The following is a 60,948-nucleotide window of genomic DNA, read 5'->3' as shown; positions in this document are numbered from 1 at the left end:
TACTTATTTAGTGGTTACTCATACGATCTGCCTACGGGGCGTATGTCCTGCCTATGGGCGATTGATACATATGCCTTCGGGTGGGTGCTGTAGGAGTATACAGGCAATTGAAGGCCTTCGGGCGAATGAAGTGTTCCAAATGAAGTATTCTAAATGAAGTGTTCTGAATGAAGTATTCTAAATGAAGTGTTCTATATGCCTTCAGGCGATACTGATACCACTACTTTAGCACACTACATATAATATATGTTTTATTAAAGGTTTTATGGCATGCTAGGGTTTTTGGAAAAAACCTATTATTTATTATGCTATACAAGTTTTCTAAACCTGGAGTTTAGTACGTTAAAGATTACTATTTTGCGTATTACTTATATATATTAACTTGGTCCATTCATATTTTGTTTTGCGCCCCCTCAGGACTTAATATGGAGGCGTACAATCCCAGCGTCAATGATATGAACCACCTAAATTTTAATTCATCACTCACATATCATTCTTGTAAAAAAGAAATTAGACAAATCTAACTTCATTGAGACATTCTGGACAATATATATATATATATATATATATATATATAAACAAGACTTATTGAGACATTCATTTTTAGTAAAAGAAAATTGACAAATACGGTTTTACAAAGAAATATTAAATATAATTCAACTATCATATGACTTTAGATTTGGATGATTTTTAGTAGACATAATCTTTGACGTAACACATAAAAGATAGTCGGTTAGATCATGTCTCATGAAAATATGTGCCAAAAATGTATATCTCTGGATTCCAACCCATTAAAGATATAATAAACACAAAATACTTTATTTTTTTCTTATACACATCCAGGTTTAATCATATGTATATTATTTCTGTTAGTGTGAGAGCCTGTGATAATAGCTACCTATATACTAATGTATATGAATCATGAGTAAAATATTTGAGCTTGATATTTGTCATTGCTGAAGTATGAATGGAATGATGAAAAACAAGAATTAGGCTTTTTTTGTCACATGCCGTGTACTTGCAGACAGCATCTAATTAGATTGGATTTGTAGACCAATGTAAAAAAGATCCAAAGACAGAGACTTTCCGGCGGCTTCAGAGGAAGTTCCCTTAAAAGAGCCAAGGACAAAGACTTTCCGGTAGCTTCCAAGAAAGTTCCTTTCCAAGCATTAAAAACCATTGCGTTTCCTCCAAGCTGAGTTTCATTTGATGTGATGGTCCACCATATATTGATTGTCTCACACAAAACACTTCAATCACAAATGGAATTCATCATTCATATTTTCAGCAGCGGAGTGAGAATTCTGAATGAGAAAGAGCCTTTCACAAATAAATAAATATATACACACACGTGTATGTAAAAGTTGAATTCATAACATGTTAATATATGTAGTTTGTGTAATCTTCACAAAATTGAAAGACTTCTATTAAATTCATTACTAAGAAGAAAAATATGTACAAACCTAGACAACCAAGTAAGAGGTAGACTGTGGAAGGCTCAAGAAAATACGAAGAAGTTGAAAAGGAAGGATAAGGGGAAGAGGTCTGCAAATAAAGAAGAAGGTGGGTTGCTTTAGAAAATTATAGGGTGTATGTTACCATTAGCTGAGAGAATCGAACCAGTAGTGGGGTTGCTTTTCCCATTTAAATTGCACGTCCCTTTTGAAAATTCCCCTTCCGAACTCATCATTTCATTAAATAGTTAAAACAAATTCAAAACCAAAATAGCCTAACGACGTCGTTTGCTTCATCTTCTTCCATGAGGTTCACACCTCCGCAAATAAAAATTTGGGGCCGCTGGTTGATTTCATACACCTTTCACAGAAATCAGGATGGGCCTGAGACTACCCTAGTCTCTTGGTGGCTCTGCCCTGCATATTTTACATTAATTTTAGGGTTCTCACACTAGTATATCACTTAGGCCATCTTCAACCGAAGGGTCCAGAGGGTCAGAGGGCTGAAAATAGCCCAAAAACCGTCTCCAACCGAAGGCTAGGCCAGATGGCTCATGGAATTTGAGAGGGCCCCATGGAATTTGAAAGGGTTGGAGGGCTGGGTACATGCAACCAGCCAACCAACTTGGGGCTGGCCAGAAAAATAAGAATTCCTGTCGGTTATACGTTAGCTAGCCGTTGCTAGTTGGTGACAATTACCGTTGGATTCAAAGTTTTTTTTTTTTTTAGGTTTTTTGGGCCTTTTAAAAAAAATCTATTTTTTTTTTCTATAAATACTTAAACCATTCCTCACAAAATTTTCACCATTCCTGCACCATTTCTGTGACAACCCGTTCCAAATTTTACGTTTTTATTTTATTTTAAAAGTGTGAATTTACGAAAATGCCCTAGAGGCAAAGATTTTGACTTACGTTGACCATCGTCTAGAGAGACGTATGACTTATTCTTGTAACATATTCTCGTAGTACTCATTGGTTTGAATGCATAGGCGAAAGCCGTTTGCGAGTCCGGATTATAACGGTATAGTTATGGACGTTTGAAAATGATTATTTAAAGTTTAGTTATAAATTATTTGAATTCCCACCTTCTGGGGAAGCGGCCAATCAGATTTTAGGCACAAATAGGAAGGACCAATCAAGTATAAGGTCAAAGAACCAATTAGAATTAGAGGGAGAGGGTGAGACCCAATTAGAAAAGAAAAAAAAAAAAAAAAAAAAAAAAAAAAGGGAAAGCTTCCCGTGCACCCTTGCCCAACCTTGTGTGACCACCCATTTTCCAAGGCCGATTTCGGCCAACTCCGGTGGAGTTTTTTGACACCACCACCTCCAACTTGAAGCTCTCATTCCCCTCTACAAAATCCACCCAAGAACCACCTTGATTAACCTTTGTATGTGGCAGTTTGAGGCCACGAAAGTTAACGGTTTTCACGGTGCCCTGGCCACCCTTTTTGATTTTTCGGCAAAACGGCAAAGCGATGGCCGATGCCACCACTTGGGCTTTGTAGCCCATCATCCCAGAAGAAAATCCCAACCAACATTGACCCTGTTGGTCCACCGTAGACGACGAATCGACGGTGGGAAGTTTTAGTCACCGCCGGCTTTGTGGGCAAAATTGACCATCTTCCATCCACTTTTGGACTTCATGGCAGGTATAAAAGTTGCTCTACTCACTGAGATCTTCGTTTTTGTGAAGTTTGAGAATTTTTGGAATTAGTAGGATTTTTCGGCGAGTCAGGGCGGCTAACCGCCACCCACGATAGCGCGTGGCCAGTGGGCCACCAATGCTATTTTTAGGCTATGTCGAATGTCTTGAATTCAGTTTTGATATTTGAATGACGTAGGTTGATCGTTGGAACCTAAATTTGTTATGATACGTTACTTAATAAAAATGTGAATCGACAATCCGATCGTTGGATCATCACCAAACTTGGATACATTATAATACGTAATATTTAAAGATCATAGGAATTTATGGATCGGGAATCTGACGTGCGGATATTCTCGAATTGGATTTGTAAGTTAGTAAAATAAATGTTAACCGCCATTTGGTTTTGGGCAATTGGCAGAGATCTGACCGTTGGATCGTAATGAAATTTTAATACGTTGCATATGGTGGATCTTTGAGAGTTGCGGATTAGAAATCTGATATGCGGATCTTCCGGGTCGAGTTATACAAGGTGTAGACCCTACTGTCGATCTTTGATCGACAGTTGACTTGTGGTCAATGGGTCTTGAACTATTTTAAAATGTCCTTGAGGATGTGTTTTACATGAATTACATATTCTATTGATAAGAGTTCTGAGACGTGATTTAATAATTGGTCACAGATGTCAATCATTCGGGACGCTTTGATGCGTGCGCTAGAGAATCATAGCATGAACTCCAGGTGAGTGGATCTTTTCCTGTTTATCGTACATATTATTGATAGTTCCATCGACACTTTTAAATTGATTTAGGTATATTACCTTCATATAATTAATGTGAATGCTTGAAGTACTCATATGAACTACGAATGGCTTGATCCCTATTTAGGGTACGTAGGTAGTCTAACGAGACGTTAGATGCAGCCATAATATATTTGAGACAAAAGTCTTATTTGGGAAATTGAGTAATGCGAAGGAAATTGGTTAAGACAAGTTTTAGTTTTGTGAATTAGTTAGTTAAACTAATGTTAATTGGGCTTGTCACGGATAATTATCTCTGAAAATAAGTATTTCGGGAGTAGGTGTTATTGATTGTACTTTTTACACCGTATTGTATGTAATTGGAAATGCTATGACATGGTTAAGTATTAGATTGCATCATGGTATATCCATATGTATATTACCTGCACATAATTATTGTGAATGCTTTGAAGTGCAAAGGTGAACGCAGGACACCCAGGTAAGTTCAGATGAGTTTATGGTATGAGTTGAATCGATGGAGTTATAGCATGACTACAGTTATGTGTTAGGCAACTCCGACACTATCGTACTGGTTGCCCGTGAGTTGTACATGTTATATTAAGATGATTGGTGAGATATGGATACCTGCACTCCGGTGTTAGTGCTCCCGCCCATGGACAGGGCACAATCCTTCACGTGATGTCACCTCCTGCACCTTACGCTCACCTTGGACTCAAGGTAGGTGCACAGTCCTGTCGTACAGACCACTATAGGTGGTTTCGACTCGTAGGTGACCCACGATTATTCACACAATCTTCACGTGATCGTAGCACTTGAGCGTACTTATTTACACCCAGTCCTGTCGTACAGACCACTAGAGGTGGTTCCGACTCGTGTGCAGTGATGATTGGTGAGATATGGATAAGTCGTACAAATCACTATAGGTGACTTCCAACTTATATGCTAGCATTGATTAATGAGATATGAGTATAGTCGTACGGGTCATATTAGATGATTCTGGCTGATATATCATTTATATTGATCAAGTTCATTTAGCCTACTTGTTAATGCATGGTAGAATTGATGGACATGACATACCTGTGGTTTTGGCCATTTTGAGCATGAGTGGATATATATATATATATATATATATATATATATTCGTGTAGTATTGTCTTATAGAAAACAATAAGGGATTTATAATGAGGAGTTATTACTGTTAGAAAGGTAATAGTTTGGTTTTATTACTTACTCACACTTTCTTTTTTGTACCCCTTCAGGTTTTAACTGCTGAGTTCGTATCAATAAGGATATATGACTAATCTTAGTATTGGTAGCTACTTTTAAGGGTTTGATTCTTACCCACACTACTGTACTTTACTTATGCTCTGACATCGCATGTGAAAAGGGTTCGCTCCCACTCGTAGCGCACTCTGGTATTTAGACACTTTTAGGTTCAAATTTATTTACATTATACACTATCACATTTTACGGCTTCGTCACCTTCCAGGTGTCGGCCAGTACAGCTCGATTCCATGTCCAAGTGGACTTTCCAGGTCAGGATGTGTCAATTTCAATTCTCATATTTTCCTTCCTCTTTCAAATACAAGAAAGGAAGTGTAGGCATGAAGAACGGGCCAAACAAATACAAGAAGAGATGGATGATAAGAATATGGAAAGGAACACTTCGAATTACACTCCAATGAGAAAGGCCTATTTTGATAGGAAAAAAAAAGAAGAAATTATGAGCCGACGACAGTTATTTACCTCTGACTATACTCTTACGATGGCGGATGATGAAGATGATGTTGATTATGGATATTAAAGTTAAGTTGTTGTAGTTTTTAAATTTAAGTTAATGTTGTTTTCAAATTAATTTGTAGTTTTTAAATTTAATTTGTTGTTTTTAAAATTTAGTTGTAGTTTTTAAATATAAGTTGTAGTTTTTAAATTTAAGTTGTTGTTTTTAAATTTAAGTTGTTGTAGTTTATAAATTTAAATAATAAATTATGTTTGGCCTTATGGTCCTCGGTTGGAGACGGTTTTTTGTGACAGAGCTAAAACGAGCCATCTGGCTCTTGGTTGGAGATGGCGGCAAATATGGGCATGTAACGTTCATTAAAATATTAATATCTTGGAGGGCCAGAGGGCTAAAACAAGCCATCTGGCCAGCACTCGGTTGGAGATGGCCTTAAAGCCTCGTTTTGATTTATTTTTTTATTGCATTATAAATAATAAAGTTTTGTCACTTAGTAGTACGGTCTAGTAGTATTCCACTTTATTTGTAAGTGAGAGGTCTTATGTTTGATTCTCGCCAAAGACGAATTTAAACCACATTATTATAACTCGCCCATTGTGAGGCTTAACCCACCACCCCCCTCCTCTTAGTGTAGATAATATCGCTTGATCCAAAAAAAAAAGTTAATAGAATCAAACTATATTACAAAAAATTTGACCCAAAAAAAATGTTAATAATAATAATAAAGTTTTTTTTTGTAATATAGTTTGATTCTTCAAGACTTTATCACTGATATTACAAGTTGTGGAAGACAACTAAATAAGTATAAATAAAAACATCATAATTGGGTCACATTTTTATCAACATTGTTGATCACATCTTTGGCAAAGTAGCTAGAGCCAATTAAAATGTGAGTAAATTTTAGCTCTATACAAAACGTGATAAAAATTGTCGATATTGTCATGTTTGTCATAGATTCATATTCTTTTCCAAGCTAATTTTAGTCATGTATGCAATAGGTGACACTGTCAAGATCGCTCAATTTCATCAATGGCCTTTGGTCCAGTTGCGGCTACGAGAGAATCCAGTTGCGGCGACGAGAGAATTATCGTGTTCACAACCAATCAAAATTACAAGCTCAACCTTGGAGTGGTGCGCCCTGGTCGCATGGACGTTCATGTTGACATGTCCTATTGTTACCCCATTTGGTTTTAGGCTTCTAGTTTCCAGTTACCTTGGAATTAAGGAGCACATTTTGTTTAGTGAGATTGAGGAACAAATTGAAGCTCTTTAAGTAACTCTGGCGGAAATGCCTGAGCAGCTGATCAAGAGCGACAAGCCTGACGTTGCACTGCAAGGCCTGATTGAAATTTTCAAGGTGAAGAAAATGGAAAATGAGGAAGTTGCTGAGGCTAAAGAGGAAACAAGAACTAGAGGATAAGGAAAAGGAAAGTAGGGTTTCTCAGGAAGCTAAGAGTGAGATTAAGGGCAAGAAAGCAGATAATGATGACGATATTAACGAGAAAGTAGACGATTAATTAATGATGAATGTTAGAATTATTTAATTGTATTAGTTGGAAATCAAACCCTTAATTAATTTCTTTGTGGTGTCACTTCCAACACACTGTTGAGTTCTTGTAAACTAAATATATAAGTAATAAGCTCATATGAGGCTTTATTTTAGTTTATGTTTGTATTATCATAAGGAGATTAATTTGTGCACGAAAATCAGCTCCAACACATAGAGTATCAGTGTTAGCAAGAGCCCCAAGGAAAAGAACCTGAGAAAGGCGATAAATTGGTCGATTTCTATGAAGGAATTGAGTTCAAATCGTGTGATGTAAACCTGTATATGGTCCATTTATGCTTTGTCATTCCGTATACAGTGGACCATATCATCAGATAAAACTCAATTTGGAGGAAGCTCATTGGCTTTTTACATCGAAAGGAACTTTCTCAGGAAGCTAAGAATGAGATTAAGGGCAAGAAAGCAGATAATGATGAAGATATTAACAAGAAAGTAGATGATTAACTAGTGATGAATGTTAGTTTTATTTAATTGTATTAGTTGGAAATCAAACCCTTAATTAATTTTTTATTTTTGGAGCAATTAATTAATTTCTTTGTGGTGTTGCTTCCAACACAGAGTTCTTGTAAACCAAATATATAAGCTCATATGAGGCTTTATTTTAGTTTATGTTTGTATTGTGATAAGGGACAAATAAGCATGATGTCTTGCCATGATTGGATGAGCTAGCAAGCATGATATCAAACCATGATTGGATGAGCTACCCATATTATGTGTGTTTTCTTTTTTGTCTTTCTCTGTGATCGTAAACTTTGTTGGAGTTCATAACTTTATATGGGGGGGTTTTGATATCTACTTTTATATTTATTTAATCTAGTTATTAGACTAAACAAATAAAAGGAAAACTGAGGGACAAAATTAATAAAGTTTGTATAGGGTGTACATAAATTACTCACTTTTTTTTAATAAAAACCTCGTATATCCAATGAACTAAAGATTTTACTATACCACAAGGGTACACGCGCGCATTTTGCGCAACCTTGTCTACGAAGCTGCAGAGAATTATTTCTGCACGAAAATCAGCTCCAACGCTGCGAGTATTAGAGTTGGCAAGAGCCCCAAGGAACAGAACTTGACAATCCGACCAGAGAAAGGCGAGAAGTTGGTGGATTTCTACTGATTTTGGATCCTCTCATGAGCTAATGGAGATGATATTTCTGGTCAATTATCGTGGATCGTTGAATAATTATTATAACTTTAAAAGAATCATCTATTTGTAATCGTTGAATAAAAATCTAACGGTTCATAATAATTGATCAGAAGAGAATCCAAATCCAATTTCTATGAAAGGATTGAGCTCAAATAATGTGATATACAGGAGTATATATTCCATTTATAAATGCTCGGTCATTCAGTATACAGTGGACCATCTCATCAAAGGAAACTCAACTACTTGGAGGAAACTCATTGGCTGTTCATGCATCGAACGGAACTTTCTCTGATATGACCAAAAAGACCGAATTCTTTGACTGGCACAAGTCATTCTTTTGACCAAAGACGGCAAAATAGACCCTAACGTCTGTGTCGTTCAAGTTACGCAAGCCATTACATCAGATTCAGAGTTTTCGAATCCAACGAGTCCCTGCCGTCGTCGTCAGCATTGTCATCACCATCCGTTTGCTGCATTGCTGCTTCCTGATCTTTAATTTGGTTACTTTCTTCCTCCTTTTTCCGCTGCCTCTCGGCCTTCTTACATCTGAGGAAACCGACAAGTCCTTCGAGCACCACATCAACGTCATCGCTCTTCATGAGCTCCTCAGCAACCTCTGCAGGGGTCACCTCCGCGCTCTCTATCAACCCTTCAATTTCCCCACAAAGCCTACGAGGGTTTTCGTCACCAATGCCAAGGTAGTTCGAGGCCAAGACCTTGAATCCACTTGCCGTGCAGTAAGACAAGTGAACGTGCACGTCCATTCGTCCGGGACGCAACAATGCAGGGTCTAACCGATCCTTGTGGTTGGTAGTGAACACAATAATTCTCTCGTCACCGCAGCTCGACCACAAACCATCAATAAAGTTCAATAGGCCCGAAAGCGTCAATTTGGTTTTAGAAGCTTGCTGCTGCTCCTCCGATTCACGATTTTCGACATCAATGCTGGAATCAATGTCCTCAATTGTCAAAATCGAACGGTTTGTAGTAGACAACAATATCCTCTTCAACTCCGAGTCGCTGTAAATGCTAGAAAGCTCCAAATCATATATGTTAAAATGGAGATAATTTGCCATGGCCGCGATCAAGCTAGATTTTCCGGTGCCGGGAGGACCGTACAATAAGTAGCCTCTTTTCCAAGCCTTCCCCACCTTCTTATAGAACTCCCTCCGCCTCACAAACCTGTCCAAATCATTTTTAATCATTGTCTTAAGCTCGGGGTCCATCGCCATTGTTTCAAACGTAGCCGGGTGCTCCAGACTTATCGAACCCCAGTCCCCATTGTCATCATCATTGTAGTGCGAATATGAATTTCGTGTATAAATTTTCACAACTTTGTCTTGTTCCTTAATTGCATTGGCTCGATCAAGCATGTAAGGCAAGTAGGATAGGACGACTTTGTCCTTGTGCCTCTTGTGGAATATTAGCTCGAACTGACGCTTTTGATCACCACCAAAGTTATTGTTGGATTCAATGCAGATGTAACGCCATTTTAGAACAATGTTATCGAAGGTATCGATGACTTCTTGGCCTTTTTCGATGGCAAGGCTGATGATTTTCTGTCGAGGTGTTTTGCTGACCCGAAGACGTTCGTTTGAGGGACTGATCTTGGTTTGGAGGTAGACATCCGCGGCCTCATAGACTTCGTTTCTTGTCATGCCAGCGTTCTCGTCAATGACGAGAGTTAGGTCATGGGAAGCCGAGAGAGGGGTGAATAGACGAAGAAGGACAGATTCTATGTACGCCCGGACCCTGTCGGGTACAAGGTTCATGAGTTCGTTGGCCGCTGTGCGGACCAACATCATGAATGCAGTGAAGGAGGCATAGGCTGAGAACAAGGAGGACGCGTTTGTTGGCATTTCTTTGAGATTGAGAAATGAAAACATTGTGTTTTTTTCAAGATGTGCAGAAATATGAAGTAATGAGGCGTTTTAACTTCAATTTTTTTGCTTAGTTTCGAAGCAATTTAGACACGGTTTTCTACTTGCTTAGTCTGTTCTGATTATTCAGACGCGGTTTATATATATACTAGTCAATTATCTGTTATAAAAATATTATATCATTTTTTTAGTACATCAAATTTTTATACTGGGGGATATTGAGAGTTGTTACACATTGATGAGAGACAAGATTTGTTATGTGCTTATATAGTCTTGGGCTACTCCTTATATTGTCAATTGGTTTTATGGTGGAATCCTAATTTCATCATGGTATCAGAGCAGGTTGTCCACTTGCAGGCTTGAAAATCCGTCGCACATGCGGAAGTGTGTTGAGAGTTGTCCCACATCGGTGAGCAACAAGGTTTGCTATGTGCTTATATGGTCTTGGGCTACTTCCTATATTGTCAATTGATTTTATAATGGAACCATAATTTCATTAAGGGATGGAGATTTTGATTAAGCCACACAATAGACAACCTAATTTAGTATCGAAATTCGCAATCCAAAAGATTCTAACATAAAATCTCCTAATTTAGTATCGAAATTCGCAATCCAAAAGATTATTCGCAATCCAAAAGATTCGACAATAAAATCCTAATTTAGTATCGAAATTCGCAATCCAAAAGATTCGACAATAAAATCTCTTACTTTTAAACAGTAGTCCTAAGTGGCATCTTTGTTAAAAAATAACGAACATTTTTTTTTTAAATGAAAAAAAAAATGTGCGTGGAAGAACGGGAGGGGTTGATGTGGGAGACCTGGCGTTAAAGAAAACCTTCGCAATTTTTTTTATTTAATTTTTAAATGGATGGAGTATGTTTAAATGGCTGTGATGTGAGGTTTGTATAAATAAAAAAAGCAAAAAATTTGTGTTGTATGTAATCACAAAATTGCCCATGCTTTTTGTTTTTGTTCAATTTTGATGAGAGGTTTAGAATGGTAACTTCATGAAGTTTTGATTGACAAAGAAAATTCTATTAACATATAATTTAAAATAAAATTTTGGTTGATAAAGAAAATTCTATTAACAGGTAGGCTAAAATGGTAATTTTATGAAGTTTTGGTTGACAACGAGAGTTTTATTAACATGTAGTTTAGATGTTAAAGAAGGGGTATGATATAGGACACATGCTTTTGACAATATTTTGACACACGCTTTTGTGGCTCTCATTCCATAATTTTTTTCAAGGATCCAAACCGTCTATATTTCAATTCATTCACAGGTCATTCTTGTAAAAAAAAAAATTAGACAAATCTAGCTCTATTGAGACATTCCTTTGTAGTAAAAGAAAATAGAAAAATACGGTTCTACAAAGAAACACAAAATTTTGTCCAACGGTCATATATCTTCAAAGTCGGGTATTTTTGGTAGACAAATATGATCTTTGAGAGATAGACCGTTAGATCATTGAAATGCATTACGAAACAAACCCCATAAAAAAATGTGTGCCAAAAATATGTATCTCAGAATCCTAACCCATTAAAGAAACGATAAACACAAACATACTATTTTTTTTATACACGCCCATGTTTAATCATGTTTATTTTTTCTATTCGTGTGAGGCTAAAAGAGCGTGTGATAATGTACTCCCTGTATATAGTAATGTGTATGAATCATGGGTAGAATATTTGAGCCTGATATGTTTCATGGTTGAATTGTGAATGGAATGAGTCCGGATCCTTGTTGGATCCTCTTTGTGAGGATCTCGAAGATCCGTGAATCTTATTCATTCATCGTATATTCATTGTATATCGTATGGTCAGAAATCATTTTAAATGTTTTTAATTTAAAAATAAACATAAACAGTACTTGATAAAAATTAACTACACGATATACGATAAATGAACATAATTCACGAATCTCTAATACCCTCACCAAAAATATCCCGTAAGGATCCTGTTGGGAATGTAATGATGTGAATAAAGAATGTGCTCGACTGACTTGGATTACTCTCTACTTGGTAAACTTTATCAGGAACTTCTCTCTTCCACGCCGAAAGTAGCAAGATGTGCCCCATAAGTCAAGTTTTAAGCAATATAATATGCATGTTATAGTCTTGATAAGTGGTTTGTGTTGTTTGTGGTTTTGTGGATGACGACACTAAAAAAAAGGAGACCCCTCCAAGCTAATAAAGTTAAAAGTAAGAAAAAGTCCAAGCAAAACCCAATTTGTTCAAATGATGCATTTAGAAAGAGAACATTAACCTTTTGTTGTTCACTTGTGTGTTGTAGGATTTTCAATATTTTTTTTAAGTATTCAGTGATACGTAGTGTTCGACAAATATTTGAGCATTAAATTTGATCTATTAGTTTAAACTGAATAATTGAAGACCGTTAAATCAAGTTTTATATCTTTGAGAAGATCATTTCGAGATCTCTCTTGGAATGATTTATGCCGGTATTAAGTAACTTTGGTTTAACATGTAATGCCTAAATTGTTTCCGATCAGAAAGCGTGGCCTTCATAGGACAATCTTTGCAGGCCCAGTTTAATGGTAATAATTTTAGTGATATATAGTTTGATTCTTTATAGAAAAACTCTTCTCTAGAGTGGATGGGTGGCTTTAGGAAGATATGCATGACATCCTCATATATCCTCTCAACCAAATGAAGTTGGCTCTTTAGCCTGTACCTCAAAATTCAAGCACGTGACCCTCAAAGATTGCAAACTCAAATTTTTTCCCTACCATAATGATGAAATTTTCTACGGTGCTCCAAAATATTTTATATCATGAATCGGTTGTTTTTAAACATTAATTTGTTTAACATAAGATACTCAAGAGTGTCAAAAACTTTTGCCGTAATAAATCATAACACCAAAAGATAAAAGTAGAAGCAAATCTTTGGCTCGCCAATTTCTTTCATTCTTACTTACTTTTCTTGTGAAAAGAGTGTAGTGAAATGGTTTTTAGACGTGTACCTATCATGCAATTAATTTTGATGAGAGGAACTTTGTGTATATACGTTGTATGGAAGAACTTTACATCAATTACTTGCGCTCGAAGCTTTTCGGAAACTGACCTTAGCTTTACCTTTTCTAGTGTTTGAATACAATAATTGAACTAGTGAAGAAACCGAAACGAGACATAAAAAGGAAGATATTAAATTAGAATGGGATGGAAAGAAAGAAAGAAGAAACATGGGATGATGGGATGCTGGGGTCTATCTCTGTTTTGGAATCCACTCACGCACACGCACACATCCACAAATGTACATTTTTATTGACTACTTCAAAATTCCAAACTAAGAAGAAACTTTTGTTATATTATATAGTCATTATTCACACACCTCTCCTCTACACAAAAACTTGAGAGAAAACACAAGCTTGTAACCATGAACTTGTTGTCCTCCAGAGAAATGCCTTCTCCGTCGTCGTTGTTCTCTGCCTACGCCTCCATGGCAGCGTCAATCATGCTCTTCCGGTCCATGGCGAACGAGCTCATTCCTCAACCAGTTAGGGGCTACCTTTTATCTACCATCAGATACTTCTTCAAGACTCATTCTCCTAAACTCACCCTAGTCATAGAGGAATCAAGCGGAATGTCGCGCAACCAAGTCTACGAAGCTGCGGAGGTTTATTTGTGCACGAAAATCAGCTCCAACACTGAGAGGATCAGAGTTAGCAAGAGCCCCAAGGGGAAGAGCTTGACAATCCGACTCGAGAAGGGCGAGAAGTTGGTCGATTTCTATGAAGGGATTGAGCTCAAATGGAGTTTTATTTGTACAGAGTCCAAACAGAACAACCCTAATGATCCATGTCCTCCTCCAAGGTCCGAAAAGCGCTACTTTGAGCTAACATTCCACATGATGCACAAAGAAAAAATTTTGGGATGTTATGTGCCTTATGTTCTTGAAAGGGCCGACGCAATGAAAGATGAAGAAAGGGTATTGAAGATGTATACATTGAATTCCAACTATCCTTACAATGGCATCAAATGGGAGTCCATCAATCTCGAACACCCTGCAACGTTCGAGACTCTGGCCATGGACCAAGAGCTCAAAAATGCGGTTATCGATGATCTTAACAGGTTTGTGAAGAGGAAGGAGTTCTACAAGAAAGTAGGAAGGGCGTGGAAACGAGGGTATTTGTTGTATGGTCCTCCGGGCACTGGAAAATCGAGCTTGGTAGCAGCCATGGCTAATTATCTCAAGTTTGATGTCTATGACCTGCAGCTGGCTAACGTTCTTCGTGACTCGGACCTGAGAAAACTGCTGCTGGGCACGGCGAACAGGTCGATTCTTGTGATCGAGGACATTGACTGTACCGTTGATCTGCCCGATCGTCGACATACAGACGGAAAAAAGCAACATGATGTACAGGTTTGTCATCTTTTCCTTATATAAATTTGTTGAGTTTAATGCTTTGAACTGATCTTTGTGATTTGGCGGATCTTAATTAAGGGTTATATTAGTATCCGATTGGTTGTATTAGCAATAGCATCTTACAACTAGCTCAGCAGCACCAAGCATTTCACAAAACCTTAAAGATAGATACTTTCACAATTAACCAACCCCACCTCACTGTCTTAATGCACTGCTGTTTTGTTTTTTTATTCGAAGGGGGAAGCACTAGCACCCTCAGAGTTTGGTAGGAAGTCGCTTTCTTTCTATTTCCCTTCAAGATTGTTGTTTTCCCAATGGTTTAGAAAGAAAATCGCTTGTTTTTACTCCGAAAATTTTACACTGCACCGGTGGATGTATTAGAGCATCAGATGGTTAGATTCTAGTATGGCGTTGTACTAAAGTGGTGGAAAGTAATCATGTCTATGCACCCTAGTGCGGGTTTGATTCCCACTGATCCCCTCCTTCTAGCAACTATCAATTTAATCCACTAACGTTATTGGTTGTCCCCAAAATAAAAAAACCCTATAAAAAACCCCTTTTTTCTCCAGCTTTAATTAACCCCGGAAAATGCACTCAGTACAAAAGAATTTTAACTCTTAACGTCTTTGGCTTCCTGCAGTTAACACTATCTGGACTACTAAACTTCATAGATGGCTTATGGTCTAGCTGTGGGGATGAGAGGATCATAATCTTTACCACTAACCACAAGGACAGGCTAGACCCCGCCCTTCTGCGGCCGGGGCGCATGGACATGCACATTCACATGTCCTACTGCACATACCACGGATTCAAACTCTTGGCCTCGAACTACTTGGGCATCCATAACCACCATCACCTCTACGGAGAAATCCAAGACTTACTCAAGGAAACGGAGGTGACTCCAGCGCATGTTGCGGAAGAGCTGATGAAGAGTGAAGATGTTGATACTGCACTCGAAGGGCTTGTTAAGCTTCTAAAGAGGAAGAAATTGGAAGGCGATGAATGTGAGGCGGAGGCTGAGAAGAAGACTGCAGCAAAAAGGCAGAAAACTGGGAACCAACCGAAGAAATCTCTGAGGAATAACAGAAGAACCGCCATGAAAAGAAGCAGCAAACGTTTGTCCGCTAGAAAACCCATTTTGGGTTAAACCAATCATCTGTTTAGATTGAGATTATCTCTAATCCTATTACAAACCGATGCTAGATGTTGGGGCTTGGTATCACTACTACTGCAAAATAAATGAGTACGTTCATTCAAATATTAGTCGAAAAATAGTTTCTTTAGCTCTGTTGTTATGCTTTATGCCGCTAAAACAATAGCTAATATCATGAAAAAAGGGGCATTAGCCTACGATTGGAGTACTTGTAGGCTGCCGCCGGGAATAAGTTCAAAAACTAAACTCTGTTTCTTTCAAGAATAACTTTCTACTTCTCTGAAGAAGTCCAAAACAGAACAATCTTAAAAAAGGTTAGTATGTTTGCATCCACTCTACATATTTAAGTTGCCAGATCGCCACGATACAGAATCTGCCACTCTAGGTGGAGAAGAAGGGTTCTTTTCCTGTATTTTGGATATCCCAACGAGATTAAGCTATTTCTCCGTATATCTGGAATCTTCGGAAGATCTAGGGTACACTGTTACCTCGGCATGGATGACAAAAATAAACTTTGTTAGGGATAGCAGGAAGGTGAAAGTGTATCCTTTCTTGCGGACGGTCTCAATTAGTTCTTGTATTTGATGTGTCATTATAAATACTTCATCAACGATCTTCTAGCATCCTACATACCATTATCTTATAAAATTAGAGGACAAGGAAAACAGACACTGGACAGAGAGTATACATAAAAATTAATCAGAACTAGATAAACCTCCATCGCATAGCAGACTAAAACACACGAATTTACTAAGCCGGAAGAAAAATGCATTCCTCTTTGTCCTTACCCCTAGACTTGCATCATTTTCCAAGATGAGCTATGAATAAGAATTTGATTTTTTTTTTTTTTGATTAAAATGTTCACAAAAATATTTTACGAAAACTTAATGTTAACATAAACAAAAAATGTGCACCTAATTAAATTATCACATAATATTGTAAAAACCTCAAATTTAAGGATTCTATTATAAGAACTCTCTCATTGAAGGCAATATTCTTTTAGGGACACAAATATTCCATGTAAGTCCTTAAATGAGTACTCAAAGATGGTGGTAGGAGTCCCTAAGAGCAATTCCACCTCTAAAGACTTTGTGTCAGCACCCAGCGTATTTATCCACTTAAGTGAATAGTAATGGACCCCAGCGAACAGTAGTAGGCCAAAGCATCTCCACCCCTAAAAAAATGCGCTGGCACAAACGATATCCACCCCTACAAAATGCGCTGGCACCCGGCCCATTTAAATTTTTTTATAAAAGAATAAATAAATAAAATAGTTTTAATTTCGGATAAGATTTTTAACCAATCTCGTAACGTCACGTGTCATTACCTGAACGTACTATTTGGTCAATAGATTTCCGCTAAGATTTGCAACCAATCCCGATGCGCCACGTGACACTATCTGTTTACAATAATTTAGCCAAGATTACGATAAGATTTTCAACCAATCTTATTACGCCACGTTTCATTATTCGAACGTACTATTTTGTGGATGGATTTCTAATAAGATTTTCAACTAATCCCGACGCGCCATGTGTCACTTCCTGTTTGGAATAATTTAGCCAAGATTTCGATAAGATTTTTAACCAATCACGTAGTGCCACGTGACATTGTCCAAAACCTCATCCTTTCTTTTTTTATCCATATGAACCCTACATCTCTACATCCATCCTCACACCAAACTCAATCCTTCTTTTTAGCTCAAAATCCTTCTTCATGGTTTTCAAATCTTGAGTTTTTTTTTTTTTACAATGTCTTCTTCAAGAAGAGTGCATAAATAATTTGTGGAGCAACAGAAAAGATTGTTGGCACAACAAGAAGAATTGATCAATCTCGAGGAAGGTGGAGGTGGAGATGAGGCTTTCGCAATGGAGGAGGACTCGAATGATGACCATAGAAGGCAGATGGCCTCACATTCCTGCCGTGTCATGGAAGTTGTGGGTCAGATAGCCAAATTCAAACGTGCCGCAAACTTCAATAGAAAAAGGGAAAGATGAGGTAAAGATCTCTTGGAAGATTATTTTATTCGCAACAGCGTATTCCCTGATCATGTTTTTAGATGTCATTTTATAATGCAACGAAATTTGTTCAACAAAATCATGAGTGCTATTTGCAACCATGATCCATATTTTGTGCAAAAAGAGGATGCTTTTCGTGTTCTAGGTCTTTTTCCAGAGCAAAAAATTATGGTTGCCTTGCGAATGCTTGCATATGGAGCATCTGCAAATCAAGTGGATGAGATCGCGAGGACGGGAAAAACAACTGTTTTGAAGTCCCTGATGCGGTTTTGCTCTGCAATTGAAGCCCTGTACACCAATGAGTACCTCCGGACACCCACGCCAAGGGACATGCGAAGGCTTCTGAGGAAGGGTTAGATGCAAGGCTTTCCTGGCATGATTGGAAGCATCGACTGCATGTACTAGACTTGGTAAAACTATTCAAGTGCGAGGCAAAGAGCTTATGGCGACAGAAAAGGATTCAAATAAATAAACTAAAATATTGATGCGGGTGGAATACATATAAATAAATAAAAATATTGTCACCTGATCTGCTAAACTTGTCCCACTACATAGATTACCGGAAGCATGAGAGATGGCGTTTTTCCAACAAGTAAAGGATGCGTTGAGTTTTTTCCAACGACCTTGAAGATCTTGACTACTTCTAGCGTCTTTTCCATGTACATTGCAAAAAGCTTTCGTAATTTTACTTCACATTTCTCGCTTATTCATCTCATTACCCGTAATTGGGTCATGAGTTGTGTGAACCCAACATTCACACAATGTAACATCTTCAATGAGCTTCCACGTAGACATTTTTTTCTCTCAAAGTGTAGAAAATATTTAAATGTAGAAAGTGTAGAAAATATTGAAATGTGGTGTAAGGTGGAAGATGAGGGTTAGGTATTTATAAAAAAAAAATAATAATAATTTTATGTATTTTTTTAATAATTTTTCTGTATTTTTTCATAATTTTTAAGAAATTTTAATGTAGTTAATTAATCTGAACTGTTGGATTTGAAAAATATTCAAATCCAAGAGCCAATGAGCTGCCACGTGGCTAACGGTCATAATTCTGACCGTTGGGCCTTTTTATTTTTTTATTTTTGGGGAAAAAACGTGGACCGTTGATCTGTGATCGGACAACAGGCCCCGCCGCCTGCACCCATGTCGCCTACTTGCACCCACTGGTGAGTGAACTGCACGATCTAGCCAAATGGGCCGGTCTCTGGGTCTGTCAAAAATAGGCTGGTTTGTTGCCTAACTTGGGCTGGGTGTCAGGCAAGTTTGTGGTCTGGAGTGAATGGACTGACCCCAACTTGGTTTTTTGACCGGATGCTAGCACATTTGCACCTCAGTGGAAGTGCTCTAAATAGGAACTCCCATTAGAGATATCCTAAGGCACCTTGTGCTAACAAGAGTTCACCACTCACTTTCATTTCAGGGGGAGATTGTGAGAGGATCCTGCATTCCAACAGCTACATTCATAAATAAAGATTGAAATTAATATCACAAAGAAACATGAAACTTTCAATAGTTAGGTAAGTACAATTTAACTAGCTCAAACAAGAAAACAAATTCTTACCTCAGGGGACTTGCAGTCAACTTGAATCAGCAATTTCTGCAGTAAAAGTGAACTCCTCTACACGATAACAGACTCTTCGCAGCAATTTTGTTTATAAAAACCACAAGAAAAGAAACTAACAGTCCCGGTTGACAAAAACAGAGGCACGTCATTATACAGAAACCCAAAGAAAAGGCATTAACATAACAAAATTTGCACACTTTCCACATGATAATTCATGTCCTTAAATATCTGTAACAACAGTAGCCCAGAAAACCAATGTATTCGTCAACAATTACCAACAATGGCCAACTCATGAAGCACCGAAAAGACCACAACTTTGATAGGACTTTGTTCAATCACTCCATAACTTTGGGCACCTGTGCTGTCTGCGGATAACTTTGGGCACCTGTGCTGTCTGCGGATAACTTTGGGCACCTGTGCTGTCTGCGGATAACTTTGGGCACCTGTGCTGTCTGCTGATAACTTTGGGCACCTGTGCTGTGCTGTATGCTTATAACTTTCGGCACCTGTGCTGTCTGCCGTGCATCTTTTGAGATAAATTTGAAGCTCCATCTCTTCCTGTTAGTGTTTTTGGTCCCATAGAAGGGTAGTCTATTATATTATGTGTTAATGACTTAGAGTAGTTGGTTTATGATAGTTAAGTTCTATTATTTAAATAATTTATCATCTTATAAAGAATATTGCAATTATCAACCAAGAGCATCTCCATCGACGTGCTCAATCTAGCTATATATCTAGACTTTCCTAACCATAATTCACAATTTCTATGCAACAAGAGAAACAAATTAACCTTACGTGCCAGACCGACGTGCACAAGCTCTCTTTTTTGGGCTTTATGAAATTTAACCCACTCGAGTGAGGAAATAAATTGGTATCGAATTTGTTATTCACGAGATTCGCATTAAGTTCTCTCACTTAAAATAAAAAAATGAATATTACTATATTGTAATACTAAATGACCACTTGAGAGCAATAGGACTTGGAGCATTTCTCGACTAGTCTTGAGAGGGTTCAACTCTTTTTCTTTTTATAAGGAAATGATTACCATATGTCAGTTTCTTCCTTTTACACACTCATGTTTAATTTAATATGATGGTCAAAAACAAAAACTTGTGGACGTATAAGAGAAAAAGAAAAAAAAAAAAACTTGTGTGTTTTTGAACTTTAATTTTTTTTTATTTTTGGTTAAAACAACAATATTCTACTCTAGGATACATGATTGTGCCAAGTCACATAATGAGCCATTGAGTTCAACAAAAACATTTACGTTATGGTCATTACCATAGGTACATATCTAGTGGCTATATATCATATTCATAGATTGGTCAAGTTGACCTTAGTTTTTGCTTTCAAGTTCTTTTGATTTGAGGACCTGTCATATTTAAATGAATAGTGTTCTCTTTGAAGCTTGTATTTTTTTTCTTAACATTCTAATATAACCAGATTTGAATGTTAAAGAAACAAAATGCAAGCTTCAAAGAGAACATTATTGATTGAAATCTCAAGGGTCGTTGAACCAAATGGAAAAAGGAATATAATTACTAATTAGGTTATAATTATTTGAAATTATTCCTTTGTTTTGATTAATTACATAATAATTGAAAAATATTACAATTAATTTTAGTATAGTATGATTGTGTAACCCTAAATAGAGATTGTAAGTAAGTTGCAGTTAAGTTGGTTAAAGCATTTGCTTATTCACTTGAGGCTGCAACCAAAATACTACATCACACGAGCCTTCTCCTTCCTCTCTCTCTAAAATCTAGGCCGCAACAGAAATACTACATCACACGAGTCACACCCATACCTTGTTTGTCCAAGTATAGGCTATAAACAATATTACGGCAAATTGAGGAGGAGAAAGTAATCAGAAGAGAGAAATTGCTTCTAGACTAAGCAACTAGAGAACTTAGCCGCGTCTAAATAATCAGAAGAGAGAATTTGCTTCGAAACTAAGCAAAAAAAGGTGCAGACTTTTTTCCATATTTGCTTCACAAAATTTAATTTTGTCTCTCATACTTCTCACTACAAATTAAAACGCCTCATTACTTCATTTTTCTGCACATCTTGGAAAAACAAAATGTTTACATCTCTCAATCTCAAAGAAATGCCAACAAACGTGTCCTCCTTGTTCTCAGCCTATGCCTCCTTCGCTGCATTCATGATGTTGGTCCGCACCGCGGCCAACGAACTCATGAACCTTGTACCCGACAGGGTCCGGGCGTACATAGAATCGGTCCTTCTCCATCTATTCACCCCTCTCTCGGCTGCCCATGACCTAACTCTGGTCATTGACGAGAACGCCGGCATGACAAGAAACCAAATCTATGAGGCCGCGGACGTCTACCTTCAAACCAAGATCAGTCCCTTAAACGAACGTCTTCGGGTCAGCAAAACACCACGACAGAAAACCATCAGCCTCGCCATCGAAAAAGGCCAAGAAGTCATCGATACCTTCGATAACATTGTCCTAAAATGGCGTTACGTCTGCATTGAATCCGATAATAATCCTGGTCATGATCAAAAACGTCAATTCGAGCTAATATTCCACAAGAGGCACAAGGATAAAGTTGTCCTCTCTTACTTGCCTTACGTGCTTGATCGAGCCAATGCAATTAAAGAACAAGACAGAGTTGTGAAAATTTATACACGAAATTCATATCCGAACTACGATGATGATGACAATCATGATTGGGGTTCGATAAGTCTGGAGCACCCGGCTACGTTTGAAACAATGGCGATGGACCCTGAGCTTAAAACGATGATGAAAAATGATTTGGACAGGTTTGTGAGACGGAGGGAGTTCTATAAGAAGGTGGGGAAGGCTTGGAAAAGAGGCTACTTGCTGTACGGTCCTCCCGGCACTGGAAAATCTAGCTTGATCGCGGCCATGGCAAATTATCTTCATTTCCACATATATGATTTGGAGCTTTCTAGTATTTACGGAGACTCGGAATTGAAGAGGGTATTGTTGTCTACTACAAATCGTTCGATTTTAGTAATTGAGGACATTGATTGCAGCATTGATGTCGAAAATCGTGAATCGGAAGAGCAACAACAATCATCTCAAACCAAATTGACGCTTTCGGGCCTATTGAACTTTATTGATGGTTTGTGGTCGAGCTGTGGTGACGAGAGAATTATTGTGTTCACTACCAACCACAAGGATCGGTTAGACCCTGCATTGTTGCGTCCAGGACGAATGGACGTGCACATTCACTTGTCGTATTGCACTGCAAGTGGATTCAAGGTCTTGGCCTCGAACTACCTTGGCATTGGTGACGAAAACCATCATTGGCTTTGTGGGGAAATTGAAGGGTTGATAGAGAGCGCGGAGGTGACCCCTGCAGAGGTTGCTGAGGAGCTCATGAAGAGCGATGACGCTGATGTGGTGCTCGAAGGACTTGTTGATTTCCTCAAATGTAAGAAGGCCGAGAGGCAGCGAACAAAGGAGGAAGAGAGTAACCAAATTAAAGATCAGGAAGCAGCAATGCAGAAAACGGATGTTGAGGACAATGTTAACGACGACGGCAAGGGCTCGCTGCATTTGAAAACTTTGAATATGATGTAATGGCTTGCTTTACTTGAATGATACAGAATATGTTAGGTTTTGTTCTGCCCTCTTTGCCAAATGAATGACTTATGCCGGACAATGAATCTGTCTTCTTATGAGAATTTTTAGAGATTCAAATTATTCAACTGGTTTTCTAAACTAGACACATGAATAATTTCATTCGCATTTTGATTTTCCATTAAAAAACAAGACACTTGTGGGCTTCCAACAGCTCGAGTGATAAGAGTATTTACTTCTCCACGTCATATTTTGTTTTTTATTTTATTATCCTCTCAAACAATAGAAAAATAAAACAAGCCTCAATCTACTTAATATTGTCGAGTAATATTTCTCTTCATTTATAAATTAGATGTCAAGTTCAGATATCATAAACTGTGAGTTCGTCACTAATTTATTCGGCTCACGTAAGCCTCAAAGATCTTTGATAGTAAATAGGCTATTGGGGATTTAGGCTTCCTTATTGTCCCTATCCTGTTTACATTTTGGGCCTCATCCGTATTGACTTTGACGACCTCGCATTAACCACACACGTAAATCACGGCTATGGGCCTTTAAGCGTTCAAAGGCTCAATATATCTTCCATTTTACATCTCAATTGTACTTAAGAAACCAACCACACACTTATCTTTCATAAGGTTTTAAAAGATGTTATGTGCTAGTCGGACAGTAGATTGGGACCCAACGCTTAGACAGTTAAACGGGGTCTAGACGGATTTAAGTAAATTTAATAGATATCGTATAATTAAATGTCTGCTTATACTTCCTAATTGCATTGTGATACATAAATTGAAAAGTAGAATGACATACAGTGTATAAGGCATTAGAACATAATGGAAAGTAAAAGTTATCTATTTTATATCTAAGTGAGAGTTGCAATCTAGACGAATGCCTAACCGGATATGGACGGACTAGGTAGTCTAGGCACCATTTTTTAATTTTCAAACTCTTATGGACTAATCGAAAGCAATTACATTGAATAAATCCAATTGAAACTACAAACATGATAGAGGGAGAAAAACAATGCATTGTTATCGTTTCCTTGTACATATACCCTAATTTTCAATTCATACCAAGCTGGTCTTCATTCATATAAGAAATGCTAATATTAATTGATCATAACTATTCTTGCTTGGGTTCACAGCTAAAATGAGGTGAAGGAGAGATTTTTTTAGTGTGATTGGAACATAGGATATTACACTACATGTCACTATATAAATGGTGGGATATGTGCGTTAAAGTGTTAATAACTTAAAAAATAAAATTTCCCACTACTTACATAAAAGGAAGTTGTATACCACTCGTATTCCCGTTACAATAAAAAAAATTCCAAGATGAAGGTGACAGCCTGACAGGTGCATCAAAATTTAGAGAGTCCCAAATCAAACTTCTAAGGTCATCTCCAACCGATCAAGCCAGAGGGTCATAGAGCTGAAAATAGTCCAAAATGACATGAAAACCGTCTCCAACCAAAAGCTAGGCCAAAAGGTTCGTGGGTCCCATTGGGCCACAATTGGAGAATTGGGTTAATCGACTCACCCAAACCAGCCAGCCAACCAGCCACGGGCGGTCCAACATTTTGAATCCCAATGGCTAATTGCTGACGTCAGATAGACATTAAATTTGATTTTTTACAATATTTTTTTTTCACAATTTAAAAAAAAAAAAAAAGTTTTAATTCTTTTTTTTTTCCTATAACTACATAAGCATTAAACAACATTAAATAACATTAAGTAACATTAAACAACATTAAACAATATTAAAAACATTAAATAACATTAAGTAACATTAAACAACATTTAACAACATGAAACTTAAACAACATTAAAAAAAAAATCATTTAACAACATAAAACTTAAACATCTATTCTATGCTTCTTTTGACCCAAAGATATGCAACAAGATCCTGTTATAGGTACTTGTTTGTGGCATGCCAACGTATCATCCTATGACGTCTCATGTACTCATTTAAAGAGATATTACCAGTTCTTGGATTCAAAGGCAAATTAGGCACATCGTATATTTTTGCACGAGCTTTTCTTGATCTATTTGGATCCTCTTGGTCATCATCAGACTCTCCATCAATATATCATCTCGCTCACCCTTCACAATCATCTTGTGTAATATGATGCATGACATCATGATGGAATTCAAATTTTCTTGACTTCATCCTCTTGTTGGTTCCTTAATGATCTTCAACCGTGCTTGTATAATACCGAAAACTCTCTCAATATCTTTTCGGTATGCCTCTTGGTGTAAGGTAAACCACCTTTCGGCGTCATCCGCAGGGTTTGCAATTGATTGGACAAGTGTCGCCCACTTTGGGTATATGCCATCTGCCAAGTAATACCCCATGTTGTATTGATGTCCGTTGACGTAGTAGTCAAGTTGAGGTGATTTACCCTCTGTTAGGTTATTGAAGAGGGGTGAACGCCCAAGAACTGTAATATCATTTTGGGATTCTGAGACTCCAAAGAAAGTATGCCAGATCCATGTGTCAAATGACACAACCATCTCTAACACAATAGTTGGCTTTCTCAATCTTCCGCTAAAGCCTTTTTGTCATCTAGTGGGACAATTCTTCCATTGCCAATGCATGCAATCTAATGACCTTATCATGCCCGAAAAGCCACGATCTTCAACTTTGTGAAGGAGCCGATCTAGATTTGCTTAATTTGGTTGACTAAGGTACTCCTTTTTGTAAAGCTGAACAACTGTGTGACAAAATTCACCAAGATTATTAAGGCATGTAGACTCAAACATACCATATATTGGAATTCATTGCAAACTTGAATTGAAAGAGATATTGGAGAGGGCAAAGTTAAAGGTGTGTGAATTATAGGCCAATATCCACCCTATTTATAGACATTTGAAGCTGAAGATAAGAAGTGTCACGCAGATAAAAATCCTATCTAAAATTCCCACAACCAATTACATCTCAGCATGTGGCACTTGAAATCCTATCCGAAAAATTATTGAGATTACTTATCAACAAGAAATCTGCAAAGTTACTCATAGATTGACACGTGACACTCGAAGCTTAAGACGTAAAAGTATTGAGATTCCTTATCGACAAGAAATTTGCAAAGTTACTCACAGATTGACAAATGGCACTCGAAATCCAAGACGTAAAATTATTGAGATTCCTTGTTGACAAGAAATCTGCAAAGTTACTCACAGATCGACATGTAACACTTGAAATCTGAGACATAAAATTATTAAGATTCCAACTCGAAAAATTATTTAGATTCCATCTCAAAAAATTATTGAGGTAGTTTAATTTAAGTAACCATATTAATTCAATTAAAATAACAAATTATGTTTGGCTTTATGGCCATTTGGCCCCCTTAGTTGGAGATGGTGTTTTGTCACAGGGCTATGTTTGGCCTATGACCCTCTAACCCCTCGGTTGAAGATGGTAAGAAATATGGCCTGACACTGTTTATTAAAATATTAATTTCTTGGGTGGCTATAAGGCTAAAATGAGTCATCTGATCCTCCTTCGGTTGGAGATGGCCTAAGACCATAATAGTGACTATTTTACTTTTACTCCACCTTTCCTTTGGCCGTAAAAAACCGCTGCTGCAACATCAGCTCAATAACCCAATTTAATTACAAAACAGTCCATACCATTCTTCTCTTAGCCAAAAATAAAAATAAAAAAAATAAAAATCATCACATCTATGAAAAATTTAGAACTCTGCTTCGAATCCGGATTCTTGCCAGATCCTCTTTGTGAGGATCTCAATGATCTGTAAATCATATTCGTTCATCATATATTATGCGGTCAAAAGTTATTTTAAATATTTTTATTTAAAATTAAATACAAACAGTATTTAATAAAAACTAATCACATAACATACGATGAACGAACACGATTTAGATTCTCAAGATTCTTACCAAAAGGATCGATCATGTTGGCTCTGCACCAAAGCACATGTCTCAAACTCTGAAAACAGACCTTCCCTCTGCGTCCACACCCACCAGCTCCATAAATTACAAAAGCGCTTTATTGCACTGTCAAAAAGTAATATATTTATGCATTATGTGACGAGTTTAATCCTCTTTATTCTAGCAACTAACTATTTAATAAAATAACTCTATTGTTACTGTTGGTAAAAAAAAAAAATTTAATGAAAAGTTGGCAGTATTGTTAATTTTAATTAAAAATTATATTTTTACACTAAAAAATCAATAATATTATTATTCACTTTACCCTTTATTTTATCAAAATTTTCAGACCCTTTTAATTAGTTTTCTAAAAAATAAAACAAGCTTTATAATTTAAAATTTAATTCCAATCAAATCCCTCTATATTTTCTCCATTTCAATCTCCTCCATTTTCCAACCCACCATTTTTCAGAAAACCGCCAAAAAATGTTCTCTCTACAACCTGAAGGACCAGATGCCGACAACGGCGTCGTCTATGTTCTCCGCCTACGCCTCCGTCGCCACATTCATGATGCTCTTCCGCTCCGTCGCCAGTGAGCTCATCCCCGCCCCCTTCCGCTCCTACATCTACAAAGCCCTAAACTACCTTTTTGCACCTCTCTTCTCCTGCGACCTCACTCTCGTCGTCGATGAGCTCTCCGGCATGACCCGCAACCAAGTCTTCGACGCTGCCGAGCTCTACCTCCAGGCGAAGATCGGCCCCCACACTGAGCGCCTTCGTATCAGCAAGGCTCCCCGGAAGAAGAACATCGGCGTCGCCATTGACAAGGACGAAGAAGTCTCTGACACTTTCGACGGCGCCGTCAAGCTCAAGTGGCAGTTTATCACGGAGACCAAGAAGGGGAAGAACGACAGGACATCCGAATGCGGTATTTTGAGCTGACGTTTCACAAGAAACACATGGACAAAGTGATTTCCTCATACCTGCCTTATGTTCTCACTCAGGCTAACGCCTTTAAAGCAGCGGAGAAGGTGTTGAAGCTCTACACCCGCCACATCTGGTCGAGATACAACGACGATGACGTGGCGAATTCTGAATGGGGGTCGGAGAACTTGGAGCACTCGTCGACGTTCGACACGATGGCGATGGACCCGAAGATGAAGAAAATGATTGTGGAGGATTTGGAGAGGTTTGTGTGGAGAAAGAAGTTCTATAAGAAGGTGGGGAAAGCTTGGAAAAGGGGCTACTTGCTGTACGGGCAGCCGGGGACCGGAAAATCGAGCTTGATCGCCGCCATGGCTAACTACCTCAAGTTTAATGTGTATGATTTGGAGCTCATTAGTATTTATAATGACTCTCAATTAAAGAAGGTTTTGCTGTCCACTACCAATCATTCTATTTTGGTCATTGAGAACATTGATTGTTGCAGCCTTGCAGGGTGGTTGTTGGCAACCGGGGTTCAGATTCAGATTCGGATTCTGATCCCGATTCGAACCGGAGCCGGGTTGGTACTCGTTTCCTGAATTTCTTATGTTTGATGAATAATCTTTTACTATATGTAAGGCTAAATTACGATTTTTTACTGCAGTAGGCGGAAACCCTTTTCCAATTAGGTTGTTTTAGTTTTGCCTTTATAATATACAATTGCAACTAATTCCTAATCAAGCTCCAATCTTTGTTATATAAAAGGGTAAATTACAAGTTTTGATTGCAGTAGCTTGATGATCCCTATTCCTCCTAGGTTCTTTTAGTTGTAATTTTGTAATTAACAATTGTTATTAAGGCCTAATCAGGACTTTTATATGTTAGTTTGATGGAATTTGGGCCTGTTTCTAGTCACGTAACTATGATTACACTGAAGTATCTTCCTTATTTATCGTATTACCGTTAAATGGGCATTGACATGGTGTTAGAAGTTTACGTGTGATGATCTAATTTTCAGGTTACACTATCAGGCCTACTGAACTTCATAGATGGGTTGTGGTCAAGCTGTGGAGCTGAGAGGATCATTGTGTTCACCACCAACCACAAGGATCGATTAGACCTGGCATTGCTGCGTCCAGGTTGAATGGACCTGCATATTCACATGTCCTACTGCTCCACAGCTGGGTTCAGGACCTTGGCCTCTAACTACCTTGGCATTCAAGACAACAACCGCCATTGCTTCTGTGGAGAAATTGAAGGGCCGATTGACAGCACAGAGGTCACCCCAGCAGAGATTGCTGAGGAGCTGATGAAGAGTGATGATGCTGATGTTACTCTTCAAGGACTTGTCAATCTGCTCAAGGGAAAGAAGGCCAAAAGCAAGAAGAAGAAAACATCGCTGCCGCAGGTCAAGAAGCAATGTCGTCGCAGGAAAGGGATCAAAAAGTTGCTGCACTTCCGTCTTCCATGGTCTAAATCCTGATGCTCCCATTTCCGAGTTTAATGTTTCAATCTTAGATAATTAACCCTTAACACTTTTGGAAAGCCATAGCTAGTTTCAATCTCTCTTTTGTGATACCTTACCTGATGTAGTGACTTGCTCAACTTGGTTCTGTGAATTCAAGAATGTAAACACAGGAAAATTAGAGGGAATTGCAGCAACAGAGTTAGACCTACCTTTTTCTTTGTTGTGACAAAGTGATATTCTAGTTTAATCTAAACTATGAGAAGAGCAATCCCCTACCTACTCTGTACTCAAGTTCAAATCCTCTTCTTTGTAGTTTAGTGCACCGTGTTAAAACTCGTGGTAGGTGGATTAGAAAACACTATTTATAAAGAAAATTCTTCTTATTGGAGGTGGCTTTAGGATAAAATGAGTGTTGGTGAATGTTTTATCGTCTAATAGGAGACCAGTTATTAATACAGTCTAGTAGTATTTTTCTTTTAACTTCTCAGGTTTGATTCACACGAATGGACTGAGACGTGTAATATTTGTGTTGGATTTGATACCCCTTATTGTGTAACTCGGTCAAATTCCCTCTACCCTTATTGGTCAATGTTAATGGATGTGCAAATTTCTCATGGAGTGTATTTGGGTGTCCTTTGCACTCACGGTGGCGGCTGATTAGGTTGCTTAATAAGCAGATGATTTATTTTATTTGTTTGTCGTGACGAGGGATCAAATAAAATTAATCATTTTGCATAAAATCTAAGTTGTTGCTTGATGAGTAAATAACCTTTCATTGGTGTCATCATCCTTCTCCCTATCACACCAATCTGAAATTACCAAAATGTTTTCGTTTGATCAAAAAAATCTGCTCACAATAGCATTCTCCCTGTTCTCAGCCTATGTCTGCGTTTTGCAGGATGTTGGATATTTATCACCAAGAAGAAAAAAAAGAAGTCCGGCGAAAGTTCGAAGCGCCAGTTCTTTGAGCTGACATTTCACAAAAAACACAAAGTGACGGACACCTTCTTGCCTTCCGGCGAATGCCATTAAGGAAGGTTGTGAAGCTTTGCTCTCGTCATTTATATTCGTACGATGATGGCGACAATGGTACATAGGGCTGGATAAATCTAGAGCACCCCGCTACGTTTGAGACGATGGCAATGGACCCCGAGATGAAGAAAATGATTGTGAAGCCTTGGAAAAGAGGCTACTTGTTGTATTGTCCTCCCGGCACTGGAAAATCGAGCTTGATCGCTGCCATGGCTAGTTATCTCAAGTTTGATGTGTATGATTTCGAGATTAGTAATCCTTCCACTGACTATATATTGAAGAGGGTGTTGTTGTCTACTACATATCGTTCGATTTTGGTGATCGAGGACTGGGGATCGATTGTTGCAGCGTTGATATACAAAACCGGCAATGAGAGAAACAAAACCCAACTTCTAACACCAAGGTTTGCTTCGATTCCTGCGGACGGTTTGAGCGGTCGGAAAATGATCAGGCCGAGTGTTCATCTTCATCGTTAATGATTAAGACTGAAGAGTTGGTAGGCTGGGCGTATTTGTTACATCACTCGGTAACCTACGTCTGGCGCTCGGTGATGAAGCCTCTCGGGTTGATATTGTGGGCCTTGTGACCCGGCCCATCTTTCTTTTAGATGTTTGTGGATCAAGAGTCAAAGACCATGTGTTATTTTTAATGAGACCAAAAGGGTCATGTGTGAAATGGACTTGTATCGATGTTAGTGTGAAAAAGTAAAAAGATATACGGTAGTTTTCTTTCACGTGTCATTGTATTATTAATGTGAGAAATAAGTTAAATAATCATGATAAAATGTCTATATCATATAAGTTGCTCTCATTGATCCAACTTGCACGTCAAAGATCTGTGAGGAAAATTCCCTTTTATTCATACGATTCAAATCATGTGGGACATAGCAATATTGTGCTCTTTATTATTGAGTAACACAACACTCATCATACTTTTATACCAAATTTGTATTATCTTTTTAATGAAATAAGACTCACCAACACATGTAGATTCATCTCTATTATAGAGATGGTAATAAATGTGGTGTGAAAAAAAATATAATAAGAGTAACATTTTTACGATCTCAAGTATACATATTAAGATGTTAAAGACCTAGATTAATGACAGTAAAAAATAAAAATAAAAACATTTTTTTTTTATTTTATTTTTTGTCTGGTCAATTTATCACGCGTTTTAAGGCAATGAAAGGTTGGCAAATTTGTCTGGAAAACTCCTTCTCTTGGAAAAAAAATTGACTACATCTAACTGCTTTCTCTCTCTGCAAGACTGAAACTCTGAAAAAAAAAACAGACAGAAAAAAGATATCGCTCTGCTTGGAGATTAAGCAACTTCCAATAATTAGTTGATAAATATAAATTGAGTAAATTATAGTAATGATCTTTTAATTTTAATTCAATTGGAACAAGGTTTTTCAATTTAAAATCTATTATCATTGATCTCTCAACTCATCAAAATGTGCAGCTATAGTCCCTCAACTAAAAATTCATTATCATTGGTCCCTCAACTTTTATCCAACTAGAGAAATGGTCTCTTAGTTTTAACTCAATTGGAGCAATAGTCTCTCAAATTTAACCCAATTGTAGCAATAGTCATTTCAACATAACTCATTTTGACAAAATTCTGACGAAGTTGACGAAAATGATCATAGCTATAGGTTTTGATGAGTTGAGAGATCCCAATTGTAACCATGATCCTTCCAACATAACTTATTTTGACAAAATTCTGATGAAGTTGACGAAAATGACCATAGCTACATATTTTGATGAGTTGAATGACCAATGGTAATAGATTTTTAATTGAAAAACCATTGTTCTAAATTAATTAAAGTTGAAGAATCATTACCACAATTTTCTTCTATAAATTATACATACAATTCGCTCTCGACTTCTCAACTTCTTAAGACACCACTTTGTAAGAAGAAGATTACAACACATGTTTTCTCTTAATAATCTTAAAGAAATGCCCACCACGGCGTCGTCTCTGTTCTCAGCCTACGCCTCCGTCGCCGGGTCCATGATGCTGGTCCGCTCCATGGCCAACGACCTCCTCCCGCCGCCCCTCCGCTCATACATTTCCTCCAAACTCTCTTACCTTTTCACCCCCCTCTCCTCCATAACTCTCGTCATCGAAGAGTACTCCGGCGCTGCCTGCAATCTGGTCTACCAGGCCGCCGAGGTCTACCTTCCGACCATCAACATCAGCCCTTCTACCAAAAGCCTCCGTGTCCGAAAAACAAACCGGCAGAGGAGCATCAGCTGCGCCATGGACAAAAACCAGCAAGTCGCCGACACCTTCGAGAACGTCAATCTAACATGGCAGTACACGGTGACGGAGAATAAAAAGCACGGGAACACATGTCAGTTCGAGCTCAGCTTCCACAGTAAGCACAGGGACAAAGTGATAGGGTCCTACTTGCCGTACGTGCTTGCTAGGGCTGACGCCATCAAAGAAGAGGAAAGGGTTGTGAAACTTTACTCCAGCCATTTGTGCTCCGAGTACGATCGTTCGTACAGCAAGAGGAAATGGGGTTCGGTGAATCTGGAGCACCCGTCGACGTTCGACACGGTGGCGATGGAACCGGAGATGAAGAAGATGATTGTGGAGGATTTGGACAGGTTTGTGAGGAGGAAGGAGTTTTATAAGAAGGTTGGGAAGGCTTGGAAAAGGGGTTACTTGCTGTACGGTCCACCGGGAACGGGAAAATCGAGCTTGATCGCCGCCATGGCTAATTATCTCAGGTTTGATGTGTATGATTTGGAGCTCAGTGGCGTTCAGAACAACAGTGATTTGAGGAAGTTGTTGTTGTCCACCACGAATCGTTCGATTTTGGTGATTGAGGATATCGATTGCACTGTGGATTTGCAGAACCGGGATAACTCGGAGGATAAGTCTCAAGACCCTACACGTTCTACTTCTAGCAAGGTCAATCTCTTCAGTTAGTACTTGATTTTTTGTAATCGCTTATATCTAATCCGATTTTTATTTCATACTTTGGTAATTTGTACATATTAAAGCCGTACTATGTTAGATTTTCGTCCCTCAAGTCTTTGTTAGATGATTTCGGATTAGATGTTATGTTCATTTGTTAACCCTGAAAAATTGGCTGCCGCAGTTGACGCTTTCGGGGCTACTGAATTTCATCGATGGTTTGTGGTCGAGTTGTGGCGACGAGAGAATTATCGTGTTCACGACCAACCACAAGGATCGGTTAGACCCTGCATTGCTACGTCCAGGGCGAATGGACGTGCACATTCACATGTCATACTGCACTCCAAGTGGATTCAAGGTCTTCGCCTCTAATTACCTCGATATTCATGAGGACAACCCTCATAGTCTTTGCGGGGAAGTCGAAGAGTTGATCAAGAGCACAGAGGTGACCCCTGCAGAGGTTGCTGAGGAGCTCATGAAAAGCGACGATGTTGATGTTGCCCTTGGAGGACTTGTCAATTTTCTCAAACGTAAGAGGATCGAGAGCGAAAAAAGAAAGGAGGAGGAGGAGGAGGCCAGAAAAGCGAAGAGGCCGAAGACGGATCACAATGCCAGTGATGAAGGTGAAGCAGTAGAGTAATAGCTGGTTCAACTTGGTTTCCAAATTACTAAAAAGAATCAAAGTACAACGACATGCAGTGAACTTGAAGGTTGTTAATTAGATATAGAGTTAGTAATTGAGAACTACTTAATTAAGCTAATTAATTGGGTTTGATATATGCTTTTTGGTATGCAGTTTGAAACTGGAAATAGTAGTAAACGTGGTAATTGGTTTAATTTAACTTAAGTCAATTTCTAGTCCTTTTCTTGTTGGGACTACCATTATTGTTTGTTGAGCTGGAAGGAGCTGTTGTGGTGCGATGCACATTGCACAGGCACAGTCCAATTTGGTCCGGAGGTTTGACTCACGTCTAGTATTTGGAGGACATGGATCCTCTCCCAGTTGTCCTAATTCACCTAGTCAAATCATCCGAGTTATTGAAATTTGATCTAGCGGCTACAATCAGAAGTTCACTTTAAAAGTTATAATAACTTTAGCCATTTGATCAAATTTAATGCCTCGGATGATTTAACTAGATAGATTAGAACAACTGGATCCGGAGAGGATCCATGTCCATATTTGGAAGTTGCACATTGCACATGCAACCTTTGGAGAGATTTTTCAGTGTACTAGTAGACGGGATGATACATCACGTGTCACTATACAAATGGTAGAGTATATGTGTTAAAAAGTTAATAACTTAAAAAATAAAATTTCTCACCACTCCTATAAAAACTCATGATGTACCACCCATGTTCCCATTACAATAAAAAATTTCTCCAGTCTTTAGAAGTTGTTTTTGGGCTGTGGGTATTATGGGCTCAAAAGTTTTGTTTTTGTTCTTGTTGGTTGAATAGGGAATTGTGAAAATTCTCTTTTTTTTCGCAAGTGAATAGTTGAGATTTAACTAAATGAGCTTTAATTTAATGTTGGTCGCTTTGTTGACCCAAAAAAAAAAAAAAAAAAACTTGGTCATTCTCTTCTATGAAATAAATGCGCAGGAGAGCAAGGCTTTAGAAATTGATACATTAATTGTGGAGGTTTAGTTGGGGTTGAGCATGATTTAGTTCAATTTGAATTTCTTTGAACATCTTAAAAATCGAGCCCTATATTTAACCGGATAGGTACATTTGATCTTCCACAAGAATGACCGTATCAATTTGATCAACTGAACCAATATACAAATGGTTTGATTTGGTTTGGTCGAGTTTAGTTTGGCTCACATTTATTAGACTTTTGAGAAATTGGGTTTAATATATCTCTTGTACAAACCCACCAATCGGGAATATCCTTGCTCCCTTCAGATTTGCCAACCGTTGCTCCCTCAACCTCTCTGTGTTGTTTTTTTGTTTGTTTGCTACAAGTTTAGAGGGAGATTGGTTACTCTCACCACCAATTTCAGGGTATATTCACAACTTCGAGCTGGAAAGGCCTATGCGTGGCACCTAACTGCTAGCTGCCACTGATTTACGTAGAAATTTACAAATTGCACACCAACAAAAACTGCTGGCAACAGGACTCAAACCTTGGTGGGGCGACACACAAGGTAAGGACCTTACCAACTAAGCCAACCCTTGTTTGCCTGAGCATTTATATCATGATCAATTCTATAAGATTCACTATAGAATCACCCATCAAGAATAAGACATGTAGAAAATAAAATTAACACAGTAAAAATAAGATAAACCGGTCTACTTAATTTCATATTAGATTAATTAGCCAAGAATCGTAAACCAACCCAAGTATACCCGGTTCAGTTTGATTTTGGGAGGTTCGAGCATCTCCAATGGGAGTCCCTATTCCCATCACCACTTTTGAGTACTTAAAAAGAATCTTTGTGTCCTTTAAGGAATATTGTCTCCAATAGTATAGAGTTCTTATAGTAGAAGCCCTAAATTTGAAATTTTACAATTTCATGTGATAATTTGATTATATGCACATTTTTTATTTATGTTAATTTTTTTCTGAATTAATTTAACATTACGTTGTTGTAAAATATTTTTATAAACATTTTAATTAAAAAAAATTCAAATCTTGACACCAAATGTTTTTCGCTTGTCGACGAAGTTTCCAAAAAACACTAGCATTCAAAACCTAGATTTTGTTTTTGGTCATCATTCAAAACCTAAATTTATGCTTGTCTTTTTACCACAACTTGAAAAATGATTGCGAGATACCAAACAAGCCCTTGAGAAATAATCCACAACGTTTGAAATTTTAAGGGGAGACGTCGGTCATTACCCATGTTTGTTTTCACGTTTGTAAAAGGCCATGTGCGCTGGGAGTTTGGTACAGCAGCAAGCAAGTTGTTGGGCCAGCTGCAGGCGAGCCGTGGGAGGGGACCAGGATTCTCTCCGGATCCTTTTTATGAGGATTAAGAGATTAATTAATCATGTATGTTCATTGTATTTCGCACGATCAGATTAGTTTTAGTTAGATATTTTTATATTTAATTTAAATTTTAAAATATAAAATGATTTTAAACTGTAAAATGTACGATGAACGAACATTAATTCTAGATCCCCACAAAAAGAATCCTAAGAGGATCCTATTCCCGTGGGAAGCGATTGAACTCCAACCGCACAACAAAAACCAAGGTTGTCAGTCTTGTTTTTTAACGAAGGTTGAGCCCCTATACAGTCCTTATATTTAGATATATACACCAAGTATTCAGTGAGTCTCATATACTTTAGAGACTCATTTGCCGATCCATTAGGGATTCATTTTGTCTTTATATTTGTTTTATACTCATTTTATACGGTGATTGTTCTTATTTAAGAACTCTGCTGGATGGATTGAGTTTGAGCTGGAATTCATACTGACACATACATTAATGTTGTGCTTACTAACAAGCATGCGAACTTAAGAATAAAAGTAAACAACATCATGATTAACTTTCGGTTAGCTTAATTAAGTTCAAACGAACTAACCAAATTAACGGGCACATATGAACAACAGATGGATTACTAATCCCAGGTTCAAACTGATACGACATGAAATTAACGTTGATGTCTATAAAAGCATAGATGAAAGAAAACTAGCTTAATTAATTACTCCTCTGAACCTTAATCTCCTTGCTTTCCCTTAATCCTCCGTTTCATTGCTCTTGGCGGCCTTCTTACATTTGAGCAGATTGGCAAGTCCTTGAAGAGCCACATTAGGATCATCATTTTTCATCAGTTCCTCAGCAACCTCTGCCGGGGTAATCTCTGTGCTCTCCATCAGCGCTTCAATTTCTCCGCAGAGGCGATGACGGTTGTTTTCTTGAATGCCAAGGTAGTTGGAGGCCAAGATCCTGAACCCAGCTGCGGTGCAATAGGACATGTAAATGTGCAGGTCCATTCGACCTGGACGCAACAATGCAGGGTCTAGCTGATCCTTGTGGTTTGTTGTGAACACGATAATTCTCTCGTCGCCATAGCTCGACCACAGCCTATCGGTGAAATTCAGTAGGCCTGAAAGTGTCAACTGCTATATCCAATTTGTCATAACATGTCAATGCATCATCATTAGGGGTGGGTTGAAAAAACAAACACAAAAAAAAAAAACAGCCAAACTGAGGCTTAAAAAAAAAAGAAAAAAAAGAAAAAAAAAAAAGAAAAGTGTCCAGTAAAAAGAAATCCGAAACGAATCGAACCAAAATGAACGTAATGTAATATCATCTTCACCTAGCTTTATATGTGCAATGCAAGCCTTATCCCAATGCATATAACATTTTGTGCCTTGCAACCAACTGATTTTGTTTCAGAATTTTTACTTTAATCTACTGTATTAGAGTGTGTAAATTTGTTACTTAATGTTACTCAGTATAATTGAGCTACATTAGATAAGCGTCTCAATGATTCTGATACCATGTTAAATTGAGTTATAACATCTATTCCAAAATCATCTAGCTAACAAAGAGTTACAAACAACAAGATTTGACGATAGTAAAATACTATTCATCTAAGATTATGGATTGAAGGTTAGTTAAATATCCACTAAAAATTAGATTAGACTAAAAAACTTACGAGAACTATTGAGGACTCTAACCTTGTTAGAAGCAGATCGTTGAGAGATATCTTGAGACCTTTTATTCGATTCCCGGTTCTGCATATCCACAGAGCAATCGATATCCTCAATTACCAAAATCGAACGATTTGTCGTGGACAACAAAATCCTCCTCAGCTCATTGTTGTTTTGAATGCTAGTGAGCTCCAAATCATACACATCAAACTTGAGATAATTAGCCATGGCGGCAATCAAGCTGGATTTTCCGGTCCCGGGCGGACCGTACAGCAAGTAGCCTCTTTTCCAAGCCTTCCCCACCTTCTTGTAAAACTCCCTCCTCCTCACAAACCTCTCCAAATCCTCCACAATCATCTTCTTCGTCTCGGGGTCCATCGCCATCGTGTCGAACGTAGACGGGTGCTCCAGATTCACCGAACCCCATGTGCACCTGCCTTTGAAATCAATATCAGACATTAAATGGCGGGAATAAAGCTGCACAACCCTTTGCTCTTCTTTGATGGCGTCAGCCCTAGCAAGTACGTAGGGGAAGTAGGACTCCATCACTTTGTCTTTGTGTTTTTTGTGGAAGCTCAGCTCGAACTGACGCTGTTCAACACCAGACTTTTCCTTCCTCACCTTGACACGCCACGTCAGATTCACATTGTCAAAGGCGTCTTCGAGCTGTCCGTTGTTGTCAAGGGCGAGGCTGACGTTCTTTTGCCGGATATTTTTTCCAACACGGAAGCGGTGAGTGGAAGGAGCAATGTTGTTGATGGTCCGGAGGTAGACCTCGGCGGTGGCGTAGACCTGGTTGCGTGCGGCACCGGATAACTCTTCTATGACGAGAGTTATGGAGGAGAAAGGGGTACTGAAAAGGCGAGAGAGTTTTGAGAAAATGTATGAGCGGAGGGGCTGTGGGAAGAGGTCTCTGGCAATGGAACGGACCAGCATCATGGATCCGGCGAAGGAGGCGTAGGCTGAGAACAAAGACGACACCGTTGTGGGCATTTCTCTGGGATTGTTGAGAGAAAACATTGTCTTCATCTTACAAAAAGGTGTCTTGTGGAGAAGTTGAGCTAATTATATATTTAAATTTTGAAATTTATATTTTAATTCTTGGAGGTAGCTTAGTGTCCAAGCAGTGATCTCTTTCTTCTGTCTCTGTTCTTAGAAAGTTTCAGAGAGATGCAGATCAAAGTTTGAATTGGTATTCATTCTTAGTAAAGTACACAAGCAAAAATGGCAAGACATACAGAGAGTACGAGCATACAAATTTCAGTGTCTAAACAAAATATCTTGCCTAATATGTTGTCCAAAAATATTTTCATTCACGTGAAGAATCGGTATATGCTGTACCACAGTGGTTTGAATTTTGACTATGTTTTCGAGATGGGAATTGTGAGTTTGACCGAGAGAAACAAATTGCGTGACACGAGTTTATACATGTCTATATATTATTGAGACGGAACACTCATACAAGTTGTTCTCTACATCTAAAATGAGAGAGAGAGGTGTTAGGTTTTATGTCTTGCATGCGCGCAACCCACTTGCAGAGTTGCGCAACATCAAAACATGAGTAACTTAAAACCAACCATGATCTGCACATGACATCATAAAATAAACAAAAAATATGATTACACCCCTTAGAATTCAATTTTGTTTAACTAAAATCCATCATGGTAAGTTTTTCTAACAAAAACCCAATGATTAGGCTCCAACTAAGTAATATCCATAATTAAGTTTGACTTGGCAAAATTTGTATTTTTTATGTCTAAATTACCCCTAATAACACTTACCTTGAGTCTCTCACTTATTATCTACATTTTATTTTACATTATTTGTCTTCAAATACCTTATGGGGATTTGGAAAAAAATTTAAATGTCATGATTCCTATGCATTTAATAACAAAAATTTACATGATACCATTGGTCCTTATATATTTGTTTTCTCATGATGCTAACAAGTAAATTAGTATATCCTATAAATATCAAAAAGTTATTTTATCCAAAATTATCAATATTTTAAATATAACATAGGTAAATTATTTTGCACAACATATATATAATAACAATATAATTTCCTAGTAAATTATGTAATAACACGTGCAAAATAATTTACCTACAAAATAAATAAATATTTTTATTCAAAATTAATTAAATACCAATATTTTGTAAAAAAAAAAAAAAAAAAAATATATATATATATAACAATTTACCTACATGCAAATAATTTACCTACAAAATAAAAGAATGTCGATTGATTGCACACTCTATGTAATAATAACAAAATGTGGCTAGTATATATGTATTATCACATGAAAAATAGTTTACCTACAAAATAAATAAATGTTTTTAGCCAATTGATTCAAAATTAAAGGTAGCGGGTGGCCAACCCACCCGGGGGACTGCCGAGCCACAAAATCCCGCGGATTTTCTAAAAATATCTCCGTTTTCTTTGTTTTTAATTACATATTATTTTACATAAAAATATAGATAAATTATTTGCACGCATATATATAATTTTAACAAAATGTGTGACAGCCCGTCCCGAATTAACATTTTCATATGTGTGAAGTGTGTTTAATTACCCTAAATCTTTATTAAAGTTGGACGGTTTGTTTGATTGTGTGGAATGATTAAAGACAGGGCACTGTGCATACACGGGTTGCACGTTTCTTCTCCTTTTCCTTTTCCTTTCCGTGACTTCCTCAAACCTGTTTTTCATTCTTCCTCTCTCCCCGTCAAGCTCTCTCTCTCTCCCTCACTCTCAAACACACGGCAACAACACCAATTCTTCAAAACTTCACGGATCGACGAAAATAAAATCACCATCTTCTTCGTTTCGACGATACGAGTCCAACCATACCAATTTCAGGTAAGAACTATAACGTTTTCACGTCGAAAATACGAACTCCGGTTTAGGTACTATTCATCAACTTTTTATTGGTTGATTTTTAGGACTTTTCAAGCTTATAGGAAGCTTCTTGAGGTCCTAAGGAGGCTTGGAGTAGTTCATTGGAAGTGTTTGGACGTAAGAACACGGAGAACGACAAGTTCAAAGTTTGGCTGGAGCTTTCTTTTCCGGCGAATCCACGGCGAGTTAGGGGTCGAGGCAGGTATGGTTGTGTTCGTCTCGTCAATACCTTCATTTTGATATAAAGTACGTCGAAAATGGTTAAGAAATGAAGAAGTTATGACACTTTGAAGTTTACCCAGAAATTCCGGCAAAACATCCACCTCCGGCGAAACCAGTCTGGCGACGCAAGGAAGAAGACGCGCGCGTGGGCAGCGCGTATACAGGGCGCGTGAGAGCTCCAAATTGAGTTCTAAAAATTGTCACGTGTTCGTGACGTCGTGTAGATCACCGTGGTATATTCATACACCCAAATTGAGCAACGTATGAGAAAGTTATTGACGAATGTTTGTGTATGTGCATTTAAATGTTGATTTTATAATTATTCTTTTATAGGTGAAACTTGTACGAACGACGAATGTAACCAAACTAGGCGTGAGGGTTACGAACCGGCTACTTATCAGTGAGTGGGCAGTTATTTTTCAGTATATATATACGTATGCTTGACGTATTTTCCAGAAAACGTATTTTAAAAGAAATACGAATTAAATATCCTGTCATATATGCATCATATTTTAATATGTGCATTACCATAATTATGCATACTGTTGCATGGTGCTGAGGAGGCCCAGGTAAGCTACCTTTGAAATACATTTGAAATACATTTGATATACGTAAGAAATACATTTGATATATGTATGAAATAGCAACTGACACACCCCGTCCCGAAGGAGGGCATGCTGGCCGTCACGTGAGAGTGACGTAACCATTTACACAGTACAGAAGCTTTAAAGATACAATTTCTAAGATGAAACACCCAAAGGTGAGTCCTAATTTTTGTCCATTCTGTCAGAACACCGTTGGATTCCTCGTAGCCACCAAGCTCTGATATCTTAAACCTGGAGGGGCGCAAAACAAAGTTGAGTGGGTCAGCAAAACAAACTTATTCATAACCTTCTTTTCTCTTTGAATATACTAACCCCTCGCCGTAAAACAAGTATAGTTTCCCAGAAAATAAACATATATACGTATGTATAAATATGCCAAACATGCTCAAGGTTATACCAATCATGCTCAAGAATATGCCATGTCAAAGCCTCATAATGATATGCAAGTGCTCAGGTATAAATCACATCAATAACATGTAATCTGGCAGCCGGAGTCACCTAACGTGACCTGTACGGCTGCATATAGAGCTCAAATCTCAAACTCAATAACTGAACAACTGAACCTGCCCACGAGTCGGAACCACCTAAAGTGGTCTGTACGACAAGCCTGGGTGTGATACATATGTATGCTCTAGTGCTACGATCACGTGAAGGCTGTGCGAATAATCGCGGGTCACCTATGAGTCGGAACCACCTAATGTGGTATGTACGACAAGACTGTGCACCTAGCTTGGATCCAAGCTGAGCATGTGGTGCGGGAGGTGAACATCACGTGAAGGACTGTGCCCTGCTCAGGGCGGGAGCACTAACACCGGGGGTGCAGGTTATGAGCTCTCTATCACATCTCAATCATATCACAATTATATCTCAAACATATCTCAATCACATTTCAATCATATCTCAATCATATTTCAATCATATCTCAATCATATTTCATTTCTATTTCCATAGTATTTCAATCGTATTCCAAATGTATTTCGTACGTATCTCAAATGTATTTCATATGTATATCAAATGTATTTCAAAGATATTTCATACGTATATCAAATGTATTTCAAAGGTAGCTTACCTGGGCCTCCTCAGCACCATGCAACAGTATGCATAATTCTGGTAATGCACATATTAAAATATGATGCATATATGACAGGATATTTAATTCGTATTTCTTTTAAAATACGTCTTCTGGGAAATATGTCAAGCATACGTATATATATACTGAAAAATAACTGCCCACTCACTGATAAGTAGCCGGTTCGTAACCCTCACGCCTAGTTTGGTTACATTCGTCGTCCGTACAAGTTTCACCTATAAAAGAATAATTATAAAATCATCATTTAAACGCACATACACAAACATTCGTCAATAACTTTCTCATACGTTGCTCAATTTGGGTGTGTGAATATACCACGGTGATCTACACGACGTCACGAACACGTGACAATTTTTAGAACTCAATTTGGAGATCTCACGCGCCCTTATGCACCCTGTATACGCGCTGCCCACGCGCGCGTCTTCTTCCTCGCGTCACCGGACTGGTTTCGCCGGAGGTGGGTGTTTTGCCGGAATTTCTGGGTAAACTTCAAAATGTCATAACTTCTTCATTTCTTAACCATTTTCGACGTACTTTATATCAAAATGAAGGTATTGACGAGACGAACACATACATGACTGCCTCGACTCCTAACTTGCCGTGGATTCGTCGGAAAAAGCCTCGAAAGTTCCTGCCAAACTTTGAACTTGTCGTTCTCCGTGTTTTTTCGTCCAAAAACTTCCAACGAATTACTCCAAGCCTCCTAAGGACCTCAAGAAGCTTCCTATAAGCTTGAAAAGTCCTAAAAATCAACCAATAAAAAGTTGATGAATAGTACCTAAACCGGAGTTCGTATTTTCGACGTGAAAACGTTATAGTTCTTACCTGAAATTGGTATGGTTGGACTCGTATCGTCGAAACGAAGAAGATGGTGATTTTATTTTCGTCGATCCGTGAAGTTTTGAAGAATTGGTGTTGTTGCCGTGTGTTTGAGAGTGAGGGAGAGAGAGAGAGCTTGACGGGGAGAGAGGAAGAATGAAAAACAGGTTTGAGGAAATCACGGAAAGGAAATGGAAAAGGAGAAGAAACGTGCAACCCGTGTATGCACAGTGCCCTGTCTTTAATCATTCCACACAATCAAACAAACCGTCCAACTTTAATAAAGATTTAGGGTAATTAAACACACTTCACACATATGAAAATGTTAATTCGGGACGGGCTGTCACAACCTACCCTCCTTATAGAAATTTTGTCCCTGAAATTTAAACAACAACCACAGAATAACCTGGGATAGATCTCTCTCATCCAATCCTCTGTCTCTCTAATAGCTTTTTCCACTTAATGATTTCTCCATAAGATTTTCACCAATTGCACTGTCTTATTTCTCAGAACTTTCTCTTTCCAATCCAAGATAATCACTGGTTCTTCATCATAAGTGAAATCCGGGCTAATCTCCAAAGGTTGAACCGGAATCACATACAATGAATCTGCAACGTAATGACGGAGCATCGAAGCATGAAATACATTATGCACTTTAGACAGCTCTGAAGGCAACTCAAGCCTGTAATCAACCTCACCAACTCACTCGGTGATCTGATAAGGTCTGATGTACCTAGGGCTCAGCTTACCCTTTTTTTTCCGAACCTTACTACTCCTTTCCAAGGCGATAGCTTCAAGAATACTTAATCATTAACCTTATATACTCGATCAGTAGCATGCCTGTCTGCTAAGCTCTTCTGCCGATCCTGGGTCGCTTTCAAGTTAGACTTAATTACTTGAACATTCTGAGTAGTCTCCTCCACTATCTCAGGGCCCACCAAAACTCTTTCACCGACCTCTGACCAACACAAAGGTGTACGACACGATTTTTTTTTTTTTTTTTTTTTTTTCAATCAGCTGTTTCCTCCGGTGACATCATATAAGCCTCCAGTCTCTACCTGGATGCAACTCAATACTCAGAAACCAGGTAGTCGTCTTGACTTACCTTCAAAAGACAGATTTCCTTAACTTGCATAATCCAAAACGTCTTTTCCAAATGATTAAGCCATCGCTTTGCTCCCTAAGGTCCATCATTTTTCCATAAAGTGATTCAATTTCAACTTATAAACAATCTCAAAAGGAATTCGTTGACTAAGTGACTGAATCACAATAGTATTAGTTTCCTTTAACTGAGCTATATCGGGGAAGCTAGGCTTATCTGAACGACGTGGCTCTCTACGAGGCGGTAAAGTTCTGACAGAAGACACTAGGAATTTCTCAAGATATACAGGTCTGCAATGCATCCCGGAAGTATAAGATGTATCATACCATTAGACCATTTTACTATTGGCCAGATATGAAAAGAGAAATTACAGAGTATGTCAGTTGGTGTACAGTTTGTTAGCAGGTCAAAACAAAAAGGAAGAAACCGTTTGGTTTAATGCAACCAATTCCCGTTTCACAGTGGAAATAGGAAAATATCACTATGGATTTATGTACAAGCTTCCTCGTACACAGAATGGTTATGATGGCGTTTGGGTGGTTGTAGATCGATTTACTAAGTCAGCGCACTTTATTCTAGTGAGAGAAAAGTATTCTCTGAATAAATGGGTTGAACTGTTTATCACTAAGATGGTGAAGTATCATGGAATTCCAGTAAGTATTGTTTCGGATCGAGATCCTAGATTCACTTCTAAGCTCTGGACAGCTTTTCAGGAAGCACTTGGTACGAGATTGCTTTATTGTACGGCGTATCGGAATGACACTGTTATGAAGCTTTATATGGAAAAAATCGTGTCGTACACCTTTGTGTTGGTCAGAGGTCGGTGAAAGAGTTTTGGTGGGCCCTGAGATAGTGGAGGAGACTACTCAGAATGTTCAAGTAATTAAGTCTAACTTGAAAGCGGCCCAGGATCGGCAGAAGAGCTTAGCAGATAGGCATGCTACTGATCGAGTATATAAGGTTAATGATTAAGTATTCTTGAAGTTATCGCCTTGGAAAGGAGTAGTAAGGTTCGGAAAAAAAAAGGGGTAAGCTGAGCCCTAGGTACATCAGACCTTAACAGATCACCGAGTGAGTTGGTGAGGTTGATTACAGGCTTGAGTTGCCTTCAGAGCTGTCTAAAGTGCATAATGTATTTCATGCTTCGATGCTCCGTTATTACGTTGCAGATCCATTGTATGTGATTCCGGTTCAACCTTTGGAGATTAGCCCGGATTTGACTTATGATGAAGAACCAGTGATTATCTTGGATTGGAAAGAGAAAGGTCTGAGAAATAAGACAATGCAATTGGTGAAAATCTTATGAAGAAATCATTAAGTGGAAAAAGCTATTGGAGAGACAGAGGATTGGATGAGAGAGATCTATCCCAGGTTATTTTGTGGTTGTTGTTTAAATTTCGGGGACGAAATTTCTATAAGGAGGTTAGGTTATGACAGCCCGTCCCGAATTAACATTTTCATATGCGTGAAGTGTGTTTAATTACCCTAAATCTTTATTAAAGTTGGACGGTTTGTTTGATTGTGTGGAATGATTAAAGACAGGGCACTGTGCATACACGGGTTGCACGTTTCTTCTCCTTTTTCTTTTCCTTTCCGTGATTTCCTCAAACCTGTTTTTCATTCTTCCTCTCTCCCCGTCAAGCTCTCTCTCTCTCCCTCACTCTCAAACACACGGCAACAACACCAATTCTTCAAAACTTCACGGATCGACGAAAATAAAATCACCATCTTCTTCGTTTCGACGATATGAGTCCAACCATACCAATTTCAGGTAAGAACTATAACGTTTTCACGTCGAAAATATGAACTCCGGTTTAGGTACTATTCATCAACTTTTTATGGGTTGATTTTTAGGACTTTTCAAGCTTATAGGAAGCTTCTTGAGGTCCTAAGGAGGCTTGAAGTAGTTCGTTGGAAGTGTTTGGACGTAAGAACACGGAGAACGACAAGTTCAAAGTTTGGCCGGAGCTTTCGGGGCTTTTTTTCTTGTGAATCCACGCCGAGTTAGGGGTCGAGCAGGTATGGATGTGTTCGTCTCGTCAATACCTTTATTTTGATATAAAGTACGTCGAAAATGGTTAAGAAATGAAGAAGTTATGACACTTTGAAGTTTACCCAGAAATTTCGGCAAAACACCCACCTCCGGCGAAACCAGTCCGGCGACGCAAGGAAGAAGACGCGCGCGTGGGCAGCGCGTATACAGGGCGCGTGAGGGCGCATGAGAGCTCCAAATTGAGTTCTAAAAATTGTCACGTGTTCGTGACGTCGTGTAGATCACCGTGGTATATTCACACACCCAAATTGAGCAACGTATGAGAAAGTTATTGACGAATGTTTGTGTATGTGCGTTTAAATGATGATTTTATAATTATTCTTTTATAGGTGAAACTTGTACGAACGAGGAATGTAACCAAACTAGGCGTGAGGGTTACGAACCGGCTACTTATCAGTGAGTGGGCAGTTATTTTTCAGTATATATATACGTATGCTTGACGTATTTCCCAGAAAACGTATTTTAAAAGAAATACGAATTAAATATCCTGTCATATATGCATCATATTTTAATATGTGCATTACCATAATTATGCATACTGTTGCATGGTGCTGAGGAGGCCCAGGTAAGCTACCTTTGAAATACATTTGAAATACATTTGATATACGTATGAAATACAGTTGATATACGTATGAAATACATTTGATATACGTATGAAATACATTTGATATACGTATGAAATGCAGTTGATATACGTATGAAATACATTTGATATACATTTGATACACGTATAAAATACATTTGAAATACGTATGAAATACAGTTGATATACGTATGAAATGCAGTTGATATACGTATGAAATACATTTGATATACATTTGATACACGTATAAAATACATTTGAAATACGTATGAAATACAGTTGATATACGTATGAAATGTGATTGAGATATGTTTGAGATATAATTGCGATATGATTGAGATGTGATTGAAAACTCATAACCTGCACCCCCGGTGTTAGTGCTCCCGCCCTGAGCAGGGCACAGTCCTTCACGTGATGTTCACCTCCCGTACCACATGCTCAGCTTGGATCCAAGCTAGGTGCACAGTCCTGTCGTACAGACCACATTAGGTGGTTCCGACTCGTAGGTGACCTGCGATTATTCGCACAGCCTTCACGTGATCGTAGCACTAGAGCGTACATATGTATTACACCCAGGCTTGTCGTACAGACCACTTTAGGTGGTTCCAACTCGTAGGCAGGTTCAATTATTCAGTTATTGAGTTTGAGATTTGAGCTCTATATGCAGCCGTACAGGTCACGTTAGGTGACTCCTGCTGCCAGATTACATTTTATTGATGTGATTTATACCTGAGCACTTGCATATCATTATGAGGCTTTGACATGGCATATTCTTGAGCATGATTGGTATACCCTTGAGCATGTTTGGCATATTTATACATACGTATATATGTTTATTTTCTGGGAAACTATACTTGTTTTACGGCAAGGGGTTAGTATATTCAAAGAGAAAAGAAGGTTCTGAATAAGTTTGTTTTGCTGACCCACTCAACTTTATTTTGCGCCCCTCCAGGTTTAAGATATCAGAGCTTGGTGGCTACGAGGAATCCAACGGTGTTCTGACAGAATGGACAAAAATTAGGACTCACCTTTGGGTGTTTCATCTTAGAAATTGTATCTTTAAAGCTTCCGTACTGTGTAAATGGTTACGTCACTCTCACGTGACGGCCAGCATGCTCTCCTTCGGGAAGGGGCGTGACTATGACACACCCCGACCCAGAAAGTCCACTTGGACTCTGAATCGAGCTGTGCTGGCCGACACCTGGAAGGTGACGAAGCCATAAAATGTGATAGTGTACAAAAAGTGAATAAATTTGAATCTAAAAGTGTCTAAGTACCAGAGTGCGCTACGAGTGGGAGCGAACCCATTTCACACGCGATGTCAGAGCATAAGTAAGGTACAATAGTATGGGTAAGAATCATGCCCTCAAAAATATCCATTAATACTAAGATTCACCACAGATTGTTGTCGATACAAACTCAGCAGCTAAAACCTGGAGGGCACCAAACAGAAGGTGTGAGTAAGCAATAAAACCAAGCTTCCCAAAGTTATTACCTCTCTAAAAGTAATGCCCTAATGTAAAACCCGTATCGTTTTCCATAAGACAGTACAACATATATACATATATCCAAACCATACTCAGAAATGACCAAAACCACGGTTTGCCATTAACTCCACCATACATTAATAAGTAGGCCAAATGAACTAAATCAATACAAAGTGATATATCAGTCAGAGTCATCTAAAATGACATATACAACTTATCCGTATCTCATCAATCATGGCTAGCATATAAGTCGGAGTCACCTCTAGTGACCTGTACGACTTATCCATATCTTATCAATCCTGGCTAGCATATAAGTCGGAGTCACCTCTAGTGACCTGTACGATTTATCCATATCTTATCAATCCTGGCTAGCATATAAGTCGGAGTCACCTCTAGTGACCTGTACGACTTATCCATATCTCATCAATCCTGGCTAGCATATAAGTCGGAGTCACCTCTAGTGACCTGTACGACTTATCCATATCTTATCAATCCTGGCTAGCATATAGCTCAATAAGTATACCTGCACACGAGTCGGAACCACCTAAAGTAGTCTGTACAACAGGACTGGGTGTAAATAAATAAGTTCAAGTGCTACGATCACGTGAAGACTGGGCGAATAATCGCGGGTCACTTACGAGTCGGAACCACCTAAAGTGGTCTGTACGACAGGACTGTGCACCTACCTTGAATCCAAAGTGAGCATAAGGTGCGGGAGGTGAACATCACGTGAAGGACTGTGCCCTGGCCACGGGCGGGAGCACTAACACCGGGGTGCAGGTTTATGAGCTCTCAATGCATCTCAATATAACATGTGCAACTCATGGCAACCGGTACGACAGTATCGAAGTTGCCTAACACATAACTGTAGTCATGCTATAACGCAATCGATTCAACTAGTACCATAAACTCACCTGAACTTACCTGGGTGTCCTGAGTTCACCTTTGCACTTGAAAGCATTCCCAATAATTATATGCAAGTAATATACATATTGATATACTATGATGCAATCTAATACTCAACCATGTCGTAGCATGTTCAATTATAAACAATACAGTGAGAAGTGTACAATCAATAACGCATTACTCCCAAACTACTTATTTTCAGGGATAATTATCCATGACGACCCAATTAACACTGATTTAGCTAACTAATTCATAAAACTAAAACTTGCCTTTACCAATTTCTTTCGCCTTACTCAATTTCCCAAGCAAGGCTTTGGTCTCAAATATTTTATGGCTGCATCTAATGTCTCGTTAGACTGCCTACGTACCCTAAATAGGGATCAAGCCATTCGTAGTTCATATCGTTCTTCAAGCATTCACAATAATTATATATGAAAGTAATATACCTAATCAATTTAAAAGTGTCGATAGAACTCTCAATAATATGTACGATAAAAAGGAAAAGATCCACTTACCTGGAGTCCACGCTATGATTCTCTAGCGGACACATCGAGGCGTCCTGAATGATTGGTCCCTGTGACCAATTATCAAATCACATCTCAGAACGCTTATCCGAAGAGTACGTAATTCACATAAAACACAACCTCAACGACATTCTAAAATAGTTTGATACCCATTGACCACAAGTCAACCGTCGATCAAAGATCGACGGTAGGGTTTACAACCCTGTATAACTTGACCCGGAAGATCCGCATATCAGATTTCCAATCCGCAACTCCCAACGATCCACAATATATTTCTAAAATAACATACTAAAATTTCATTACGATCCAACGGTCAAATCTCCGCCAATTGCCTAAAACAAGTGGCCATGAACATTTATTTTACTAACTTATAAATCCAATTCAGGAAGATCCGTAAGTCGGATTCCCGATCTGTAAATTCCTATAATCTTTAAATATTACTTATTATAATATATCTCATTTTGGTGACGATCCAACGATCGGATCATCGATTTACATTTTTATCAAGTAACGTATCGTAACGAATTTAGGTTCCAACTATCAACCTACGTCATTCAAATGACAAAACTGAATTCAAGACATTTGACATAGCCTAAAAATAGCATTGGCGGCCCACTGGCCACGCGCCGCCGCGGGTGGCGGTCGGCCGCCCCGACTCGCCGGAAAATCCAACTATTTCCAAAAATTCTCAAACTTCACAGAAATGAAGATCTCAGTGAGTGGAGCAACTTTCATACCTGCCACGAAGTCCAAAAGTGGACGGAAGATGGTCAATTTTGCCCACAAAGCTGACGGGTGCCTAAAACTTCTCGACGTCGATTCGTCGTCTACGGTGGTCCAACGGGATCAAGGTTGGTTGGATTTTTCTCCTGGGATGATGGGCTACAAAGCCCAAGTGGTGGCATCGGCCATCGCTTTGCCGATTTGCCGGAAAATCGAAAAGGGTGGCCGGAGCACCATTGATTTTCGTCAATTTTCGTGGCCTCAAACCGCTCCATACCATGGTTAATCAAGGTGGTTCTTGGGTGGGTTTTGTAGAGGGGAATGAGAGCTTCAAGATGGTGGTGGTGGCATCGAAAAACTCCACCGGAGTTGGCCGGAATCGGCCTTGGAAGATGGTCTCGTGGTGGCGCGGGTATGGGTGCACGGGAAGCTCTCTTCCCTTTTTTTTTTTTTTTTCTTCTTTCTTTCCTCCCTCCGTTTCTGATTTTGGGCTTCCCCCACAAAGTGGGGGTTTAATTTAAATACACACTAAACCTTGAATAACCAATTTCGAACGTCCGTAACTATACCGTTATAATCCGGACGCTCAGACGGCTTTCGCCTATACGTTCGTACCAAAGAGTACTACGAGGATATGCTTAAAGAATAAGTCCCACATCTCTCAAGTCGATGATCAACGGAAGTCAAAGTCCTTTCCTCTAGGGCAATTTAGTAAATTCACGCTTTTAAAATAAAATAAAAACGTAAAATTTGGTACGGGACAGCCCGTCCCGAATTAACATTTTCATATGTGTGAAGTGTGTTTAATTACCCTAAATCTTTATTAAAGTTGGACGGTTTGTTTGATTGTGTGGAATGATTAAAGACAGGGCACTGTGCATACACGGGTTGCACGTTTCTTCTCCTTTTCCTTTTCCTTTCCGTGACTTCCTCAAACTTGTTTTTCATTCTTCCTCTCTCCCCGTCAAGCTCTCTCTCTCTCTCCCTCACTCTCAAACACACGGCAACAACACCAATTCTTCAAAACTTCACGGATCGACGAAAATAAAATCACCATCTTCTTCGTTTCGACGATACGAGTCCAACCATACCAATTTCAGGTAAGAACTATAACGTTTTCACGTCGAAAATACGAACTCCGGTTTAGGTACTATTAATCAACTTTTTATTGGTTGATTTTTAGGACTTTTCAAGCTTATAGGAAGCTTCTTGAGGTCCTAAGGAGGCTTGGAGTAGTTCGTTGGAAGTGTTTGGACGTAAGAACACGGAGAACGATAAGTTCAAAGTTTGGCCGGAGCTTTCGGGGTTTTTTTTCCGGCGAATCCACGGCGAGTTAGGGGTCGAGGCAGGTATGGATTTGTTCGTCTCGTCAATACCTTTATTTTGATATAAAGTACGTCGAAAATGGTTAAGAAATGAAGAAGTTATGACACTTTGAAGTTTACCCAGAAATTCCGGCAAAACACCCACCTCCGACGAAACCAGTCCGGCGACGCGAGGAAGAAGACGCGCGCGTGGGCAGCGCGTATACAGGGCGCGAGAGGGCGCGTGAGAGCTCCAAATTGAGTTCTAAAAATTGTCACGTGTTCGTGACGTCGTGTAGATCACCGTGGTATATTTACACACCCAAATTGAGCAACGTATGAGAAAGTTATTGACGAATATTTGTGTATATGCATTTAAATGTTGATTTTATAATTATTCTTTTATAGGTGAAACTTGTACGAACGACGAATGTAACCAAACTAGGCGTGAGGGTTACGAACCGGCTACTTATCAGTGAGTGGGCAGTTATTTTTCAGTATATATATACGTATGCTTGACGTATTTCCCAGAAAACGTATTTTAAAAGAAATACGAATTAAATATCCTGTCATATATGCATCATATTTTAATATGTGCATTACCATAATTATGCATACTGTTGCATGGTGCTGAGGAGGCCCAGGTAAGCTACCTTTGAAATACGTATGAAATACATTTGATATACGTATGAAATACATTTGATATACGTATTAAATACATTTGATATACATATGAAATACATTTGATACATGTATAAAATACATTTAAAATACGTATGAAATACAGTTGATATACGTATGAAATGTGATTGAGATATGTTTGAGATATAATTGTGATATGATTGAGATGTGATTGAAAGCTCATAACCTGCACCCCTGGTGTTAGTGCTCCCGCCCTGAGCAGAGCACAGTCCTTCACGTGATGTTCACCTCCCGCACCATATGCTCAGCTTGGATCCAAGCTAGGTGCACAGTCTTGTCGTACAGACCACATTAGGTGGTTCCGACTCGTAGGTGACCCGCGATTATTCGCACAGCCTTCACGTGATCGTAGCACTAGAGGGTACATATGTATTACACCCGGGCTTGTCGTACAGACCACTTTAGGTGGTTCCGACTCGTGGGCAGGTTCAGTTATTCAGTTATTGAGTTCGAGATTTGAGCTCTGTCTGCAGCCGTACAGGTCACGTTAGGTGACTCCGGCTGCCAGATTACATGTTATTGATGTGATTTATACCTGAGCACTTGCATATCATTATGAGGCTTTGACATGGCATATTCTTGAGCATGATTGGTATACCCTTGAGCATGTTTGGCATATTTATACATACGTATATATGTTTATTTTCTGGGAAACTATACTTGTTTTACGGCGAGGGGTTAGTATATTCAAAGAGAAAAGAAGGTTCTGAATAAGTTTGTTTTGCTGACCCACTCAACTTTGTTTTGCGCCCCTCCAGGTTTAAGATATCAGAGCTTGGTGGCTACGAGGAATCCAACGGTGTTCTGACAGAATGGACAAAAATTAGGACTCACCTTTGAGTGTTTCATCTTAGAAATTGTATCTTTAAAGCTTCCGTACTGTGTAAATGGTTACGTCACTCTCACGTGACGGCCAGCATGCCCTCCTTCGGGACGGGGTGTGTCAAAATGTGCCTAATGCATACATGCAAAGTAATTTACCTACAATGATTGTCAAACAAATAAAAGAAATGAAACATATGATGGTAAGAGAAGTATAAAGTAGATAATTTTATAATAATAAGGCACTTATTTACCACAATTATGGTGGATAATTAAATTCATTAACATAATTAGAGTGTTGTGGCGCAATTGTAAATAGTTTGAAAATAATAGGTATTTATTTGTTTACATGGCGGTCTACTTCAAATTTGGGTTTTATTTGAATGTTTAAAATGAGATGAGTTTTTATCAAGGAAATAAATGTTGCATGGAATTATATCTGAGGGACCCTAAAATAAAATTGTCTTCATAAAAGTTTTGCCACGAACTAGTGTAAATGCATTATACAGGGGATATGATTAGGGTTGAAGACTACAACCCTAAATTTATGTTTAAAAGTGAAACCGCATACTTTTCTATGTATTTATTGCATGCTAATTTATAAAAATTATATTAATATACATACATAATCGGATCGCATTTGGTTGGGAAATAAAAATACCATCATCGCTTTATATCCGACTCAGATTTTTTTTCAAATATCCGAACCCGACCCATACCCGTTTATTGTCCTGAACTTGCCGTTCACTCTTCCAGCCCCTGTGGTTTAATGATGTTGGTATTGTCGATCCATTTTTTGACATCGACATAAAACGTGCGGTTCCTTGTGTGTAGAATAGGTGAACAATTATACCGAATGTGTGTGTAAGCTAGTTGTTCTATCTTGTTTAGATTAACAGATTTTCTCCACTGCACAACAAAACTACACAATAATTTGCAATTGAATAAAAAGTGTTACATTAATTGATCTAGATGTACTCTTCAGTTCCTGTAAATTGGTCTGGATAGTGTACTCCAAGGACATTTTTCAGCTAGTTTTGGGTTCTTAAGTATATTCTCTCTTTTATTTTTGCTTATGACTTTTTGACAAACGATACGATAATTACATTAAATTATCTAAAATATGAGAAAGGATATTCAAACTTGAGTGCAAAGGTAGAGCATAATGCTCTAGCAACCTTGGTTAAATCATGTTTGCATGCATGATAATTTTTTTAGAGTACCAATAACAGTTCTAAATTGTTTTGTTTTAAATCTTTAAACTATTGTGTACTTACAAGAATATCAGAAGATGGCATCTCGCTTACTTTTTGCAGATGTTCAAGGTGCCAAGCATTGAAAAAACTGCTTGCGCCTTTGGATTTTGAAACCATTTTCCCTCTATAAAAACCATTTTTTGCCATTGATGTCGATTTGAAGGATCTTTATCTCTTTCATTACTGTCAAAACACTGCACTTTCCTTGTTACCTTGATTTTCTCTGCTTCATCGAACTACCTTGGGTATTCACAACGGCAATCGGCATCGTCTTTGCGGAGAAAATGAAGGGTTGATACTCGATAGGGAACTGACGCTGCAGAGGTTTGTGAATGAGAAAGGTTGAAGGGACTAATAAAACTGAAACTATTGATCGAGAAGCAAAAATGCAGGAAACGTATCGCTTTCAGGTTGATGATCAGGATAGTGAGAACTCGTTGAACTAACATGAGCTGGGCTAGGGCAGAGAATAACTAGTCCTATTCGGATAGTTTTCGGTTACCTCTGTTGGCCTCAGACTCTCACAAGCACCCTGATCATGGTTAATTCGGCCGGTCCTGATATTTTTGAGGTTCAGTGCGACGCTAAAAAATATGCCCTAACTTCATATAAGGAAAATTATTTGTTTTCACACATATCACTTTGATAAAATTATATTTAGAAAACCACTTCAAACTCAATATTTTAGAAATACAAAAAAATTAATTTAATTTGTGTCAAGAGAAGGGAATCAAAAAACCCTGGGATTACAAGTAAATAGATGATAAGTGAAATTGAAAAAAATAAACATGCACATAGCATTTCGAACTTAGGATCTTTCGTTAATTTTAAACAAAAAAATACATTGTTTCTGATTAAACATCTTGATAATTTAGCCAAATTTCATAAATTTAAACTCTTATGAAAAGAAATTTGTTAAAGTTGGAAATTAAAAAACATACCGTGTTTCGAACACAATACCTCCTTATTAATTTTAAACAAAACTCCTTATTAATTCTAAACAAAATAAACACCGCTTATGGTCAAACTTTTTGAACATTTAGCCAAATTTTATATATTTATACTCTCAATAAAAGAAATTTTGTAAAAATTGGAAAGTAAATAAACACGCATGATGTTTTGAACCCAAGACCTGCTAATTAATTTCCAACAACAAAAACCACCTCTTCTAGTTAAATTTATTTGTCATTTAACCAAATTTGAAAAATTTATACTCTTATAAAAACATATATGAATATATCACTCTAATAATTTTGATACTCTCAATTCTTTTAGATCCAAACGGTCGTCCAGCTCGCATTGGGCTTGGACCGTCCCTGTTCGGGCTCATTCGTGACAAGATCTTGCTCATGCACTGTTTTTGGTTATATCAAAAGGTCATGAGGCATCTTAACTCGAGGGAAAAAAAAGAAAGAAGAAGAAGAATGAAATTGCTAAATGTTCTTAGTTTGATATGTGCCCTTTATGTGACATAATAAATATATAGGTTGGATTTTTATATGACAAATTTTATATATATATATATATATATGTATTTTATCTAGCCTAAAAAAATTGGGGACATCAAAATTATTAGAGTGAAAAATCCTCATAAGAGTAGAGTAGAAAATCCTTATGAATATAGGTTCGATTTTTATCAGAATTATCAAAATTTTACAAAACTATCAAAATTATCAAAACATCACTCTTGGGTTCAAAATATCACTCTTATCAAAACTATCGAATTTTACAAAACTATCCTCATATGGATTTTCTACTCTACCCTTGTGACGGGATTTTCTACTCTACCATTCTAATAATTTTAATGCATCCCGTCACAAGGGTAGAGTAGAAAATCCTCATAATGTTAGAAGAACTAAGGAGGCAAGAGGGATGGAGAGTAAGGAAATTCTCTCCCTATAATGTCCCCATTGAGTTGGCAAAATACATTGCAAACAGAGACTTTGACTTTGGTCTACAAGTAAGGCACCAAGAAGCTTCATCAAACATGAAGAGTTGACTTTGGGTCTTTTTTACGCGTTGACAAGGACTGTTGAACGGAATTACCATCTTGCCCTTCTGAAATTCGAAACCCACGGATAGCTGGTCTACCTAACGATGATGGTTTTGTAAAATTCGTTGTTGAACTTGAACCTGTTAAGCAGATCATAGAAGCACAAAGGATTGCAGCATCAAGTTGTCATAAGCAGATAGAATCACAAAGGATTGTTCAGAACTTGAGTTGTAAGTTCCTCTTTGATCCTAAGTTTTGTTAATAATTAACTCTTGGATTTTGCTTCATTATTTTTAATTATTCATTTATTGCCTTGATTTTGCTCTGATTAGTATTAATCTTATGGTCTACAGAGAATGTTAACAAAGTGAATAAAACCCAATTGATGCAACTTTTAGTTTCCTTGATTTAACATTACAATTTCTTCTTCTTGAATTATAATTCGCTAGTGCAATTGAATTCTCTTTCTAAATGGCCGTTTGATAACCATTTTGTTTTTTTATTCAGAAAAGTTAATTGAAAGTTGAAATAGCCATCAAACGAGCCTAATTTTTATAGGTTTTACCATGTGGTTGTTGTTCAAATGTATAAGGGGATTGGAAACTGTTAGTGTTAAGGAGGCAATTGATATTAGGAAAAAGAACTGTAAAATATGATTGATAATCTACTAAGTTGCAAGATTGTATACTCTCAAATGTTCAAAATTCATGACATATTTTTCTTTTAATCTTATTAGATTTCTGCAAGATGGTGGATGCAGTAGTAACTGTGTTCTTGGAGAAGCTGCTAGGAGCTCTATCGGAGGAGAGCCGAATTTTTAGCGAATTCAGGGGCCAATTCGAAACGTTACAATCCGAACTCCAACTAATGCAAAGCTTTCTCAAAGATGCAGAGCGGCTCAAGAGGAAGAACGAGACCGTTCGCAGCATCATGGCGACTTTGGGAGAATTGATTTATGAAGCCGAAGACATACTAGCAGATTGTCAACTTCACTCGAGAGATGATGGTCCGCTTTCGAGTGGTTGTTTCATGTGCATCTACCCTTCGAAAATTCCATTCCAATATCAAACCGGAAAGAGCCTTGCAGAAATCAACCAAAAAATTGGTAATATTAAGCAGAACATTATGTCGTATCTTGGAGTTCCACTTTTGAATCAAGTGGAGCCATTGGATGCACAAAATGACCTATTGCCTAGATGGAGCGGTCCTGTGTATGATCATACGCAGGTCGTTGGTTTGGAAGGTGATGCGAGTAAGATCAAACAATGGTTATTTGAAGCTGACAAGGGCATACTAGCCATTGGAGTTGTGGGAATGGGTGGACTTGGCAAGACTACTATTGCTCAAAAAGTATTTAATGACAGGAAAATTGAGGAGCGCTTCGAAAGAAGAATTTGGGTATCGGTTTCTCAAAAATTCGATGAAGAACAAATCATGAGAAGTATTTTACGGAACTTGGGAGATGCTAGTGTAGGAGACGACAAGGGTGAATTATTGAAGAAGATAAATGAATATCTTTTAGGCAAGAGGTATTTGATTGTGATGGATGATGTGTGGAGCTTGGATGTTACTTGGTGGCTCAGAATTTCGGAAGCATTGCCAAAAGGAAATGGAAGTAGTGTCATCATTACTACGAGGATAGAGAAGGTTGCACAGAAGATGGGAGTGAAGGAAGCAAGATCACATTGGCCCAAATGCCTCAGCAAAGATGATAGTTGGCTGCTATTTCGGAAGATTGCATTTGCGGCAAATGGAGGTGAGTGTATGTATCCAGAGCTAGAAAATGTTGGAAAGGAGATTGTTGAGAAGTGTAAGGGCCTTCCACTAGCAATCAAGGCGGTTGGAGGAATAATGCTTTGTAAACCATCGCGCTATCATGAGTGGAGGCGAATTGCAGACCATTTTCGTGATGAGTTAGCAGAAAATGATAACTCGGTTATGGCTTCTCTACAATTGAGTTACGATGAACTTCCATCTTACTTGAAGTCATGCTTCCTCTGCTTGTCACTTTACCCGGAGGATTGCATCATAGCCAAAGACCAGTTGGTCCATTGGTGGCTTGGAGAAGGTTTTATTCCTTTGAGAAGTGGTAGATCAGCAATTGCAGCAGGGGAAGATTGCTTCTCAGGGCTAACAAATCGATGTTTGCTAGAAGTGATCAACAAGACTTATCATGGAACAATCTCCACGTGTAAAATTCATGACATGGTACGCGATGTGGTGATAAAAATGGCGGAAGACGATGCATTTTTCAGACCGGATGATAGAAATTGCCGCCATTTGGGCATTACAGGTACTATGCTTCAGAAGGACAATCAGAAGTTGAGAGCATTGTTGTCTACAACTAAGACCGGTGAAGTGAACAAGATTGCTTCACACACTGCAAAGAAATTTTGCAAGTCTAGATACCTTCGCGCAATGGATATTTCGAGGTCAATCTTCAGTATGCCTCTCTCTAGTCTTTTAAATCAGATTGGATTTTTGCAGCACCTAACTTACCTCAACTTAAGCAACACTCATCCATTGGTTCAACTCCCGCCTTCGCTCGACAAGCTTAACAACCTTCAGATACTGGATGTCAGCTACTGTCAAAACTTAAAGACATTGCCTCCCTGCATTGTGACATTCAAGAAGTTAAGGGTTTTAGACATAAGCAATTGCGGTTCGCTCAAATATCTACCTAAAGGCTTGGGAAGGCTTTCAAATCTTGAAGTGTTATCAGGATTCAAACCCGCCAAATCAAGCCAGTTAGAAGGTTGCAGGATCGGCGAGATCAGAAATTTAATTCGACTTAGGACACTCGGGCTTCAACTAACCTGCTCCGATGAGATTGGAGATACTGAGGTCAATGTGTTGATAAATCTACAAGAACTGCAGCATCTGTCAGTAAGTTGTTTCGATAGTCACAACAATGATGATCTCGTCACCAAGCTTGACAAGTTGTTCCCTCCTCAGCAGCTCCATGAGCTGAGTCTAAAGTTTTATCCCGGACAGATTAGTCCAGTCTGGCTCAATCCCATCTCGCTTCCTATTTTGAGGTACCTTTCGATATCATCAGGCAATCTTGAGAAGATGAATGAAAGGTTTTGGGGGCTTAATGACAATGCTGTTTGGAAAATTGAGGGCTTAATGTTGGAATCTCTTTCGGATTTCCACGAAGAATGGGCTAGGGTTGGACAAGTTATGCCGGCGTTAAGAGTTGTGATTGTAAGTTGGTGTCCGGAGTTGGTGTCTTTTCCGATTGAGGATGTCGGGTTTAGAGGTGGTGTCTGGAAGGAAGAAACGAAAACATGAAAACTTCATGTGCCATTGTTGGAATTCTAGTAAATGTTCAGTTCAGTTTTCCTTCTTGTGAATAATCATATGAGGCTATGAACATATCTTCGTGGTATATGTTGCATTGATGTCATCGTTCATTTGTTACATTGTGTAAATCGTTTGGTTTTCTGTTCATCTTCATGGTTTCTCTTTTATCTACGACGGAACTTGACCTAAAAGATTATAAATACTCTCGCATTTACGACGAGGCACCTGAAGGACATCAACTCAAAGACAACGAGCGATCAATTTACAAGGATATCAGCCGTACGGGCAATGGCTCATTTGAGATTTGTTTTATAGGGCTCTTTTGAAAATGCTTTTAAATCAAGTGTTTTTAGAAAAAAAATGTTTTTGGATTCCGAAAGCACTTGAAGTGCACATAACTTCAAGTGTTTTTCCAATATTCACTTATATTTTTACTAAGGATTAGTTCCATAAACATTTTACCCAAAGCATTTTTAGTTATTTTAAAAATGCTTTCAAACGAGTACTAAACATATATATATATATGCTCATAAGTGCCTCTTGCGTCTTTTACTAGAATCACGTTAAGAATTTATTAAAAATACACGCGTTTTTGGAAGGGAAAAAAAAAAAAAAAACCAACAACAACAACGCTTGCCTTTATGGCTAATTAGAACCTTTCTGCCAAATGATTCTAGATATATTTTTAATTGACAGAAAACGCTTTTAACCTTTTTAGAAATAGAAAAAATTTCTTCAAAAAGGGTTGAGTGGTAAGCGAAATTGGGTGTTTTGACAATCTAGAAAACCTGCATTAGTGAATGGTGCATTGAAAATAGTATT

At 38.2% G+C, this 60,948-nt stretch overlaps 8 protein-coding genes and 1 pseudogene across 8 annotated transcripts; 6 read left to right on the top strand and 3 right to left on the bottom strand.

Moving 5' to 3' along the window:
* Positions 1-8,390: 8,390 nt before the first annotated feature.
* Positions 8,391-10,392, bottom strand: LOC137747610 (AAA-ATPase At2g18193-like). The gene has a single exon (XM_068487748.1). The coding sequence runs from the start codon at positions 10,197-10,199 to the stop codon at positions 8,709-8,711; it is 1,491 nt and encodes a 496-aa protein (XP_068343849.1). The 5' UTR covers positions 10,200-10,392; the 3' UTR covers positions 8,391-8,708.
* Positions 10,393-13,501: 3,109 nt separating this feature from the next.
* LOC137747657 (AAA-ATPase At5g17760-like) lies at positions 13,502-15,925 on the top strand. The gene is made up of 2 exons (XM_068487799.1): positions 13,502-14,572; positions 15,216-15,925. Exons 1-2 carry the CDS (start codon positions 13,586-13,588, stop codon positions 15,720-15,722), a joined length of 1,494 nt encoding a protein of 497 aa, XP_068343900.1. The 5' UTR covers positions 13,502-13,585; the 3' UTR covers positions 15,723-15,925.
* Positions 15,926-21,289: 5,364 nt separating this feature from the next.
* On the top strand, positions 21,290-22,992 carry LOC137749007 (AAA-ATPase At2g18193-like). The gene has a single exon (XM_068489186.1). The coding sequence runs from the start codon at positions 21,391-21,393 to the stop codon at positions 22,879-22,881; it is 1,491 nt and encodes a 496-aa protein (XP_068345287.1). The 5' UTR covers positions 21,290-21,390; the 3' UTR covers positions 22,882-22,992.
* A 2,054-nt stretch (positions 22,993-25,046) lies between these two features.
* On the bottom strand, positions 25,047-25,394 carry LOC137747800 (uncharacterized). Its single transcript, XM_068487945.1, has one exon. The coding sequence runs from the start codon at positions 25,392-25,394 to the stop codon at positions 25,047-25,049; it is 348 nt and encodes a 115-aa protein (XP_068344046.1).
* A 1,833-nt stretch (positions 25,395-27,227) lies between these two features.
* Positions 27,228-28,719, top strand: LOC137748727 (AAA-ATPase At2g18193-like; annotated as a pseudogene).
* Positions 28,586-29,179, top strand: LOC137747799 (AAA-ATPase At2g18190). Its single transcript, XM_068487944.1, is given in 2 exon segments — positions 28,586-28,612; positions 28,715-29,179. Coding segments are annotated over 2 exon segments (492 nt in total).
* A 2,858-nt stretch (positions 29,180-32,037) lies between these two features.
* Positions 32,038-33,966, top strand: LOC137747490 (AAA-ATPase At2g18193-like). Its single transcript, XM_068487612.1, has 2 exons — positions 32,038-33,118; positions 33,309-33,966. Exons 1-2 carry the CDS (start codon positions 32,129-32,131, stop codon positions 33,762-33,764), a joined length of 1,446 nt encoding a protein of 481 aa, XP_068343713.1. The 5' UTR covers positions 32,038-32,128; the 3' UTR covers positions 33,765-33,966.
* Positions 33,967-36,586: 2,620 nt separating this feature from the next.
* On the bottom strand, positions 36,587-38,850 carry LOC137747491 (AAA-ATPase At2g18193-like). Its single transcript, XM_068487613.1, has 2 exons — positions 37,758-38,850; positions 36,587-37,193 (listed from the first exon to the last, which is right to left on the bottom strand). Exons 1-2 carry the CDS (start codon positions 38,757-38,759, stop codon positions 36,810-36,812), a joined length of 1,386 nt encoding a protein of 461 aa, XP_068343714.1. The 5' UTR covers positions 38,760-38,850; the 3' UTR covers positions 36,587-36,809.
* An 18,108-nt stretch (positions 38,851-56,958) lies between these two features.
* On the top strand, positions 56,959-60,386 carry LOC137748358 (disease resistance RPP13-like protein 4). The gene is made up of 2 exons (XM_068488503.1): positions 56,959-57,050; positions 57,557-60,386. The coding sequence occupies exon 2, from the start codon at positions 57,568-57,570 to the stop codon at positions 60,112-60,114; it is 2,547 nt and encodes an 848-aa protein (XP_068344604.1). The 5' UTR covers positions 56,959-57,050; positions 57,557-57,567; the 3' UTR covers positions 60,115-60,386.
* The last annotated feature ends 562 nt before the right edge of the window (positions 60,387-60,948 follow it).

This window comes from Pyrus communis, chromosome 10, assembly GCF_963583255.1.
Source record: "Pyrus communis chromosome 10, drPyrComm1.1, whole genome shotgun sequence".
Classification (NCBI taxonomy): domain Eukaryota; kingdom Viridiplantae; phylum Streptophyta; class Magnoliopsida; order Rosales; family Rosaceae; genus Pyrus; species Pyrus communis.
The sequence above is the reverse complement of the archived record's forward strand: the minus strand, read 5'-3'. Positions and strand labels throughout refer to the sequence as shown.

Coding starts and splice junctions, on each gene's coding strand:
- LOC137747610 (XM_068487748.1), bottom strand. CDS start 10,199: ATGTTTTCATTTCTCAATCTCAAAGAAATGCCAACAAACGCGTCCTCC.
- LOC137747657 (XM_068487799.1), top strand. CDS start 13,586: ATGAACTTGTTGTCCTCCAGAGAAATGCCTTCTCCGTCGTCGTTGTTC. Junction 14,573..15,215: donor AAAAGCAACATGATGTACAG/GTTTGTCATCTT, acceptor GGCTTCCTGCAG/TTAACACTATCTGGACTACT.
- LOC137749007 (XM_068489186.1), top strand. CDS start 21,391: ATGTTTACATCTCTCAATCTCAAAGAAATGCCAACAAACGTGTCCTCC.
- LOC137747800 (XM_068487945.1), bottom strand. CDS start 25,394: ATGGTTGTGTCATTTGACACATGGATCTGGCATACTTTCTTTGGAGTC.
- LOC137747490 (XM_068487612.1), top strand. CDS start 32,129: ATGTTTTCTCTTAATAATCTTAAAGAAATGCCCACCACGGCGTCGTCT. Junction 33,119..33,308: donor CACGTTCTACTTCTAGCAAG/GTCAATCTCTTC, acceptor TGGCTGCCGCAG/TTGACGCTTTCGGGGCTACT.
- LOC137747491 (XM_068487613.1), bottom strand. CDS start 38,759: ATGAAGACAATGTTTTCTCTCAACAATCCCAGAGAAATGCCCACAACG. Junction 37,194..37,757: donor AACGATCTGCTTCTAACAAG/GTTAGAGTCCTC, acceptor TGGATATAGCAG/TTGACACTTTCAGGCCTACT.
- LOC137748358 (XM_068488503.1), top strand. CDS start 57,568: ATGGTGGATGCAGTAGTAACTGTGTTCTTGGAGAAGCTGCTAGGAGCT.